Source organism: Serinus canaria, chromosome 4A (assembly GCF_022539315.1).
Source record: "Serinus canaria isolate serCan28SL12 chromosome 4A, serCan2020, whole genome shotgun sequence".
Taxonomy (NCBI): Eukaryota; Metazoa; Chordata; class Aves; order Passeriformes; family Fringillidae; genus Serinus; species Serinus canaria.
This window is the reverse complement of record NC_066318.1, coordinates 15,833,820-15,904,601: the sequence shown is the minus strand read 5'-3', so window position 1 is coordinate 15,904,601 and position 70,782 is coordinate 15,833,820. Positions and strand designations below refer to the sequence as shown.

Genomic DNA, 70,782 nt, shown 5'->3' with positions numbered 1-70,782 from the left:
AACACCTGACAGCAAAGGCTTCTTTGGCTCCTTTTCTCCATCCTGAGCTCCTGTGGGAAGCAAATAAATGAGAGAACAAGGGAGGAGGGGGGTGAGAGCCTGGAAAGCAAATAAATGAGAGGACAAGGGTAAATTGTGAGAGCTGACTGAAACACGGAGGGCTCTGGAAAGGGAGCAAGTGTGCAGGCAGCTGGCCCTTTCCTCAGCATCTCCTCTGGACAATGGGAAAAGAGGCACAGCAAGAACCTGGCTTTACCTGCCATGGTCTCTTGTAAAGTGTGCTGTTACTGTGCAGAGCTCTTGCCTTATTTTCTTAGGAGGGAGATTTCTGAGGGGGACAATGGCTGATGAGAGCAGTGCAGAGTTCCCTGGTGCTAAGGGCACATGCTGGAGATGAGGATTTTTTCCTTCCATTACCCGGCTGGGGAGCTGAGCACTGAGAAATCCCCTGCAGGCTCCAATCAAGGCAGTTCAGAGCTGCAAACAGCCCCAGCCCAGGATATTCCTCAATGGAAAATGCTGCTTCTCATGATGGGATGAGAGGCTGGAAATCTCTAGGGCACCTGGATGGCAAGAAATAGCAGCGTGGAGGGAGAGAACAGAAAAACCCACAGAGTCAAGTCCCTGTCATTGATTTAATGTTTATTAGGTGTGCTGGGAGGCTGAGTGGTCCAGAGGTTTCCCTTCTGTGCTACTGTTCCCAGAGCACTCTGTTTATTCTTTAGGCCAGCTCTGGAGGAAAGCTTTTACCTCCCCAAAACCAGCCCTGGTGTCAATGCAAAATGAGAGCATTGCTTTCTTGCTGGCAGAGTGGTGTGAAACAATGGTGACTCAAAAGACAGTAATCTTTATAAAACCAAGGCCTGGTCTCACTTGGCAGGTGTTATTTATTTTTCCTAGCAGAGGGAACAAGAAATTGTAGCTGGAATCTCCAGTTGGCTTCCCAAGACACTACTGTGACATTTTAATGATCTGATTCCCCTCAAAGGTGGCATTTTCACTTGTTCCCCTGACCCATCACTGTACATTTGTTGTGAAACAAACTGTCTGCTATCAGCCCTGACATCTCAGGCTCAGAGGAAAATAAAATAACTATTTGAGAGTCCAGTGCAGTGAATGGACTGTTACCCCTGTAAATCCTTATGAGGTCACAGGCTCTTTGGGACATGTCAGTGCCACTCCCCTTGGCAGAGGCTGTGACTGGGGTGCACCTGTGGGATGCTCCTGGCCCATGAACACTCTGCTCCCTTCATTAACACGTGGCTGAAGTTGTTGTTCATGCTGTGAGACCCCTTTCTCCCCTGTCTGCCTTGTTTGGAGGAGTCACAGGAGGCAGAAATGCTGTTTGTGACAGGCATGGCTTGGGTGAGGTGACCTGCAGAGGATGTGGCTTCCAGGGTGCCCTGCCCCACAGCCAGGCTCTCCTTTCCACTCTCTGGAGAAAAACTGGTTCATGCTGGTGTAAAATGTGTGCAATGAAGAACACAACTACAGCAAAATAGTTTATGTAAAGCACTGATGTGGGAGAAGTTTCATAAGAGGTTTCATACCTCAAAAAGGCCTTTTGTCAAAAATAGAAGCATTTTCTGTAAGGGAAAAAAAAAAAGATCAAGTTTCTTGCACAGTCTTTCGTGCTAGCTGCCATGGAGACCTCCTTTTCTACCAGAGAGCAAGATGCTGCTCCAGCCCTTTTGTGAGCAGGACAGAGAGCACAGGCAGCCCTGTGGGGAGTGACAGGGCTGGGGACACCAGCTGCCAGCCACTGGGGGCTGAGCTCTCTGCCTGAGATGTCCCACGGGAGCAGAGCAGGGGCTGCTGAGAGAGTCCTGTCAGGTGGGACACAGCCCAGGCACGGGTGAGCTGCCAGTGTCACCTGGGAGGGAGCAGAGAGGAGGAACTGCCTGGGAAATTGTCTGGGCAAACCTCCCCTGTCGGAACTCAGGACATCCCTCTGGCTGTCCTGGATTGCCCAAACCCCTGCCAGGGGGCTCAGAGACCCTGGCACAGAGCCCAGGACCCCTGTGCCTTTGATCTTGACCCATGGAGCAAGTTACCAACCTTATATGAGGATCTGCAAGCCACAAACGTTTAAGTAGAATAACAGTTAGTTTGTCACGGGGTGAAAAATAGATTTTTGGGCGTTTTAGAATGGGGGTTCAGGAGGCAAGATGGAGGAATTTGGGCATGTCCAGCCTTTCTCCTTCTTCTTGGCCTCCATCTTCTGCTGTGATGGTGGCACTTTTGGATTGGTTTAAGGTAGAAGCTCATTGTGTAACACAGGTGATGGGTATTGGGAAGTTATGGTAAATAATGCACATGTGGTTTTTAGTATAAAAAGATAACTCTGCCCTGAGGGGGTCAGTGTGCCTCTGTCTGACCTGCTGGACAGACCTCGGCATGCCAGACACAGAATGTTAGAGACAAGAAACAATAACAACCTTGGAACTGAGCATGGAAGAGTTCTGACTCCTTCTTCAACTGCCAGGCTGGGAAAAGAGACTTTCTAACTCATCTTGGGGTCACTGTGAGCAGCAGAAGTCCCGAGACTCCATCTCTGCCAGGAGAGAGGGACAGGGCAGAGCTCAGAGGGCTGGTGCTGCTGAGCCTGCAGGTGAAGCTGGCACCCAGCACCAAGAGCAGGCTCCCTGCCCCTGGGGAGGAAACAGGGACACAGCAAACCCCAAGGAGGAGCAAACCAGAGGGGCAGAGCAGCTCCAGGGACAGGAATCCAGGCAGGGAAACCAGGCCATGGGAGTCAATGCAAATGACTTTGATCACGGAGCTCCAAGCCCATTTGCTCTGTAGGAAGCAGGGCTGTCAGCAGGGGTAGGCAGTGACAGGGGTGGGATCTCACAGCTTGCAACATGAAATCAAGAATGTGGCAGATGCTTTTTTTATTTTTTTTTCCTCCCCTAGCTTCAGAGGGCCCTTAGCATCACTTTAGGCACCCAAAGGGGGCTGATTTCAAGCTCCATGCCCCTGCTTTTCTGTCGAGCTAAGAGGCAGCACTCTGGGTAGTGAGAGGAACAGCAGATTTGTCTTTACAAAACCAGCACTGGGAGGTAAAAGAAACAATGGGAAGGGTTCTACTGATTGATGAATGGAAAAAGAGATTTGCTTTTACAAATAAACTTTAGGTTTGCTGATAAACAGAATTAGACATTGGAAGATGAAAGAAACAATGGGGAAGAAAAACCCCTAAATTTCGTAAGAATTAAAAATGAAAAGGGAGGATTATCCCTTAGAGGGGAATCTCTGGGATCAGGTGTACTGGGAAGTCTGAACCTCTCAAGTACCTCAGAAATGGGGAAAGAGAGAAGGGATATGTGGCTGGGAAATTGGGATGAAAAGGAGGCTGCATCCTCCAAAATTGGAGAGATCCCAGGGGAATGCCCCATGGGCTCTTCCTTTATTTGAATAAAGTCAAAGGACTCCTCTGTCTCCTTTCTGGACATAAACCTCTTGGGGTTTGTGGATTAATTTCCCTACCAGCAGTGTTGGTATTGCTTCTGCAGGGCGATGGGATGGACTCCAGAAGGGACTGGGGATGGAGCAGCTGGTTTGGGGCAGGCTTGGAGCACAGGAAACCCAGGAATGCCCTTGGAGGTGCCTGCTGAAGCAGCAGAGCCCCTCCAGGAGCCACAGGCAGCAGCAGGGGCAGGGAGAGTGGCACCTGCACAGGGCTCTGTGCCCGCCCCGGGGAGCGCTCCAGAGAGGAAAAGCTCCAGTTATGTCACTCATCATTTCTAGGCATTTCTAAAAAGAAATCCCTTGGGGCAGAGGCTCTGCTTTCATTCAGAGCTGCACATGATGGGATGTGTGCCTTTGCTCTGGTTTCTGAGTGGCACTGTTGTTGTAGGTTAATTATCATTAGTAATTAATCATCACCACTCACCGAAAGGATTTTCTCTGCTGGTCAGGAGTCACACAGAGCATTAACAGCTTTTTCTTCCCCCTGCAAACACAGCTCCAGCTTGATTCAGGGATTCTTCTGCCCTTGGCAGCTGCCTTGCATCCTCACAGCCCCTTGGGAAGGTGGTTGAGAGGAGCCTGGGTTGTTGTCCTGCCTGATAACTTTTTCCTTTTTAACACAATTTAAATATGGGTAGCTAAATTCTCTCCATGAGAAGTGTTGCACAGGCTCTCCTAGACCAAGTCTTGTTGACCTTCTCCTTCTTTTAATAAGTTTCTGATGCAGTGAAACAGCTGAAAACAAAACAAAACCAAACCCTGATGATGCATCCAGTGGCAGCACATCAGTTTTCACAGACGTAGCTGGAAAAAACCCAAGTAACTGCAGCTACAGCTTTTGCCATCATTGAAAAGCAAAACCAAGAGAGTGAAAGGTGGCATCAGGATGTGTCTGCCAGGGAAGGAGAGACCCCAGGAGACCCAGTGCCCTCATTGCCACGCAGCCATGGGCACAGCCATGAGCGGGCTCCCCTGGCACAGGGACGTCAGCAGTGCTGCCACTCCAGCATTGGCCTCTCCACAGCACTCTGGGCTTGATTTATTTTTTCCCTCACAGATCCAGCCACCAAGATCCTAAAACAGGTCAGCCATATGGGATCATGGCATGAGCAAACTCGGCTGGCTCGAGCCCAAATTTACAAGGAACTCAGTTGTTTTTTTATCTTTTTTTTTTAACCCGCCCTCCACCTCTTCCAACTCCAACCGAATCCCAAACACAAATTATGGCAACCAGGCACTTATGGGATCGTGGCATGAGCAAATTTAGATGGCTCGAGCTCCAATTTATAAGGAACTCAGTTGTTTTATTATATATATTTTTTTAAAACCCCCCCCCCCTTCCAACTCCAGCCCAATCCCAAACATCAGTTATGGCAACCAGCCTGTTATGGGATTGTGGCATAAGCAAACTCAGCTGGTTTGACCTCAAATTTATAAGGAACTCAGTTGCCTTTTTATATTTTGTTTTTTACCCCCCCCCTTCAACCTCCAACCAAATCCCAAACATGAATTATGGCAACCAGCCACTTATGGGATCGTGGCATGAGCAAACTTGGCTGGCTCAAGCCCAAATTTATAAGGAACTCAGTTGCCTTTTTATATTTTCTTTTACCCTCCCCACCACCTCTTCCAACTCCAACCAAATCCCAAACATCAATTACAGCAACCAGGCACTTATGGGATCATGGCATGAGCAAACTTGGCTGGTTTGAGCCCAAATTTATAAGACACTCAGTTGCTTTTTTATCTTTTTTTTTTTTTTAACCTTCCTCTTCCAACTCCAACCAAATCCCAAGCATGAATTATGGCAACCAGGCACTTATGGGATCATGGCATGAGCAAACTTGGCTGGTTTGAGCCCAAATTTATAAGACACTCAGTTGCTTTTTTATCTTTTTTTTTTTTTTTAACCTTCCTCTTCCAACTCCAACCAAATCCCAAGCATGAATTATGGCAACCAGGCTCTTCCTGGTGCCTGCAGCTGCTCAACAAAATTGACTTTCCCATCAGCGCTGCTGCTGGGAGCACAAACCTGGCAGCTGAGCAGCGGCCCCAGTTGGAGCCCTTCTTCTCCCATTCAACAAAAGTTCAGCCAGCTCGGAGCATTTCAGACTCAGCGAATTATTTTCTGACAAACCCGTGGGTTTATTGGGAAATTTCCGCCCGCCTCTAATTGGGACAGCTGTTAAGGCGGCGGTTTTCACAAGAACTGAGAGTGGCTTTCAGATGAGCACAGCTCTTAAAACGGCTGCTGCTTTGATAGCTGCTCGTTGCCTTTCTTGTCTGATTATTGGGCTTAGTATCTCCCTGCAAGCTTAAAAAAAAAAAAAAAAAAGGAAAAATCCACTTTGCCGGTCTCATCTTTCTCTTCTCTTCACCCAATATTATCTCCTGCTCATCCTCCTACTTCAAGGAGACTCTGTCAGTTTGAATTTGACCCTAAATCTGAGCTTTGCAAAAATTAACGTGTAGAGCACTCAGATTAAGAGAACTCTCTCTCTCTCTCTCTCGTTATTTTTTTAGCCCCCCAGGGTTCACAAAGGCTGTTGAGAAGTCAGAGTAAACATTTGCCTTGTTGCTTGAACATGGGAGATCCTGCCAAGAAAATTAACGGGGCCTATCTCCACAAAGAGAGAAAACTCATCTCCTTCTGATGGGGGTTCTGAGAGACTGGCTGGCTTTCGGTAATGACTTTGGTTTTAATTTAATTGTTTCTCTTTCCTAATCCCACATACATTTTTGCCGTTTAGCAAGGAAGTTGAATAAAGCATATGAAGGTTCATAAACAGCTAATTCAGTCCCAGAGCCTATGAGCTGGAAATGTTATGTCCTCAGGGAGCCTTGAGGGCTTGACGAAAGCCCTTGATAAAAGGAGATGGAATCTTGCTCTGATCTGCTGGGAATTCCCACCAAAGCCACCTTGCTCCCCACATGGCAGTGGGAAGACCTGGAGCCCCAGAAGCCCCAGGTATGTCCTGCAATACACACTGCAGGTAGGAAAACTGCTTTGGAGCCAAGAGAGGAATGGATTAAATTTGGTTTATATAGATTTTTATTTTTTTTTTTGTAATATTCCAGTGAAAGTGGAAAAATGAAAAAAGTTCCTCTTGTCATTTCACTATGTTGCTCAAACCAAAACAGTGGTTCTTTTTCTATTATTTTATTTAAGGAAAGTCAGGTTTTAAATGAACAGTGGTGTGCTGGAGTGGAAAAACTTGAAACATTTAATTTAGAACATGGATCAATGAAACATTTTGGCATTCTTAAGCAGAAGATTTCATTTCAAAACAGGTAGGAAAAAAGTGCTTTGATTGCAGCTGGTTTTGCTTGGACTGTGGCTTTTCGTTTGTTTTTCTTCTCATTTAAACTAATTGCCAAATTCTGCCTATATTTGCCAATTAATTTGATGCCCCGGGGCTCTGTTGTGCACCAGATTTGTGCTTCATTTGAAATGAAAAATCTTTGCTCACAAATCATGTGTACACAAGGAGCTAATGAAGGTCCCCTGACTCCTGGCTCCTGATGTGCAAGGGTTTTTTGGCTGTGCCTCCTGCCAATCCCCGTGGCCAGCTCTGCTGCCCTTCCCACCTTGGCACACCCTGCCAGTGCCATCCCTCTGGGTTTTCTCACCACAAGAGGTGCCCGGGACCTCTGGAATTCACACCGTGCCTCCAGCTGCCAACCACAGCCCCACCCCGGGGTGGCAGAGGGAGGGAATTTAAACCGAGAGGAGACAAGTTTATATTTAGAGCTGGGGGTTGCTCCTGCCTCGGATGACGCCGGGTTTAAGTAGGTCAGGCGGGAGCCCCGCGACATCCGAGTCCCCTTCAAAGGCATCCGGCCGGCACTTATTATTCCAGGCATTTCCCTTTCACTCTGCCTCCCCTTCACAGCCCTTTGTGGCTGCTGCTGGCTCTCACCGTCCTTCCCAACACTCTTTCCTTTCATTGCCTTCCCCACTCCTGGCTCTGGGACAGCCCTGGGGACACTGGTGGCCTCAGCTGTGTCACCGAGCCTGGGGTGCAGCTGGGGGCCAGAGGGGAGGCTGCTGCTCTGGGGGGACCCTCACAGCACCTCGTCCTCCCCCAGCTGGGGGTTCAACCCGAGCACACATGGGGTGAGGTGGAAGCCAGCAATGGTAGCCATAAAAACGCCCAAAATGCCAAAGAATTCCTCCAACCTCCCTGCTGAACCCTGATCTAGGGAAACAATTTCTGCCCTGGCCGGCCTGAGAGCACCTGCCTGCTCTGCCCAGCAGCCCTGGCACCCAGGCACCAGTGCCAGCCAGTTTGCCCTGTAACCAATGCTAATCATAAAGATTCTGGGCACATCCAGGGCTCCTCCCGCACCTTCCTGGGCTGCCACACCAACAGAGGCACACGAGGAGAGCGTGGGGTGCTGTCACAGGCTCTGGGAGGCAGCAGCCTGTCACCTCCATTAGCCACAGAGGCTGAAATCCCCTCCTTCAGCACGGGCAGGTCTGACAGGGGCCAGGGCATGGCAGAGGAGCAGCCCCCGAGGCTGCTCCTCCAGCAAAGCCTTCAGAATGCATTAGGTTGTGCTTGCCCAGCTGACTGGGGTTATTTCAGTGCTCGTAATTACAGACTTTGCAGGGTGGTGGCAAGGGCTTGGCACCTGGGAGAAGAGGGGCTTGGCTGATGATGGGCAGGTCAGCAGTGCCCTGGTGTCACCCGTCCCAGCCTCCCAGGCTGGACTGAGGCTAGGGTTGGAGCAGACCCTCCTGTGGGTCACCCTAACACATTCTCCAGCCCAAACCACCACCAAGTCATCCCCACCTGCGTTTTTTTGAGCCATATTCTTTGCTCACTCCCAGTCTATTACGTTTTTCAACTCTCAGGGGATTTTTTTTTTTTTTTTTTAACTCAAGGCCTCCTTCAAGCTGATCACAAGGGAATGCTGAGTGCTTGTTTTTTAATATTCTGACAGGTGCTATTTTGCTATTTGCTTGTGATGATTCAGGACATTTGCATGTCTTTGTCCTTAATTAAAAAGCACTTCACCCTTGCTGCAGGGGCATGGAAGATTTTTCTTATCTATTCATTTTGGGTGACTTTTAATCAACATATCCACTCTGTAGATGCGGGTGCCTTTCTGAGAGGGGGGTGAAGCAGTGTGGAGAGCTGTGTGGGTGTAATTATGGCTTACTCTATTTTTTTTGGGGGGGGATGGAGAGAGAAGGGTGAATTTTACTGCAGTTGAAAGGCATTTTCTAACATCCTCCTGGAAGACAGGAGTCCCCTGTCCACCAAGCACATGGGCAATGACAAAGGCAAAATTTGCTGCAAAGGCTGGAGCTGGCAGAGCTGCCTGGGGAGTCAGCGCTCTGCCTCCCTGACACAGGCTCTGGCCAGCAGCCTGCAGACAGACTGTCCCCCAGCCCGCAGCACCTTCTTTAGACCCCACCCTGCTTACACAGACAGCTCTGGCTCAGCTCATCCCCATCCCTGCAGGGCAAACCCCCGGGGCTGGGCATGTCCCTCTGCAGTGTGTGGGACAGAGGCCTCTGTGCCCCGTTTTCTGCACTGGGGTGCATTTGGAGCACACCATGGATGAGCCTTGCTGTCCTCCAAACACAAGCAGTTTTTGCAAGGTGAAAAGGCAGCACCTTTCACAGCAAGGCCTTTTTAAATGGCAGCACGTGTTGCCTTGGGCTGTCAGGGAGGCTAAAAGTGAGTTTGGAGGAGGGGATTCAGCAGCAGCAGCAGCTCAGCCTGCAGTGACAAGTGCAGAGTCTGAAAGCAGCTCCCACGTAGGAACCTCCCAGGCCTTAGGGGAGGATATGAGGAGAGGGGAGACCCCTCCGTGGATGTCTCTTGTTTGGGGATGAGAGGCTGCTGCCATGGGGCTTCAGGGATGTGAAGGCAGTGGGATGCAGAGGGGGGAGGCAGCCCTGGGGAGGGTGGCAGGAACAAGGTGCTGCTCTGCCCTGGCTCCTTGCCCTGATGGTGGGACCCTGGCAGAGGCCATCAGCCCAAGGTAACCCCTTTCATCCCCCCAGGACAGGCAGACAGGCAGTTTCTCTGCAGGTGTTCCCACTTGACTAGATCATCCTTGCAGGTGGGGTGGTGGGAAGGGGCTGCAGACCCACCTGGGGCCCCTCCTGTGCTCTGTCTGACCCTCACCCCATGGGGACATGGGAACCAGGCTCTGCCTTGGGGACCTGAGCCTGCCAGGCCAAAGAGACCCCAGGGAAGGGGCCAAACCCTGAGTGCTGAGATCCCATAAGTGCTCTCTGATATTCCAGCCTTTACATTTCTGTCTCCTCCTAGAAAATACCAGACTGAAAAACAACTCCAGTAAGGCTCAGTGTTTATATCTGTTCTGCTTTTCCAGGCTGGGGAGCATGGGCTCGTGGGAACCTTTGAAGATTATTTCTCTTCAGTTTTCTGAAGATCCTTCAGCCTCCTCTTGAATCTTTTTATTTTGCCTCCTTTCAACGCATCGGCCCGATTTCTCTGAGACTTAACAGCAATGAACAAGATTAAGATTGGAGCTTAGAGAGTATTAGGAGACAATCTCTCCTTCCCTGACGTGCTGGCGATTGCCAGATCCTGGTGCCAGCATCCCTCTCCTGGCCAGGCTCTGTGTGCAGGCATTTCTGCCCCAGGGGCTGCAGGGCAGTGCAGGGTGTCAGCTCCTCTGCACTTCAGCTGCCACGGCTTGCTGCCAGCAGAGGGGCTGGGGTGGAGCTGGGAGCCAGAGGGGAAAGGGAAGGTGGGTGCTGGACACAGCAGCACTGACTGCTGGTGGATGGAGTGTGGGTTTCCACACTTTTGGCTGGGAAGGAGAATCCTGGAGCAGGTACCTGGGTGAGGCTGGCTGTGCCAGCAATGGACAGAGAACAGCTGGATGGGCTCTGGGCTGGGGAGCAGCTCTGCCATGCACCCAGGGTGGGAGTGGGACAACACCCTGCTGGCAGGACCATGGGGGTCTCTCGGGGTTGCTGTGGGCTCTGTTTGTCCCACCTGAGCCAAGAGGGCACAGAAGGAGAGGCAGTCCCATTGATTCCCCCATCTGGGAGTGGGTAACAGCAGCACAGCACACGCTCCCTTCTCCCTGCATGAATGATGCTTTGGGGCAGGGGTGCAGAGGATCTGCCAAGCTGCTCCAGGGATGGAGCAGGCACTGCCCCTGCCCCTAGCTGGGTGTGCTGGGAGCCCACAGGCTGGATGGGCAAAGTGCTCTGGGCACTGTCCTCAGCTGGTCACCTCCCTGCTGAGCTCTCACTGATGAAGGCCACAGTGCCACTGTCCCAAGCATTGCCTCCCTAAAAAACAACAAAAAACAGCCCCTCCAAAATGTGTCCCTCAAGTTCTGGCATTTGAGAGAGAAGGGAGTCTCCCTCTTTTGCACAGGAGACACTGGAGCTTCATGCAGGAGAAATTACAGAGGTCTGGGAAATGTCTAAGAACTCCCAAGAAGGGAAGAGGTGTGAAGAAATGGGCTTGCTGCAGGCAACCATCACAGAGCTTCAGAGCCAGTCCCATCACAGCCAGCTGAGAACAGCTCCTGGGAGCCCAGATCAGGCAGCACCTGCCGCGGGAGGGGCTGTGCTGTGCCTCAGCTCGGCGAGGAAAGCTCCTTTGCCCGGTTTCTCCCAGGCTGACAAAATGTCAAACTGCCCGCAGGGCCGGGCGAGGAGAGCAGAGCGCGGGAGCAGCTGCGGGAGGGGCTGTAATTGAACATCCACACTCGGACACAGATGAGCAGTTCCCATTATTTACTGGTGTATAAACATTCCTGGGCCAGTGGAGAGAGAAGGCATTGAAATCCCCGCGTCCCTGGGCAGAAATGCCTACAGGTATTAGCAGCAAAAGGCAACGGTGCCTGCCTCTCTGCTTCTCCTAAATCCTGGGGTCAGCAGGTGCTGATGTGGCCTCAGCTGTGCCCTCAGGGCTGCAGCAGGGGAAGGGCCAGCCAGAGTCACTGCTGGCCACGGGGTTTGGATGGTCAGCACCACCTTCCACATGTTGGCTCTGCTCTGAATCCCAGCCTGTCCTCTGGAGAGCCCCAAGTTCTTCCCAGCTGAGCAACCCTGGAGCCACTGTGCCAAAGGCAGCTTGCATCCCAGTGACAGTTTTTGTTGGATCCATGACCTTCCCGGCTGCTTTTCCCCTTCCCTGAACCATTGTGGCATGGGGTCACAAGGAGCAGTGGATCTCCATCCAGAAGCAGCCACGTTTCCCCAGTGAAGAGAAGCAGCTGTTCCTGTTCCTGCAGCTGCATGTCCCCAAGGTTTGTGTCAGCACTTGCACAGTTTTTAAAATAAGGATGGGAGTTATTCTGGGGTCTAAACTACCAGCTCATGGTCCTGTGCTGGACGTATCACATCAGATGTACAGATGCAAATTCCACTTGAAAAAGTATTTAAGTACCTGGTGCTCAGTTTGCTGAGATTTTTCCCTTTTTTCTGTCAATCGCTGCCAGTTCTCTTCCCTTTCCCAACCTTTCCCATGTACATTTTCTCTTTTTGCATTTCCATCCCTCAGAGAACTGTAACATGTGAAGCCCTGGGATGGGGATGGTTTCAGAAAAGCAGATCCATAAAAGCACAGGAAATGGCACCTTTCCCATCCCCAGGGTGACAGCAAGAGCTTTTCTGACACACAGGATCAGATCACCTAGCATTTGGTGATCTCTTTCCACTAAGAAACTAATTTTGAAGAGGGAGTGCCTGCAATGGAAGGAAAGAAGAGACTCCTTCAGGCCTGACACAGAGCAGAGGATGAAGGTAAAGTTCTCACTCCCATCAATGCTCTCATCACCCCCGGGACAGCCTGCACCAGCTCCTGCCACGGCCTGGGCTGTCCTCCCACACCCTTCACTCTCCTTGGAAAATATTCACGTCACAGTTGTTCAGGCTCCAAACACATTTTTTAAATCTGTCAGCACTGCAAGTTCACTCCAGCACCTAAAAACCGAACTGTGCCCTGTCTGCTTCATCTATCATTGCTGTCCATAAAGGTGGGGAGGCAGAGCCCAGCTGAAGCTGTTATTGATGTCATGTGAGCCCAGATACAGCATCTGCTGCTGTGCCTGGCCAGCCTGAAAAAGACAAAACCAGGGTTATGCTGAACAAATGCCCTGGTAGAGTAAACAAATGTTTCTACTGCACAGGACGTGCCCCAAGTCAGAGAGCAGGGCCAAGCCTTATGCAGGGTTTTCATCCTCCAGGTTTTGCAGAGGGATCCTCAGCTCTCCTTCCCCAGGCTCATCCAGGTGTGTCAGGGTGCTCATCCTCATGGGTGCTGCTGTGAGAGTGACCAGCCCTGGGCTCTGGCCACGGGGAGAGGACTTAGCCTGGCCCTGAGCTGCCCCCAGGGATGCTCTGGCTCAGTGACAGCTCAAGGACCAGTTCACTGCCAGGAGGACAGAGGACATCAAGGACAGTGGCTCTAGCTGTGCTCTGTCCTCAGCCAGATGACGTGGAGAGTGAGGGAGGAGGGGAAGGCGAGTTCACCTCCATGCAGCCCTTCAGAGCAGTCTGCTGCATGGCCCTGGCACTGCTGCCTGCCAGTGCCCTGGCAGCTCCTTGTCCTGGAGTGCCCAGCTCTGCCAGCAGTGCTCTCACACCTGACCTGTTCCTGCACAGCCCCTGGGATCTGTCTCTGCCTGGGGTCCTCCAGTCCTGCTGCAGGTGCTCCTCCACCCTTGAGAGAGACAGATTTGTCTGAGGGAGATCGTGCAAGTGCCAAGAGCCTGAGCTATCTCAGAAATGAGCTCCTGAACACCTTTGTCAACAGTCCTGCCTCATCCTCAGGCTGACAAAAAGATCATACTTTTCCCCACTCGTATCAGCTTTCCCTCTGATGTAGCCCAGAAGAAGAGCAGTCTCCTGAGGCAAGCAGTGACCAGCCCTTTGCACGGGCAAGAGGTGGCAGAGCTTTGCCTGCTGCCTTCCCCTGCTGCTCCAGCCTGAGCCCCAAACACACCCCCAGTGCAGGAGCAGGCAGCACACACCCAAAAAGGGGCTCTGAGAGAGCACTGAGGGGTTGGGGAAGGGCTGCAGATGTGCCCAGGCTCATCCCTCCAAGAGCACTGCCATCCTTGCACGGGTTGGGATCCTTGGGCCAGGGCTGGAATTGTCTCCTTGTCTCCCAGAGCTAAATCCTGCAGTGAGGGCTGCACAACCAAACCCTCATTTGCTGTGGCAGCTTGGCCCCCCGGGCTCTGGGCTCATGAGGACTCTGTAAATAATAGGTTTTATTAGTTTGCCAGTTAAACTGAAATACCAGAAGGGATAAAAAACATCTTGAATAAAACATTGCATCTCCTGTTTAAGTTTTGAATCCCATGACAGTAGACCTCAAAACAAATGTCTCTTCAAAGTGGAAAATAGGGCCTGCTCCCTCCCCAAACATAAGAGCAGGACATTTTGTCCTTCTCAGTGTTGGACTGAGGGTGGTTTTCCTGGTCAGAACCAATCACAGTGAATTTGAAATGGATTTCTTCCTAGCCAAGCCTGTGCTGCTGATAAATAAGGTGTTTGCTTGGAAAGCAGTGCCCTTGCTCTCCAACACCATCAACAGGCTTCATTCTTGTCCTTGGTTCCAGGGAAAGACTCAGCACCAGTTACAAAATTAAACCCCTGGAAATGAAGAAGACCAGAGAGGAGAATTGCTTGGAAGCTCCTGGTGCACAAAAATTGCCTGGAAGGTGTCCCCAAAACAGCACCATGAGGGGATGCCATGATTACCTGACATTTCCCAGCCCAACTCCACTTCTCTGAGCACAACCCTCCCCAGATCTCTCAGTTCTCAGGCAGCAGAACAGGGTAGTCTAAAGAAATCAGTCCTGTGAATTTCCCCACATACCACTACACATCCTGCGTCTTGAGGGGGAGCTGAGAGCACATATATGAACCCCTGGATTTTCTGTGGTCTGCTCATGGCCAGAATCCTTGACAGCTACATCTTCCCTGCAGCTATTCTTGCATCTTTCCCAACTTCAGCTTCATCTGGATCTCTGAAGAACTTCTGGAACAATCCAGTGGCTTGCTTTGAAGCTTAAAGAGCTCTTTCCACCTTCACTGCTGCTTTGATATTCATTATTTACTCTTTTGACATGTGCTTCCTGTAAACTCTGCCATCCAGAGCTGGCTTCTTTGCATGAAGTAAAGGCAACATCATCTGGAGCTGCTTCATTCCAGGGAAATGCCATCTCCGAGCCCTGATGCCTGCAGCTGCCTCTTGTGGCTTTGGGGCTGCTCAGATCTCAGCTCAAGGGCTTAAGGTGATCCTTGCAGCAATCAGCAAGAGTGAGAGCCTGGAAAAACCACCCAGGTGTGCTGCTGTTACTGCTGCTTGTGCTCCTGTGGTGTCCCCATCACCACCCAGACTGTCCTGGGTGTGCCTGGGGAACGGGGATCTCCCCACCCTGAGCCGACCAGGCAGCAGCACCAGAACACTGCAGGTGGAGAGCAGAGCAGGGATTTGCCCCCTGCTCCTGTGGGGGAGGCTGTGCCAGGCCCAGGGTGAGAGGAGAGAGTCAGCTCTCAGTAAAAAGGATGGTCCTGCTCTGGTGCAGAGGAGCTGGATTTGCCATCAGAATCCCCAGAGCATCAGAATCTCCAGGAGATTTGCCATCAGAATCTCCAGGAGATGCAGGGCCAGGCCTCTCTGGGGACCAGCTCCTGCACCTCAGCCTACAACTAAACACTAAGGGACAATTCTTGGTACCTCGTGTAGGTCTGACAAACTTTGTTCTGAGCAACTCTCACCCAGAGCTCTCCAGGAAGGAATCTGCTACTCCTCTTTTGCCCCTCGGATGTCAGTAAAGAAATGCCAGAGTGCAGCTTGGCAAGCCCTAAAGGCAAAGAGCGACAGGCTGGGAGCCCACGTCCCACCCGCGATCCCCAGCTGTCCCACAGCTCCTTCCCACACACCCTGCTGGCTGGTTTTGCGGGGCAGCAGCCCCAACAGGTGGGAAAGGACCCTCTCCGGGCTGCATCTCGCTGGCAGCTCAGCCCAGCGTGGCCTGACGCCTTGCGTAATTTAGCAATAATTACCCACTCTTTCTTTTTTTAGCCAAACACCCTAACTGTTGTACATAGGAAAGGAAAAAAAAAAAAAAAAAAAAGGCGAGTATTAAGAGAAATCAAACGCCTTGTTACGCAGAGGGGGAGCGAGCGCTGCTCGCACCAGCTGACGATGCTCGCTCCCCGGCAGCGCGGCTCCGGCAGATGCGCGGGTGCCTCTCGGCGCGCCCCCCCGGCGGCGCTCAGCCCCGGGGCTGCGGGGGAGGCCGGCCCCTGCGCGGGGAGGCAGGAGCCGCCGCCAGCCCCTCCCCGCCGCGGACCGGAGAAGAGATGCCCAACTTTGCGGTGCGCGGCCGGCGGCGCGGAGCGCGGGGGGGCGGCGGCGGGGCCGGAGCGCGGCGCAGCGGGCAGCGGGGGGGCCCCGTCGCCGCCCCCGGCCCGGCCCCGCGCTGAGCCCCGCACGGCCGCCGCCGCCCCCCGGGGCCGCCGCTCGCCTCGCAGAGATGCCCCGGACGGTGCTGCTGCTCTGCCTGGCCCTCGGGCCGGTCCTGCGCGCCAGGTGAGTACCCCCCCACCACCACCCTCGCCCACCGGGACGCCCCCTCCTCGCCTCCTCGCCTCAGTTTACCCGTCGGGGCAATGGGAGGGGAGGGGGTTGGAGTCGCAGCGTTTCTCCCCAAGCTCGCTAGCCCGGCTCCAGAGGGGATTTGGCACCTCCGTGCCCCCCGGCTGCTCCTTCCAGCGGGTCCCGTCGCGGCAGCCCCGAGTGCCCGCATGTCCTCCGCACCCCGGGCTCCCGCTCCGCATGCCGGAATGGAGAGCACAGCCCGGTTTCCGCCCTGCCATCACCCCGCTGGCTGATCCTGCCGGGGGCCGAGCCCCTTCGGGGGTGCCCGGAGCAGGACCGGAGCGAGCTGGGCGCCTCCGCGAGCTCAATCCACCACCGGGGCATTTCCACGTGGAGTCGGGCTGGCTGGGAAGGAGCTCGGGTCCCCTTCCTCGCACTCCATCCCGGGACCCCGAAGCCCCCGCAGGGTGTGCAGCCTGGCAGCGGAGGGCAGCGCGGGCTCCTGCCCTGCCCTGCCCTGCTCTACAGGTTGGCCGCAGGTCGCGGCTCTGGGTGCCCGGTGCCAGCCCGGTGCCAGCCCGGTGCCCCCGAGGAGGCGAGCGGAGGCAGGGGCGGGCAGGTGGCAGTGCTCTCCCAGGGCCAGCCCTTCGTAGCGCTTTTCTGTAAACAGCGATGAAAGGGCCCACGCACAAGGGGTTTCAAGTTTCTTTTCCTTTTTTTTTTTTTTTTTTTTCTTTTTTTTTTTTTTTTTTTTTTTTTCTTTCCACGATTCCTAGCCCTGCTGATGAGTTTAATGGCTAGATGGGGAAAGAACATGTTGTCAGCAGATTGTTACCCCCAGGGCTTGGGGGAAGAGGGATTTTACTGGCTGAAGCTAATTGGCAGAATAAGCCGCCTTAAAGCCGATCAAATCCCATTACAGATGCAGCCAGGGACAGGGAGCATGAATCCTGCTACTAATGGTCTGCCCTGCCAATGCTTCCCGACCCCGGGGGTGGGCACAAACTCCATCCCTGCCTTGGTCCTGCGTGGTTTGGCCTTCCCAGGGTCGAGGAACAAGAGCTGCCCCACTGCTCGAGCCCTGACATCCATCCTCTGCTGTTCCCTGGCACAAAACCTCCCGGGAGGAGATCTGTGCAGGTGCCAGGGGGCACTACAGGGCTGAGAGGGGGTGGACCCATGGTGGTCCCGGTTCTTGTGCCCCACCATCCCTGCAGAGCATTGCCACGAGCCCTGCATCTCCAGAGGGTGAGTTGTGAGCTGCAGGATCACACGGAGGAGCAAGTAAATCATGTATTCCCATACCCTTGAGCAGGAATGTTCGCCCCACAGCTGGCCCAGCCTCTCCTCTGCCCAGTGCCCCCAGTCTGCCTCTACCCTGAGCCCTGCTTTGCCAGGAGCAGTGGATGTGGAGGCTTGGGGGGTGGGCATGGGGTGAGAGAGGAATCCTGAGAGAGGAGAAAAAAGAGCAAGTTATATCAGGGTCTTGCTCTGCATTTGCTGCATTTTTCCTGGGTGCAGTTATGGAGGGTGAGTCTCCCCTTCCCTGTTCCTCATGATGGGTGCTGGGGTAAGGAGCTCTGTTCATGTGAACAGAGTATGTGATCTCTTCTCCTGGTACAAGCAGCAAGACCCTTCCCCTGGCACTGGAGTGTGCTGGATGCTTTTTGCCAGGTGATTCAGCACTCCCCAGAGGGTGCCCCCAGCACTTTCACCAGTCTTTCCCAGGGCACTGCCTCGGCTGGGACCAGGGCAGCCAACTCTGAGCCCTGAAGGCAGGATCCCAGATGCTGGGCTTGGCAGGTGGTTCAAACTGTGCAGATTGGACCAGTGGGGCTTCATGGAGTGTGTGTCAGAGGTAGGAAGAGATGGGAGATGGGTCAGGGGCAGTTGGAGCCCCCCATCCTTAAATCCTCTGCCTGCTTCTAATTCAATCATCTGCCTGGACACGCCTGTGCCTACAACCTTAGGAGGCACTGGGATGGGTGACTAAGGACACATTAGCTTGTGGGAATTAGAACTGACCACAGTGCTTTTTGACCAAGGGAAACGTTGTTGTTTCATTTTGCTGCTCTCTTTTCCTTGGGAGCAGGGAAGGCTTTCAGCTGTGCTTGCAGCAGGGCTGGATACAGCCCGGGGATCTGCATCTGTGCTGGGAGGTTCCTGCCTCAGGGTCACCAGCAGCAGTGGGTGTGCAGCCCAGCCAAGCACCACCAGCTGCCACAGCAGGCAAGGACCAGAAATTTCTTCAAGGGCTTGTGGTTCTTGTTGTTCTTCCCCTCCTCCTGCCAAGGGAACACCTTGGCAGACAGCTTGGGCACGGGGGGAGGGAGCCAGGCACAGCTCTTCAGGTGACTTTCCCCAGCAGTGTGTGTTTGGAAGCTCAGCCAAACAGGTGTCTGCTTGAGTAAGAGGCAATTAGGGAGTGAGGCACAGCTCTGTCCTGCTGTAATGCCACGGGCTGCCCAGGGAGAATTGTCCAACCTCATCCATACATGTGAGCACATCCGAAAGGACACCTCCCTGCCATGCCGGCCTCCTGCTCGGGGCACCAGCAGGAGCTGCCATGGCCCCAACTCCTCTGTCAGGATCAGAGATTTCCTTGCAATGCCCCTAGTTCTGCCCTGCTGTCACCTCCTGCCCACCTCCTGCCCACACTGTGGCTGTGTCCCAGCCCCAAGGCCCTGCTCTGAGGAGGGTGTTCTGGCATCTCAGCATGCAGAGGTGAGGAAACACAGCTCTGCCTTTCCCCCTGGCTGCACAGAGACATATGAGAAGTGGCTGTCCCCTGTCACCAAGCCAGCTGCTTTGTGCCTGGAGACGGAGCTGCCAGGCCAGGCAGTGTTCACAGCACGTTGGGGATCTCTCAGGTCTGCAGTGTGACATTTCCATTAGCAGCTGGAGGGGGGATGCACATGTCACCTTAACACCTCTTCTCTGCAATAGATCTTGGGCTCTTCCCTTCTCAGTTTAAAGTGGGGCCACCAAGAAGAGAAACCAGGGAGGAGGCAGTGGCTTGCAATAGGGTGGCATGAGAGTCTTGGCCAGCAAGGGCTGATGCGTGTCTGTGTGTGCACAGGCACTCAGAAAAAACATATTTTCTCCAGCAAAAGCTGGCTTGCTTATGCTAAGATGGCTTAGTATGGTTTAGTCGACTGGGATTAGCTGCATTAGCAAAAAGCATATTTTTGGTAGTGTCCCTGCATCTGAAATAGGGATGAGACTCCCTAGAAATGCTACCCCAAGCCTCGGTGTGTTAATCAGTGACACTGAATGGGGAGAAACCAGAAGTCTGAAAGCAGGGCAAGCTCAGACAGGGTTTGCTCAGCCCCCAAAGAGATGTTTCAGTTTCTGCTGGAGCCTTACAGTTTCTCAGAGGACCAGGATTTTTGGCAGGACAGAGTTCAGTGCTGGCAGGTGACTTCGAGTAAGGTCAAGGGAACACGGAGAAAACGTTTCGGTGTAGCTGCTCCCGCTTTGCAGGAGGCAGCCTCCATCACCCAAAGCTCCGGCAGAAGGGAAAGCACTTCGGACTGCATTTCTGAATGCTTTCCCTCGCCCTGAGCTGCGCTGCGGGCACATGTTCCCGGCAGGAGCGGGGCCAGCCCCCGACGCGAGCCCTGTGCCACTCTGGGGTGGGCTGGCAGTGTGCCCCGTGCCCCCTGCGGCTGCTGGCTGCTCGCAGCTCCCTGCCCGCCCGCCTTTGGGAGCCAACGCCACGGCGAGAGCCCGGCCGGAGCGCCGCTCGGATGGGGAAGAGCATCCTGCCAGCGCTGCTCAACACTCCTTAAGCGTGGTTAGGAAGTGCAGCGCAATCAGACGGGAAACAATGCGCTGATGTAGCAACACCTAATGCGGGGCGGCAGGCAGCCAGCTGCGCGCTGCCCGGCCCTGGGCTGGGGACACGTCCCGGCGCCCCAGAGCTGCGGGGAGGCGAAGAGTTCTGAAGGGATTGTGAAAGCGAGTTTTGGCTTTTGGGGTGTTGGAAGAGGAGCATCTGACAAATCGGCCGGAACGCTTCAATTGAATGCTTTTTCGTCCCCTCCCAGAGCATCGGCCAGGCTGTGCCTCCCCAGGCGCTGGAGGGAGATGGGGATCTGTTAAAAACGAGAGCAGGCTCCCGGTGCTAAAGTGATTTCAGCATTTATTACAATAAAAAGAAAGGCCTAAAGCCAGGGGGCCCGCGGGCTGAGCAGGAGCGTTCCCGTTGAGGATGGGGCAGCGCCGGCGCTGGGGCTACTCAGCAGCGATAGCCCCGATGGAGCAGCACGGATTCAGTGGGTCAGAAGCCCCTTTCTATCCTGTTTTTTGTCCCTTTGGATTGGTTTCTTTTTGGATCCTTCATTTGCATGAAGGTTTAAGGCCTCGATTGGCCATTACAGTTCTGTGCAGGCTGGCTCGTGGTGCACTTTACTGAGGTGTGTTGTGGTACCTTGAGTACTGCATTTCTTATAACTACCCTTTTAACCCCTTTCACAATATAACAACCAAACTAACAGTACATGCTTAACCATCCATCAACTATTTTACAACAGTTTCTAAGCTCTTTTTAACAGCCCCATGGTGCCTGGTTGCACCTCGGAGCTGCGAGGTTCCAGCTGGGAAGTGTCAACACGGTGACAGCTCCCGCTGAGAGACCCTCCCTGTCGCTGGAGCAGGTGACACGCTGCCACGGCAGACGTGGAGGGGGCTGTGCTGGCAGTGGGAGCATCCTCTCCCACGTATGGCTGTGGCATTCCAGGGACAGCCCTGTGGATGAGCTGCCTAGAGCAGTGGCAGGTGGTTACAATTTCCCGGCTGACCATGTGGACCTAATCTAATTAGATGGTTTAGGAAAACTCCTTTAGGAAAAGGGAGGAGTGTGGAAGGTTTAGAGAGGGCAGGTTTGAAAGACAGTGAGAGAAGCTGTTGCTAAGTGGATGGTGTCCAAAGGAGGATGGATATGAGCTTTCCTTGCCTGGCTGGGAACTGGGAGATTGGGAAGATGGGACATCCTTAAATGGGAGCTCATGCCACAGGCTGAGGGAGGAAGGGCTGGTGAATTCAGGGAATGGGTTGTGGCAGGTCTTGGCCTGCAGGCAGAGGAGTTTGCATAAGGCTTTAATTTCCAGGGATCTGTGCAGGGCAGATGGCTGGCTTCCTGGCATGCCAGACGTGCAGGGTGCCTGCTTGGTAGATTAAGACCTCTTTTCTCTGAAATGCATTTATTGCAAATGTCTTGCTCCCCAAAACCACTGTTTTGTCACTGTCTCTTCCCTCAGAGGAAGCCTGCTTCAGGTGTCAGCAGCAGGCAAAGTAGTGGAGGTATTTGAGGTGAACAGGCAGCTCTGGCAGCAGGAGCTGCTGGGTGGGATGAGCAGGAAGGCAGGGAAAGCAGGGACTGCCTCCCACAGCTCGGGGATGAGCAGTGTGCCTCCAAAGGGAGCTAAGGAGGAGGTGAAGCGCTCCATGCTAGTCTTTCCCAGTGGTGGCAAGGCCCCTGCATGTCTGGTGACCCTGAAGTGAGCAGAGGTGCCACCTGAGTTGTGTCTTCCTAGCAGTGTGGCTGAGAGAAGATCCCTGAGCTCCTCATGCTCTGCCTTTTAGCTGCACTGCATCCTCCTCCTCTGGTATCTCTGAAACACAGCTGTGCCCCTGCTCCCAGGGAATGCCAGAGAGCTGCCACAGCCACGTCCCTGCCCTCTGTCTCTCCTCTCCAGGTGTGAGAGCACAGAGGAATACGATTACGATTACCTCAGCATCAATAAAACCTGGGTCCTCACGCCCAAGGCACAGGAGACCGATGCCACACAGATCCTCAACTCGCTGCTCAAGAACTATGACAACAAGCTGAGGCCTGACATTGGCAGTAAGTGTCCCCTGAAGCTCCACGAGGCCACAGGGGGTGACCTGGCCTGGCCATGTCTTGTGTTTTCCATGCTTTGGTGCCTGCTGTAGCTGGGATTTTTGTTATGGTAGAGCCACGCTCATCCCAGATGTTCCCCTTGCCTTCATCCCCCTGCCACTGCTCCTGGCCCCAGCTGATGGTGCCTGTTTTCTTGTCTTTCCAGTCAAGCCCACCTTCATTGATGTGGATATCTACGTGAACAGCATCGGGCCGGTGTCTGTCATCCAGATGGTGAGTGCTTGTGTGCCTGCAGGGCACGGTGTCCCCTCCCTGCCAGGGCACGGTGTCCCCTCCCTGCCAGGGCACGGTGTCCCCTCTCTGCCAGGGCTGGCCCAGTGCTGAGCAGGTTGTGTCCTGCTGCCCAGACATGGTGTGAAGGTGGTATTGGCACGAGGGGAGGTTTCCTTTCCCTCGGTGAGAGGCGCTCTGGCCTGCTGGGAGCTGGAGCTGGAGCGACCCAAGCACCATCCATGGTGATTGCTCATGTGCCTGCAGGGCACGGTGTCCCCTCCTCATGGCAGTGTGAAGGTGGTGTAGACATGAGAGGAGGTTTTCTTTCCCTTGGTGAGGGTGCCCTGACCTATTGGAGCTGGAGAGACCTGAGCACCAGGGATGGTGATTGCTCACATGCCTGGAGGGCACGGCGTGCCCTCCCCGTGGCAGGGCTGGGGCAGCCTGTGTCATGCTGGCTAGATGTGGTGTGAAGGTGGTGTTGATGTGAGAGGTTCCCTTTCCCTTGGTCAGAGGTGCTCTGGGAGCTGGAGAGGCCTGAGCACCACCCCTGGAGAGGAGCAAGGTTCTCGAGTGGCCTCGGGGAGCTCACAGCCCTTCCACTGTGGGATGATGCCCTCTTTGGTCTCTGCTGGCAGGGGGTGGCAGACACTTCTGCCTGGTGGCTTTGCCCTCTCTCCCTGGGAAGTTTAGGATATTTAGGGCAAGGTGGAAGCAGTGTGTTCCAGGAGGACTGAGAGAGGTACCTGGAGATGGTTTCCATGGCAGTGTGAAACTTGGGTGCCCAGGCCTGGCCTGTGGTGCTGGGCAAGGGGAAAGCAGGGGGACCTCAGCTCCAATGGTTCTTCTTCATAGTGTAGCACCTTAGAGAGAAGCCACCAGGACTGTGACAATTTCTCCTTATGGCTCAGGACCCAGCTGCACCAAGAGCTGTGAAAACACTTAACAGAGACACTCTTTGATCAGGAGAGCAACTGTTGGCTATTTAATTTTCACAGGAAACTTCCTTTATTATTATTATTTTCACTGCAAAGTCATCTTTTTTCCCTTTTCTAGCAAGGAACAAACCTGACTGGTGTCAGGTTTTGAAAGACTTCTCCAGTCCACCGGGCAGTGAGGTCGAGGGGACAAAAGCAATATACGGCGAGGACAATTTGGCTTTTTTTATTTCTCCCAAAGCAAAACAGAGCAGGAACAAAACCAGCCCCCTCCAACTAAAAAAAAAAAATCAACCAAGTTCCCAGGATAGGCAAGTTATTTTTACTTTCCAAGGTACAACATTTGCAAGGAACAAACCCCTCTGGGGATGGAGGGATGGTACAGAAGCTGAGGTACCAGTTCCACTCCAAGGAGCATTTTGAAGCAGCCCTTCTGGCTGGCCACCACCGAGGATGTGCCCCTGGCAGCTCCTGCTCACGAGCCACCAGATGGGCACTGGCTGGGCACCAGCTCACACGATGAGGGCACCATCAGGAGGCCCAGCAGGGACAGCCTCGAGGCTCAGAATTCCCTTGCATTGCTCCAGCAAGCCCAGCTCGAGGAGCAGAGCCACAGCCTGAGCTGTTTGGGTGTCACCCCCTGCTCTTGGGACTTCTGCTGCTCACAGTGACCCCAAGATGAGTTGGAAAGTCTCTTTTCCCAGCCTGGCAGTCAAAGAAGGAACCAGAACTCTTCCATTCTCATTCTCAAGGTTGTTCATTGTTTCTTATCTCTAACATTCTGTCTCTGGCCTGCCGAGGTCTGTCCAGCAGGTCAGACAGAGGCACTCTGACCCCCTCAGGGCAGTGTTATCTTTTTATACTAAAAACCACATGTGCATTATTTACCATAACTTCCCAATACCCATCACCTGTGTTAGACAATGAGCTTCTACCTTAAACCAATCCAAAAGTGCCACCATCACAGCAGAAGATGGAGGCCAAGAAGAAGAAGGAGAAAGGCTGGACATGCCCAAATTTCTCCATCTTGCCTCCTGAACCCCCATTCTAAAACGCCCAAAAAATCTATTTTTCACCCCGTGACAAACTAACCATTATTCTACTTAAACTTTCGTGGCTTACAGATCCTCATATAAGGTTGGTCATTTTTTCCATGGGTCAGGATCAAAGTCACAGGGGTCTCGGGCTCTGTGCCAGGGTCTCTGAGCCCCCTGGCAGGGGTTTGAGCCCTCCAGGACAGCCAGAGGGATGTCCTGGGTTCTGACACCCTGCCACAAGCCCCTGCAACCCCTGGGGGTGTGAGGCCAAGGTGGCACAAGAGCAGCAGTGCAGGGTCTGGGTGTGCTCACCCCTCCAGGTGAGCCTGCAGGTAGAGCACCAGGGTCATGTTACAGCTGGCTGCTCTACCTGCTTTGCACTGCCCAAGGACGTGCCAAAGAAACCCACACAAAACCCAGAGCACATCCTCATCCTTCCCTTTCCCTCTCATCTGTTCCCACCACCCTTTTCCAGCCCTCACTGCCACGGGAGCACTGCAGAGCCAGGCAGGTGCTAGCAGCAGAGAGTGGTTTCTAAAATCCACTCTGCATCCAGAGTTCATCTCTCCTCCTAAACAGGGATGCTGCTGCTAGGCTGGTTTCCTAAGAAACACAGCTTATGCCATGGTGATGGGGATGTGAGAACGTACGTACGTCCATCCCAGGCTCGCAGGATTTTGGATCTGCTGGGCTAGCACCAGCCAGAAACGGCTGCAGGTACAGCAGCTTCAGGCACATTCAGTATCTCTGGTATTTTTGGGAAAACAAGATGCCAGGCAGTGACAACAGCCACCCCCACCAAGGGGGAAAGCTGTTGTGTGAACTCAGCCCTTACTAGAGACCAGGAAATCACGTGGCAGAGCTCAGCCCATGTGTTCAGCTCTTTCTCAGAGGCAGAAGAAGCTTTTTCTCTTTGTGAAATGGGGCTCCACCAATGCACAGGACCTCTGGGGTGGCCGGCACTTGGAGCTGCCAGCATCTGCAGGGCTGTGCTGGGGAAACTGCTGCCATGGGGCTGATGCAGCCCTCTGCAGCCTTCCCACCCGAGGAGGGGATTGCTCCTTGTGGGAATGGCCAGGAGCTGCTCAGGCAGGGAGGAAACTGCTCAGTGGGGACAATTTTGAGGGGTTTTGTTGTATCAGTCACAACTGGCTGTGCTGTCCTTCTCAAGTGCCTTGGTGCTGCCAGTCCAGGGGTCCCCACGGGGTCCTAGCAGTCACCTGTGATCTTGAGACCACTCCATATGACATCTCCAGGGATATCTCTCCTTCCTTGTTCCCTTAGGTAACCTCTCAAACTTGAACCTGTGATGCCCTTGAACTGTGAAACCTTTTCCCATGAGATTGAGATGATATTAAAGGTACTGAGCGCAGCTTGACCCAGGTCTCAAAGCCTCAGATTTCTGCTATCTGTACCCTGTATATTTCCCCTGCTCTTGGGAGAGTCTGCATCCTGCTCCATGGCCTCCTGGAGCAAGAGGAAAGGGCAGTGACAAAGCTGCCAGTGTCACCTCTAGACTTGGCTGCTTCACCCAGTTCTTTGGTGTTTGCTTTTCCATGCTGATGCAGTGAATTAAGTCATTCTGTGGGTCGTGCCAGGCCCTGGCAGGCTGGCATCAAACACACGATAGATGGTCTTTGCTGGGGACATGTCATTGCCACTCTGTCCCTGCTGGTACAGCTTCTCCCAACCTGAGGAGCTGTGCCCTCTCCCAGGGCAGGCCCATCCCACGTGCCTCATCTTGCCTTTTCCCCATGCACAACCTGAGGAAATGCACATTTCCAAGGGAAGGGAGCTAGAATTTGTCCCAGAGCTGGATCTCTCTGGGGCCCATGGTGACATTTCACTGTGCCACAGACAGAGAGGCTTGTGTAGGCCGGAAGGGCCACTGGAGGGGAAATGTCCCATTGATCTCTTTTACGTGCATTGCCGTGACAGTGCCTTATGTAAATATTTCTCTCTCACATAGGCAGTGTAGAAGACAAAAATCCAAGTTCTGGTTTTGAGAGACACAGCAGCATTGCTGTGGCTGTTAGCCTGGACCACTGTGGCCTATAAATCTGCAGCTGGAGGCTACAGGATGGCCTGATGTGCTGCTGGAGAAGGCTCCAGCTTATCTGGTTTAAATCCTGGTCTCCTGTGATGCCCTGCTCACCCTCAAAGGGTTAATGTCTCACTGCTGTCTTCATCCTGCTGGTGCTCTGTCAGGGATTGGAAGCTGGTCCTGCACAGCCACTGCCCAACCTCCAAATGATAAATCATGTCAGGATACAAAACTGATTCCGGTCCTTAAAAATGAATAGGTGATTTGAAAATGCCCTGTGCTGGGTGTGAATTCTGCATTCCCTCATCAATCACTTGTCATAAATAACATTAACATTCAGGAGTCAGCAGAAGGTGGGCAGCTTTGGAGCAGGAAGAAATGTAAAGTGATTTCCTGATATCTTTTGTACACTAGAATGGCAGTCTTGTCTCCAGTTTAGGTGGCTGAGCAGATTTTATTCTGAAAAATATTCAGAATACTCTATTCAGATTGTATTCCCTCTTTCTGAGGGAACGGTCCCTCTGTGCTCTCCAAGGAAAACGTGGCAGTGACCAGAAGCAGAGCTAGGAGATGGTTCAAGGACAGGAGGTGGAACAGGGAAAAGTGGGACCATCAGGTCCCCCAGCTCTTTACTCCAATCACTGCATGGACTGGGATTTCCTCTCCAATGAATCTCTGGGTGGGATTGGAGTACTCAGCACTTCTCAGGGTGGTGGGAAGCTGTTTTCACACCATCAGGGGAAGGATCCACTGGGCCATGAGCCCCTCCAGAGCTCTGTCTGCCATGAGCAGTGCCCAGCAGCCCCTGGAGCCAAATGAGTTATCACCCGTGCTGCTGCAGCTTCCCAAGCTGTGTCTGGAGCTGGATGCCCAGTTAGATCCCCACTGACACAGTGCTGACGTGCCCCTGGCTTTTCAGAAGCTCAGCCTGATGCAAAGACCTGCCTTCATTCTCTGAGCATGTTTGTGAGAAGAGGTGCCAGGGAGGAGACTTTGGGTTCAAATTTTTCGCTGACTGGTTGTTTGCTGGAGGGATTTGCTCCTGGGTGTGTTTTGTAATGGCTTTATTGCTATAGATTATAGCTTTAACTGGTGCCAAGGGCACCCAGAGCTCTGGATCACCTTCCTTTAGGGATGCTTAACTCTCAGGAAATGAAAGTAAAGCAGGTGCCAGCTATTGGGGCTGAGTGCCTTTCAGTGCTGAGGACGTCCCTGACGTGTCCATGAGGGACAGCATGAGTGAGAGGGGCTGAAGTGCTTCTCTTCTGAGGCTGGGGATGGAGCAAGTCTTGCCCAGAGCTTCTCCCAGAGGCCAGAGCTGAATGTCCTTTTCTTCCTTTCTTACACAAAACCAGGAGTGAGGCTCGAGGAGCCAGACTGAGAGCATGGCCCAGACACTGTGGTGACCTCCTGGCAAAGGTGAATGGAGACATTTCAGTCATCCTTGGTTACCTGCTTCAGGTGTCTGGGATAAGAGGCACTGCACCAAGGGCTGCTTTGGGTGCTGAGGACTCCTCTGCCATGTGTGAGGAGGAGATGCCCCTGTGTGCCAAATTTTGTAGCAAAAGAGATTGACAGCTCTTCTGCTGGTGTTGTACACCACCTCAATCTCATTACTTAACAATAATAAAGATGGAAAGAGCAAAATTGGCCTCCGTCATTCACCAGGGGCCAGGTTCTGCTGCCTTGGAAGTAACTGTGATTTCCAGTGGGGTTTCTGAGCTCCTATCTCCATTGTTACAGCAAATTGTTTTCTTATCTCTGCCTGTGAGTGGGGGGCTGGAACCTGAAGAAGGTGATATGTCCAAATACAAGTGTTGGCTTTTCCCCCCTTGCCTCTCTAGGAAGATTCTGTTAAATTCATAATTCTATTAAAATCATAAATTAAATTCTGCTTTCCTACATTAGTTACCGTGCATCACACTCACAAAATTGAGAGTGAAGAACATATTTTCCCACATCTGGAGTACTGCAGAAAGCATTTAATAGATTTCCAAGTAGGGTGCATTTCTGGAGCTGCTGTGAAAAAGGAGGAGGGAGGGAAGAGGGAAAAGTTGATTCGTTATCAGCTGATGAATAATTAATTTACAAACATTGTCTTGTTAAATATAAATTAAATCCTCATTTGACACACTTTATAATTTAGAAGTATAAGCCCAGCATGAATGAAGAGAACCCCCCACTGACTCCTTTCATGTAAATCCCGAGGAGGCAGGGAGGGAGGCTTGGCTTTCAAAGTTAAAGCTGACAAGGGCTGGTGCTTAGGAAGGGGCTGATGCGACAGGGACAGCTTGGGGACCTCGGGCACTTCATCCTGGCTCGTGGGGAGGTGGCTGAGCGGGCCAGGGAGGCAGTGGGTGTCTGCAGAGCCCTTCTCCGAGGATTGCTGCTGCACTCGGAGCTGCCGAGCTCCGGATCGCGATCCCCGCCTGATCAGAGAGAGCAGCGAGGCAGCATCTGCTTGGGACCGGCTGAGCTCCCCCAGCAGCAGGAGCAGAGACCCCCGAGAGGGCAGCAGGGCTCTGCAGGAGCTAAGCCAGCCTTGCAGAGAGCCCTGGAGCCGCTGGAGGCTGGGGAAGCTGAGCCACATCCCAAAAAGTTGCTCTGTTAAAGCAGCTCCTGTGACAGCCCCGGGTGACAGCCCCGCCGTCCCGCTGCAAGGCTTGGGTTAATTCCTTCCCTTCTCCCTAAAAGGCAGGGAAACCAAGACCAGTCATAATTGTGTGGCTCTGAGGAACACTTAAGTCTTGATTATACTTAGCTTTGGCTGCTTTGGAGTAAGTAGGAAGGAAATGAATTGAAAATGGCACGCTGTTTAAAATGCTCCACTGTGTTGCTCTGGAGCACAAGATAAGCCTATAGGTAAAGGAAATTTGCTACCTCCCCCCTCCTTCCCTGATAATAATAGGTTCCAGCAGTTGCACAGCACTTCTCAACTGAAAGGACTTAAAAATCCTTCACAAATCATCTGTCTGGGAGGCAGCAGCCCAGATGCACCCACTTTAGGGTGGATGGCAGTGCCTAAAGCACGCTGCAGTGCTCTGCCAAGGACTGCGCGGCGTGCAGCAGAGTTGGCCATCAGCATAAACCTGCTGGGGTTCTGCAGGACACACTCATGGGCTAGCCGGGGTTTTGGTCCCTGATAACGATGTGGATCACAGAAATGTAAAGTGTTGGAGGTGGTGTTGTTCACTAACAGCTCCCAAGCTTTTTCTGGCTGTTATTTTCCATGCCTGAGTGACGGCTCAAAACTGTGCTGCTGTGCTGCATTTATTGCATCTTCACAAACCCTCGTGTGAGCCTTGGAGAGGGCTCACATCTCCTGATTCCTTGATGTTCAGAAGCAGTCACTGTCCCTCATGCTGGTGTTCACACAGCAGTGAGGTCAGGTACAGAAGGGCAGCAGCTCTCCTCATGAAAAGTTTGTCTCTCCCTGCAAAACCCCCCCTCAGGCCACTGAGGAATGTCACCAACCACCTGTGACTTGTGTGGGACAAACCACGGGCTGCAGCAAAAGGTCTAATGAAATAAATAAGGTGCTCCCATCCTAAACATATCCCGAGAGCTTCCAGAATTGTCAAAGTTTGCTTCCAAAACGGAAAAGAGCTGATTTATTCACTATGAATAATTCAGCCAGCTCCTTTTATTATCCAGAACATACACTAATCCCCTCCAGATATTTTCTGTGTGACATCCATGTTGGTATTTTATTTACAGAAAACTCAAGGAGTCTGTTATCAGGGAAGACGAGTGAAAAGCTGGAGGTTTGCATCTGAAATTTGGAGCTAAATAAAACCTGAAAATCTGGACAGTGGCCTCCTGGGGGCAGGGAAAGAGCTTTTCCTCGGAGACATTTCTGGAGAGTAAAGCCCTAAAGTTAATTAACATCTGTGCTCGCAGCCTGGTGCTAAATGGGGAATGTGGCTGTACTTAAAGGTTTCTTAAACCGCAGCATCAGTGCTGGCACACAGGTGCCTCCCTCCCGCAGCCACAGCCGGGGCAGCCTCTGGCCCTGGGGCAGCACGGGATAAATCAACATCCATAATGAAGTAATCGGCTCTTGTAAATTCCTTCACGGATCCCATTTCCGCCCTTCTGCTGGCAGGAATGACTCAATCCCTCATTCATTCCGTGCCAGCCTCTGGAGAAAACTCGCATTTCTTCAGCCGGGCTGAATGCAGAAGGGATTTGCTGGCCCTGAACCTTCGCAGGCAGCCTGGGAAGGATGCCCCAGTGGCACCCGAGGGGCTGCTGTGCTCGCTGCAGCTGACCTGAGAGCATGATGACCGTGGGGTCAGAGAATTCCTTCAGGATTTGGCCCATATCCTCCCATTTCCCACACCACTCAGGATTTTCCACGCCTGGGTCTGCTCCTGGGTCAGGGGTCTCATCAGCCCCTGCAGGAATCTCAGCCCTCATTCTAGGGAAGCTGCAGACTGTATAGGGAAGCTCAGCAGACTGAATACCAGCAAGATGGTCTCTTTAACATTCAGGGGAAACTGAACATTCTCCAACAGTGATGTAACAGATTCAGAGGGGAAGAAGGAAAGCAAAGGCTGAAAAGCCTCCTCACCCTTAGGAAACCTTCCCTACAGTCCGGGGTCACAGCAGCTGCACCCAGACCCCCTTTCCAGATGTTTCTGCCAGCAGTGGGGCTTCCTGCTTGTTACAGGTCACTTTTGCAGTGACCAGGGGAGTGTCCCTGCCCTGGCACCCTGGCTGCTGGCTCTCAGCTTGGCAGGCCATTAGAGAGGCTCTGCTGTGGTGCAGAGGCTGCATTGCTGCACGGGGGGCACACAGCCTTGCCCTCTGCACTGCAGGAGATGCAAAGCACTGGTCCCACCTCAGTCACCCAAAGGAGCTGCCCTGCAGATCCCCAGGCTGTGCTCATGGACAGGGCAGGAGGCTGTGTGTGATCCAGCTGCTGATCTGTGCTCTGACCCTCATTAAATTGATTCTTCCAAGTCGAAGGGAGAGCGCTGCTGTGTCAAATCTGAAAGATGTATGGACTGTGAGCTGTACCAACAGTTGTCACTCGGTGGGCTGAGTGATTTCTAGGCAGAGTTGATTTATTTGAACTGAAGGCCTTAGAAGACTCTTCAGGAGAGGATGGGATATTTCAGATGTGTGAGAATCAAGCCCAAGAGCTGGTCAGAGGTCAGGGTTTGAGGCCAAGGTTTCTGGTCTAGGGCAAACAGCAGCATCATAGGAGAGATAGGCTCATTCTCCCCTCCCACTTGGGACAAATAGCCAGAATTCTTCAGCATTTCCAAGGAGAAATGGGTTCAGGGACAATCAAAACATTTACATTTAGTTTCATCAGATTGTTTTGATTTGCTCTTCATATGGTGATAAATTCTGTCCTGCATAAGTAAAGCAAGAAAATGAATATTTGGAAATAAACGTCAAAGTGAAGTGCATCAAGTAGATAAGGGTAAAACGAAATATTTTGTTAGCTTACTGAAGAAAAAGAAGTTTTTGAATGAAATTATAACTGTTGAGGTAATTCATTTTAGGGTTTGACAATTTTAATTTATTTTGAGCAAAACACCTTTTTTTTTTTTTCCAGTAGAAATCAGTTCTATTTATTTCCTGCATTCCCAGATGAAGCCATCCTACCATTTCCCTTAAAAGGCTGTTGTGAAATCTGCCTGCTATAAATGTGTCACAAAATGGAGACCATTTCTCAGAATTCAGTGGCTGTGGGTGACCACAATCAATATGCTTCAAGGACCTCTTCATGCCTCGGTGCTAAAAGCAGAATATTCTGATTTTTGCATCCCATCTCCATGCACAGGAAGGGTTTAATTGCCCGTGGTACAGATTGGAAGCGGGAAGCCAGCGTGATCCCTCCTGGGGCTTTGCTGCTCCTCACAACTTTTCAGATTGCCTCGGGGTGTCAGTGGCTCCAGCTGGCTGAGGTGTGGTCAGGGAGTGGGCAGGTGGACACTGCAGCCATTTCACACCAGCACTGCCCCAGCAACTCCCCGTTCCCAGCTTTGCAAAGCCCCAGAGGGATCCTGCTGGCTGCTTGGGGCACTGTGAGTGGGGGAATAAAGGGACATGGAGACCCTGGCATGAGCCTTGTGTGTCCATCTCCACTCCAGAGAACTTCGTGGTGAGCATTTGTGTGTTTGCTCCCTGAGCTGCAGCTGGAATTTGTGTGTCTGTTCCCTGACCAGGAATGGCTCCAGCCATCGGATCAGCTTTGTTCAACAGGGGAATTGCAGGTGGTGGTAAAGGCTCCCCCCAGGCAGATGCCCGTGGGAGGTGTGAACCAAAACACTTGGGAGTGTGGGTGGGGGAACACCTTGTCTCCATGTGGCTGGGGAACAGGGGAGGTCAGAGTGGGGATTCTCCAAATGCTGGAAGCTTTGTTTCTGACAGTTCACCTCAATCAGCTTCTTTCTCCCTCCAAATCTGCCACCTGTGATGCCTCCCACAGCAGACTGTGGCCTTTAGTCTGTCATTCTCCTCCACAGTCACCCAGAGCCACCTCAGCAGTGTTGTGAAGGCACGGAGAGGAAGCAGAGCAGCAGGGTACAGGAGAGGGAAAAGCCTCAGGGAGTTGTTCCTACAGCCATGGGATGAAGTTAAGATGATAACTGGGTGATCTTTGGTTCTTGAAAAGGAAAGCTGAAGGCAGAGAGACCTGTAACATACAGGATAAACCATTTCCTTCCGTGACCTGGCATGTCCAGGGATTGCAGCCTTAGTCTGTACCTTGTGAGAAGGCACAATGGACCCTGGTTCCTCTCTCTGGATCAGTAAGATGAAAATACCTCACTATTGCTGCTCTCACAAAAAGGCAAAGCCGAGTCCAGGTGCTGGAATTTGGTAAGGAGCTTTTAAAGGTGTGCTGTCCAGCTCCTGGGAACTTTGGACTAAGCCAAAGATCCCAAATTGTTTGGTTTCTTTCTGTCTGTGATTCTGGAATATACAAGACCTGCCTGAGTATTTCTTACACTGCTGTGTAGAAAACAGAGCCTTTATCTTTTTCACCACTTCCCAAAGACGTTCTGAAGTCATTGAGGGGAGCTGGGGGAGGTCAAGTGGTTGAGTCTCAAAGGAGGCATCTACAGCAGGCAGAGGCTGTACAAAACAGTTGGGAGCTGGCAAAAAAAGGCTGGGAATATCAATCCCTCCTTCCTGAGGAGGGTGGTGTGCACCCACCAGGTGCCATGGGAAGTGAGCAGCCCTCAGGAGCAGAGCTCAGCAGGTCCTGCTTGCCCAGGGCTGGTGACCTGACTGCCAGATGGCCTCCCCACTTGGCCTGAAGTGTGGATTTGTGCTTGGAGAGGGGAATCAGCTGGCCTGGTAACCCTTCTGCAAGTGCCCTCCTGCTGCTTTGCCCTCCCAGTGCCCAACAGGGGAGGCAGAGAGAAATTGTTCTTTTTTTGTAACCTGATTAGTTTCTCCCAGCTGCTTTCCACAGCCTGGTGCTCCCTTGAAATCTCATTAGGGCTGGGCTGTGGTTGTGTGGTGGCTTGAAAAGAACTGCAAAAGGAGAAACAAAATGAGGCAGAGAGAAGGAATATCAAGGAACTGGCAGGGCAGGAGGAGAGAGGTGGTAAGCACAGCAAGGGGGCACGAGAGACAACATGAAGCAGATTTCCTTGAAAGAGTTGGTGAAGCAGAGTACACTTTCCCATCTCCTTCTTCACCTGGGGCTGGGAGAGAACAGGGTCAGCAGTGAGGATCTCTGCAGAGGGCACAAACTGCTCCCCTTTTGTGAAACCAGAACTTTCTCAGATGTTTTGAATCTCCCTTTTTTACCCTGAGGGTGAGAATCAGACGGGGATTTGTACAGGTGGCTTTTCTCCTGGCCAGTGCAGGCATTTCCATAGCATGGGTGGCATCCCAGGGACTTGGGTGCACTGTGCTTTGTGCACAGCCCACCCTGGGCTCTGCTGCACCCTCCACCCTCTGGATGTGCTGCCTGCAGAGGTGGCTTGCCAGAGCTCAGTGCTTGGTGGGAGTGAGTGGTTCTCACACAGCAGGGCTGCAGCAGCTGCTCCCCCACTCCGGGGCAGTTCTGCACTGCCCATCCCAGGGTTTCATTTTAGTCACAGTGGGTGGCACGGGAATGGGATATGCAATTAAAGAAATTCCAGCTTCTCATCTGAATCCCGTCAAGCTGTTCTGGGGGAGCAGTCCCGGGGAGGTAATTGTATGCAGTGAGAAGGTTTGTCTTCCAGCCCTTCCCAAGGAAATTTCTTTTTGTCTCCTCAAACACCCCATGAGCCAGAAGGACAGATGAACAACAGCACCTGCCCAAAGTGCAAAATATTCTCCTCCAATTATCCTATGTTATCTCTGCTGTTCTGCCCTCTCATCTTCCGTCCTCACCTCTTCTCTTTCCCCACCTGCTTTCTTCTCCTGCACAAAGTTCCTTTAACATTGTAGGGAGCAGTTAAGCATTTAGCAGAGAGATGTGACATGAAGACAAGACTTTGGACAAACCTGGCTTTGCTCTGCCCAGGTATTTTGCAGAGATAGTGGAAACTGGGCTGCATCTTTATTTGCATCAGAGGTGCTTCCACGTGACTTTGCACCCAGGGCAGGTCCTCTCCTGAGAGTGGAGGAAAAAAAATCAAGCTAAAAGAAGGTGGCTCCTTCCCTGAGGTGTTTTGCATAATATCTCAGTGTTCAGTACCTTCCCCTTTAATCAATTCTGCCCCATCTGCAGAGAGCATGCCGTGTCCACATCTCTGCCTTTTCAGTGATAACCTCGTCAGGGACAGTGCAGACACACTTGTGCTTCTGCAGAGCAGAGTCTGGCTGATGTCATGTCTGGCCTCAAGGACTTTCCTCAGTCCTCTGGGTGATGGCTGCTCACAGATGCTAAAACACACACCTGTAGGTGTTGTGCCCCTGGGGCTCACAGGGAGAGGCTCCCTGTGCCAGCCTTTGTTCCCATGGAAAGAGGGATGGGCACCCTGGGGCTGCCTGGGAGGAGATAACATCACTGCAGGGCGTGAGGGAACATCTCTGAAGGAAGGATTTGGGGTGGTTGGCTGTCAGGAGTGTCAAGCCTGCCTTTTAGATGTCCCCACCTGCACATCCATGGCAGCAGGAAGGAGCAGAGGTGCAGGGACCAGGCAGATGGGGCTCTCAGAAGGCAGCACAGGTTTGAAAGCCCTGTCCAGTTCCCATCTGCCAGCTCCAGGGGTGAGCAAGCCCTGACTGGGGGAGTTTGCACTCGACAGAGCAGCATTTATAGCAGGACTTGTTTGACAGCTCCTGGCAGGAGCACAGGACATGGAGATGGTTTTTAATAGCACGTTTGTATTATAAAAAGAGCTCTGTTTCAACTGAGATTCCCTGGACAGAGACAAAAGACATTCAGGCAAGGACAGCACTGCCGGTGCTGCTGCAGAAGTGAAACAGATGGGAAGTTCAGTGTGTCACCTTGAAAGCACAGATACCATAGCTCTGCTCCTGCTGTCCTTGAGAGCTCCCCCAGTCACTCCAGCACCATGTCCAGAAACCTCTCTGGGGTCTGATTTCAAGGGTAGAGGACCTTGGAGGTGGAATTAAACTTATATTCACGTTCTTTTGGTCGTTGTGTTGGAGAGACAGATCTCACCCAGAGCAGGGTCATGGAGGTGGCCACAGGTTGAGGTGTCCCACACTACTAATGGGAGAGCTGGGAGAGGCCTGGCACTGCCCAGCCAGTCCCTGAAGTGGTCAGGGCTGGGCACAGCAGGTGCTGTTGGTACCTGTCCCCTCTGCTGCCTGCTCACACATGTCATGCCCAGCAGCACATTCCTGCCCACCAGCTGTAGGGACAACAAGGGGTGCATTCAGATGTCAAGATTATTCTAAAATACAGTTATCCTATTAGGGTTATTTATTTAGTCTTGAAGGCATCTCCAGACTTTTTACTATTGTTGAAAATATTGAATATTGTTGAAAATTGTTGAATCTTATCTCCCTGGGACATGGAGACACATGTGTGGTGCAACCCAGGATTTGTGTGAGATGTTTGTGGGCTGGAAGAGTGCTTGGGGAGTCCTGGAGAGGAAGATGCTCACCTGGGCAGGGCTGGACATGGTGAGCACAGAGTGTCCTACCAGCCCTTGAAAAGCACTCCCCCCATTCCTGGGTGTCCTCCAAGAAGGAGCTTCTGAGAATTCCCTGAATTGCAGCATCCCTGAGATGCCTGTGACATTTGCTTTGCTTGGCTGTGTGATTGGCAGCGTGGCCACACCACATCCACGTCAGAGCACCTGAAATGCTGTCCCTGCTTCCCAGGAAAGCAGCCTGCTTTATTGGACTGCAGCTCACAGGGATTTGCTTGGAGGTGAAGAGGGAAGGGAGCTCTGTGAGTAAAAACAAATATCAGAACAATGAAAGCTAGAAAGTGACTGTCTAGGAGATTAATCTCTCAGCCCCACTGTTATTTAGGGTTTTTCACAGAGTATTCTGAGTTGGAAGAGACTAAACTATCTCTCCAGCTGAGGAAAATTGAGGAAGGTCTTTCCAGGTCTCTGAGCCCTCTGTTCAGAGCTTTTCTTACAAAAACCACATTTAAATACTTCATTTTATCCTAGTTTAGGAGGCCATCTACGACATGTCCGTCTCATGGCCTTGCTCCTCTCTCTGGCATTTAGCAGAAAACTGAGCTCTTAACACAGAAGAAGCAGCTCATAAATGGAACAGAGGAACCACAGGGTCCCAGCCCCTCTGATTCCCACTAATTGCACTTCTGAGAGGGGTCAGCTGAACTGAAGACACAAACTTGATAAAAGCCATTTGGAAAGGATGCTTTGGCAGAGCCCAGCTGTGTTTATTTGGTGTGTAAGGTAACCTCAAAACACACACCGTTCACTTCAAATCTTGTCATGCAAACCCTGTCAGTTTAAGCTGTTGTTCCGAAACTCAGTTGCCCTAAATTACATTTGCTCTGAACCCAGGGTGGAACTCGGTCCAGTTCCTAAAGCCAGAGTTCCTAAAGCCAAATCTGCCTGGGAATGTGGGCTGATTCCCCATCTGTGAGAGCAGAGCAGCAGAGATAACCCAAGGAGCAGGTCTCAGGGCAGCACACGAGGCCAGCTCCCAGCTCTCCTGTGCTGGGGACAGGCTGATTTCTGAACAAGTCTCTTTTCTTTTGGATTGAAAATGTTTGGGTTTTTTTTAGAAATTACTTTTCACACAGCAATGTCATAGCTTTCGAAAACTGAAAGGCTTTGAGAGCACAATAAAATCTTTTTGTTGTTATTTTTTTTCTTCCAATATGAAATACCCCCATCAGCTCCCCATCCTTTTATTTCTCACAAACGTTCTCTTACCGAACACCATTCTTTCCATTAAATGTTTTCAGGCCATGCCATTCTCTGGAACTGTGTTTCCACCAGCATCTGTGCTGCCCACATGAGGAAAGCCAGGGCTGATCAGGGGGGTGCAGCAGTGCCAGGTGATGGCAGTGCCCCAGGGCCAGCAGGGACACACTGGAAGGCTGGAGCACACTCAGCCAGCAGAGGACATGCTGCAGGGCATCCCTTAGCACAGGATAAACTCATGTGACAGCATTTAGGGCAGGCAGCCCTCTGGGTTTGCCTCATGGGGAGTTGGATTCATTATTCCAGGACTGAAATTTGATGTAATATTGCATGCGTGCCAACATGTGTGTGGTACCCCACGTGTGATCCAAATGGTGTGGCCAAACTGTTAAAGCAATTCCTCCTTCCTTCGTTGGCTCCTTCTGTTAAAACCACTAAAAATGCCTGTGCCTTCTCAGAGGAGTTACCAACCTCCATGTGCTGCACAGCAGATGGTGCAGTAATGGTGGGGGCGTATTTTACAATAACCCTTTTCCACATGGGGAAATCGAGGCATTGAGAATTCTCTCTCTGATGGCTGAGTGTCAGGGGCAGAGAAAAACTACAGGGCTGCAGGAGATGGAGAGACAGTGCCCTGAGCTTTAGGGGCTGAGCTCATCCTGCCACACTCCAGCTCCTCAGCTTTGATCAGAAGACTCTCCCAAGGTCAGGAAGAGTAAGAGCTATTTCCAGAGGTATTTCCAGAACAAAACCTGGACTGCTTCATGTTGAGATCCCCCTCCAGCAGTCCCTACCCCCCTCTAAAAGCTGTAGGAAACCCATGGCCAAGCACCTTGTGTTTTCATCACCTTGGCAGGTGCCTGCAGCTAAGTGGGATCTCAGTAATGCCCAGAGAGGGGTCTGAGCACCATCCCACAACTGATCAGAGCAGAATCCCAGCCATGCAAGGCTCCTCAGCATCACTGGGGGGTCCTGGTGGGAATGGTGGGAATGGGTGCTGAATTCTTCAGGAGCTGTTGAGGTTTAACCCCAGTGGGACCACACAGTGCTCACTCACTCAGCAGCACGGGGGAGGAAGTTGGAAGGGTAAAAGTCCTCCCAAAGGCCAGAGCACTTTCGTATAAATCTTGCCTCAGATAATTCTGAAAGAAAATACATTTGTAAATGCCAAAAACTCCCAATGGGCTCCCCACAGGGAGGCAAGGGAGCCAGCTCAGCTCCTAAGTTCTGCCTCGTGAGTAGCTGTGCTAATAATAGCCACTGAAATGAGATCAAACCACAGGACAGTGACAATAACAGCCCAGATTCTTTACAAGAGCTGAATGACTTGTGCACCACACCTTTGGCAGAGGCTGGCTATGAATGGCACAGGAGGAGCTCTTTAATGCTGATCCCTTCTGAAAATCTGGGCTTGACAACAAATGCTAAGCCCCTGGGATAGCTGACCCTCCACTCCTCCAGAGTGTTAGCATTGATTATGCCAGACTTGAGTGCTGAACTTTAAGGCAGGACACAACCGAGCAGTCAGCCCAGAAGTGAGATGTCACCAGTGCCTCCAGTTGGGAGTTAAACACTGATAGTGACATCAAACATTAATTTATCACTGCAGTTTTGGTTGCTTTCTCCCACACCAGAGATATTACTTAGGAGGAGCTATGTAAACTCACATGAACTCAAACAGAGCATGCAGTGATGGGGGAGAATATGTCAAATATTGTGCTATTTTGGCCCCAACGCTGCGCCAATGCTGCTTTTATTGCACATTTTTACATCTCCATCACCACATACCCAATAGCCAAGCAGTACCCAGTGTGATCCTGTGGCCACATTTCTCTTCACAGGCACAACTTCCCAAGGATTTTCTGGGAATTGTAGCGAGGAACCTCAGAGAAAGAAAGAACAACTTTTATCTCATTTGCTGTACCTGTGTTTGTGCCAAAGTAGAATGCAGTATGGAGATTGTTTACCCAGAGGGATGGTGTTTTGCTTCCTTGGCCTGTCAGGGCCAGGTGTGTGTGCAGCTGTGGGTCAGCAGGCAGTCACCAGATTCTGGGCAGTTGAGTTGAGCTGGGTGCTTGTGCAGATTCAGTGAAATATAGTATAGAATAATATAGAATAATAAAGTAATTAATTAGCCTTCTGCTATCCATGGAGTCAGATGCATCATCCCTCCCCTTGCTGGGGGTGCCCTGCATTTCCCATCAGATCCAGCACATTCAGGTGCTGGGATGGGCTCCCCCAGCCCCTGGCTCTGGGCAGTGGCCCTGCCTGTGCACCTGGCTGTGAGGGCTGCTGCTCTCCTTAACTCTGGGTCTGCTTTGAATGAGCTGTGGAGGCAAAGCCACCCTCTGGACGTGCTGCACCTGTCCCCATTCTCCCCCCTTGGACATCCCTGTCCCTTTTGCTCACCCCTGTGTTTAACCAGGGTGAAGCATCCACCCGGAGAGCGACTCGGCTGCCTGATAGCAAAACCTCTTCCCTCACCATCTCATTCCTGTGCAAGGGACATGTAGGGGACCCACCCCTCCTCTCTGCTGGCTGCCAGGGGAGGAGGATGGAGCAGGGCCCGGGCTGTGCCCTGCCCTGGCCGCCCCCCGCAGGACGCGCTGTCCCAGGGAGTGCCGCAGCTATTCCAGCAGCACGGCTGGAGGAGCCGGCTCTAAACCGGCAGCCAGGGGAGGATGTGCTGCAGTCATAAAAATTCCACGGAGATAAATCAATAGAGGGAGGAGGAGAGTGAGCGGGAGGGATGGCAAAGTCAGACTTTCTTCATCTCGGCACACAAAAGAGAGGGAGGCAGTGGGGGTCGTGCGGGTTCAACGGCAGTGAAAGGGACAAAAGTCACATCAGGAGCTCCCTGAGCAGGTGACTGACTGTAGCCTGCACTGGTGGGACTGGATCTGGGGTCTGGTTCAGACAGCTGCCGAGTGCCAGACTTGTTCCTGCATGGCATTAATTAGCACCTTCTCAGGCAGGCTGAAAAAGAGTTTAAGGAGCAAACTCAGTTGCAGCAGTGAGCAGCAGAGTGGTGGGCTAATGGTGTGGGCTACTGCCAGTCCAATCCAGGCAGGAGCTGCCTCTCAGATCTGCCAGCTATCCAAAGCTAGAACACACTCTCTTACCAAAACTGGAGGTCCTTATTATAGTGGAAAATCTCTTTTCTGTCAGTGAAAGACTCAGGATTTTTAACTGGTTTCACCCAGAGCTGGGACCACGCAGGCCCAGCTTTCTTTTCCAATCTCCAGCAAGGGGCATCCACCCAAGGACCCAGAGTGCTCTGAGTTTTCAGATGAACCCTTTGCAGTATAAATCCTGTAGCAAGGGGTGGATTGCCACTAGATTTATGCACAGCACTGCTGTTGCTCTGTGTACAAATTAGGTGTGTGGAACAGGGCTGGGCTGTACCCCAGTAAATAACAGAAAGAGCTGTCTGCTTGCCTTCTCTGCCCAGCTGGGGAGCAGCTTTCCCTGCCTGTGATTGAAAGGGGGAGCTGAACTTAAGGCTGGGTTCAGCCAACATCCACACTGCCCCTCCATGCCTGTGCTGAAAAGGAGTATTGAGCTGTCTGCAAGAGGAAGCCCAGGGTCTTGTTTGTATGGTCCTGCTTTTCCAGGCGAGGGCCAGGCTCAGCCCAGCAGTGAACACAGAGTCTTTGGCTCTTCCTAAGCGTGCCATGGTACAGCAATTCTGTGAGGGCTAATTAATTACTTTATTATACTATATTATTTTATATATCTAAACTGGATCTGCCAAGCACTCAACCCTGCACACACTGCACAGAATCTCATGACTGTCACCTCACAGTCCTGACACACACACACACCTGGCCCTGACAGGCCAAGGAAACAAAACCCCATCACTCTGGGTACACAATCTCCATCTTGCATTCTGCTTTGGCACAAACACAGGCACAGAAAATGAGATAAGAATTGTTTTTCCTTTCTCTGAGGTTCAGAGAATGTGAATCCCAGAAATATTCTTAGGAAGAATTGTGCCTGGCTTTTCTCTGTGAAGAGAAGTGTGAGGCTACGCCATGGATGTCCTGGCTGTGAGCTGCTGGTGAGCCTGGAAAGGTTTCAGAGGCCACCAACCCCTGCTCCCAGACTGAGAAAATAAATGTTCTGGCTGTGCCTGCCTGCAGACCAGAGGGGCAGGCTCTTCTTGGCCTGGATCCCTCTCAGAACATTCCATCCCATTCTTCCCTGTCCTTCCCAGGAATACACCATTGACATCTTCTTTGCCCAGACGTGGTACGACCGGCGCCTGCGGTTCAACAGCACGCTGAAGGCTCTGACACTGAACACCAACATGGTGAGCCGCATCTGGATCCCTGACACCTTCTTCAGGAACTCCAAACGGGCTGATTCCCACTGGATAACCACTCCCAATCAGCTCCTCCGCATCTGGAATGATGGAAAAGTGCTCTACACTCTCAGGTACATCCAGCAGGCTCTGGTCTGATGACAAAGAGATGGTCAAGTGGTTTCCTAAACTAAAATCCTTTAAAATGTTGTCTTGGTCAGTCCAGCTTATCCAGTTTCATTCTGTTAATAAACATTTGGTTCTTTGTTCCCATAACTTCTCACTTTCGTAAAGGACCTGAAAAGTTGACTAAACAGAAGGGCTTTTGAAGGTGAAACTTACATGTTTTTCCTCACCTTGAAAATATCCAAACGTGTATTTTTGGTTTGGAATGTTCCTGCAAACAGACTGATCTTCAGCAAATTAGTTCTCAAGGAAGTGAGAATGCCTCTGTCACATTTAGGTGTTGGAATCAAACCATCTTCACCAGCTCAAAATCTCTGTCTCTCTCTCCCCCTGTCTCAGGCTGACAATTGAGGCTGAATGTCTGCTCCAGCTGCAGAATTTCCCAATGGACACTCACTCCTGCCCTTTGGTTTTTTCCAGTTGTGAGTATACATATTTCAAAGATAGCATTAGAAGGAGAGCAGAGAAACCTCAGTGGAAGTTTCTTTCCTGGGGAAGCCACCCTCCCTTTTAGCTACATTTTTTCACCTAATTTCTATGGCACCCTTTCTGGCCCATTCTGGCCCTTCATGGTCTGAAGCATCCTTCCACTCCTGGGCTAGCAGAGGTCATCAGGGACAGATTCACAACATCTTTGAATTTCTCCTTAATTTGGGTGGATGGAGGGAGGAGATTATTTCACTGCCCTTCTGGTCACTCCAGACAGAATATGGATATATTCTGGTGGACAAAAGGCACCCGTCCTGCCTTGCATCTTCCCCCTTCTCCCACTCTCTTGAGTGAGGTCTGGAAATGTTCTGCTCCAAAGGAGGGTTACTCAGACCTCTCCTCCCAGGCACTACTCATCCAGACTCTTCAGCAGAGAAGGCTTCTGATGTTATCACATCTCCTCTGGTAATTTTGCAGGGAGCCTTTTTGCACCAAGAGATCCCTGTCCTCATGCGTGGGTGGGAAATCTGATTTAATCATCTGAGCTTGGGTTCTCCTGCTTCCCCTGCCACTGAAGAGATGCAGCTCAGAGCTCTGAGGTGCTTCAGAAGGAGGCAGCATGCTGAGGAGATCTCATCCCTTCATCTCCCACCACCCCTCATCTTTGCTAATTAGTGGTGCATGCTGTACATGCTTGATAATTAGAAACACACTGTTAGTTAGCTGCCAAGCTCTCACTCCAACCTCCTCCTAGGGACTCTCTCCCAGGTCCCAGCTTTACAGCAGGCTTGTTTCTTTATCAAGAAAGCCAGAGGCAGGAGAAGCTGTGCTGCAGCCTGCAGGGCCAGGTTTTCTTTTCCATGGAGAGTGCATCCCTTCTTTTCCATAGATCAGCTTTCCATAGATCTTTCCATAGATCAGCTCCCAGGGCAAGAGGTACAAGGGGCACACAGAGCAGCCAGAGCCATGCTGGCAGCTTTGTATTCCTGATGTACTCATGGCTGGGATGGCAGTCTGAGGTGCCAGCTGCCCCAGGGAGATAAAACCCTTAAAGATTTCAGGCTGGAATTGCAGAAGAGTCGGGGCTGGAAGGAGCCTTTGGAGATCTTCTAGGACAGTCCCACTGGCAGGCAGCATCACCTGGAGCAGGTTACACAGCAATGCAGCCAGGTGGGGTTTGAATCCAGAGTTTTGACTCCACAATCATGGGAGGGAGACTCCACAACCTCCCTGAGCACACTGTTCCATTGCTCTGCCAGCCTCAAACGAGTTCTTCCTCAAACCAGCAGAGTCCTCTTGGACCAACCCACGTCTCATTCCCAGCAGTGCAGTCCTTAGAAAGGCTCTGTTTCTTGCAGTGCCTTCCCCATCCCCAGGATCAGAAGCAGCCCACAAGGGGAGATGCAGTCCCTACTCCCATTCCATGTGGGAATGCCTCAGGGAATCCAAACAAAAGGCACCAAAACACTGCTGAAGGGCTGCTGTTTGCAGAGCAGCTCTGGTGAGATGCCCGTGCTTCTGCAGCCAGGGGGGTGCCCAGGGTGGGGGTAGGTGGCATTCTGTTGCTCTGATGGATTTTCCCAGATGGATACCCTCGGGAGGAGATCGTCTATCGCTGGAGACGCTACTCCATCGAGGTGTCTGACCAGCGCACCTGGAGGCTCTACCAGTTCGACTTCACGGGGCTGAGGAACACCTCAGAAGTCCTCAGGACTGGGGCAGGTGAGGCAAGGGGAGGCAGCCCACAGGAGCACTGTGCTGTGCTTTGGTGGGAGGCAAAGCAGTGGGGAAGGGAGGCTACAACAGCATGGTCAGAGGAAAAAGCTAAAAATGAAGGGATGGAGCTTGGCTAGAGGGAGCAGAAGTGACAGGGATGAAGGGTGCAAGGAGAGGCCAGAACCACTGACATCTGTGAACTGTGGGGTGACAATGCTGGTGTGAATGAAGCTATCCCTCCTAATTGAAGGGTCAGGAGGGAGAGGAGAGGGAGCTTAAATCTGCTCTTGTTGCAGTGTGTGCACACTGTGTAATCTCTGGGTGATGCTTATGATTGGAACAGGGCTGGAGAAATCAGAACTTGCAGGCTCGATCTTTCCTTCTGTAAACTCGTGTCAGGCTGATGAACACCTGAACTGTGCCTTAAGAGACAGGGACAAGGCTGCATGTGTGAAGAAACTAAATAATGGAAGCCCTTCAGCTCCTCCTCCTCCTCCTCATAATGGCTCACATCCCCTTTCCTTCCCACAGCCAACTGAGGAAAGCCTCTGGATTCCTGAAGGTGGGGTGAGCTCATACTTTTCAGCCCTCTGAAACAGGCAGGAGCAGTGCTTCTCCCACTCTGCAGGAAGCTGCTGCTCTCAACAGTGGCAGCCAGGGTAGAAAGGCAGCACAAACTGGGACAAGAAGTGAAAGTGTCTTGAATGGACCAGTGGCCCTCTGATGTTTGTAATTCTCTTTTTTTTGGTAATTGCTTGCGAGCTCCATCTTAACCCCAGAGCTGTCAGGTGGCTTTCTTCCAATACTCACTGTGAGCCTCTGAAAAAAGGAAGAGCCACCACTGTAAGTTGCCAAATGAGCAATTAGGATGTACAGCACCACATGCCTTTTCCAGAGGCAGAACCAGACTCTCAGTGGAAGTGATTGAAGGACACCTCCTTTGTCACAGCTCAGGTAGTTCGTTAGCAAGGCAGGCCATGCAGCCTGTTACAGCCAAAGAGCTTCTATAGAAAAGAAACCCTTGCAGCAATCAGCTGAAGAGAAATGCTGCCTGCAGCTCCTTCCCTGAAACTTTTCCAGGCTGTGTGCTTTCCAGTGTCCTTAGCCAGGCCAGTGTGAATGCAGCCTGGTGGCCATATGGACAGCCAGGCAAACAGCCAGTTGGGCAACCACAAAGTCAGCTCTTCAATTAGTCACAAAGACATCAAGCAGGGCAGCTACAGAGCCGGCCATGGAGCCACAGAATCCACTAGCAACAAAACCAGAGAGTCACCAAACCTGCTCAGCCAGCCACGTGAAGTTAACAGTCTGGGCAGCTACAAAACCAGGTGGACAGGCACCTAAAGCAACAGAAAATCCTCATCAGAAACTCCAAATTCTGAAACTTTGCTGATTTTTGTGCTTTAGGAAGCCTCATGTTATGATGCCAATGTCTGCTGCTCTTTCCTAGGGGAGTACATGGTGATGACAGTTTCTTTTGACCTGAGCAGACGTATGGGTTACTTTGCCATTCAGACCTACATTCCCTGCATCCTGACTGTTGTTCTTTCCTGGGTTTCCTTCTGGATCAAGAGAGACTCTACACCAGCCAGGACATCTCTGGGTAAGAGACAGGATGATGCATGTCTGATGCTGGTCCAACTCTGCCAGGCAAGCGGACTGGCAGTGTTGGACTACAAAACCTCCTGAAGCACTTTGCCATTTTCTGGCATTTCTGAGCTTACCAGAGAATATTCCACTCCTTCAGCTTCCTGTGTGTAACACTCCACAGCTCAGCCAAATCTCCAGCTCTGCTGGCCTGGGCTGCTGGATTACCTCAGGAGAGCACCTCACTCTCATGGCTTCACCTGAAACCCAAGCACAGCCTTTTCTGTGGGAAATCTTGGACTTTTGAACAATTGATTAATATGATTAAGTAGAAGCTGTTTATTGTTTAGATTAAACATATATTTATAGATTTTATAAACTACTAAGTACACACTTTTTGATTGGTGCTTTTGTCTTGCTCACTTGTTTTCTGTTTGTATTTCTTGGAGTATATGATTGGTTAGAGTCTAGGTGTTTTACAGTCTTCTGTTATCTAGTTCTTGTGGTCTTGGTATTTGGTTTCTCAGCCCCTTCTTTCTTAATTTAGCTCAATTTATGTTCTAATATCTTGACGAATTTTTGAGGCTTTGATAACAGATCTAGACGTGGTTGGCTGGTGCACACTATGGCCTAACCCTTGCAAATACATTGCAACACTTTTCCAAGCTGACAGTGGGATATTCTCATGCACCAAAAGGGAGAGAAAGGGGCTGAGCTGTGCCATTGCAGTGCTGCCCAAAGGGCTCCTGTCACATGCACATTTTCCACATTTCTTCACAACTTCTCAAGGCTTCTGTGCAGGGCTACTGACAGAAGGATTGTAGGGTTAATGGGCAAAGTTGCTTGGCTGCATCCACAAGGCCCCAGGCTCTGGCAGGAGCTGGAAGCCCTGTAGGCACAACCTTTTTCTGTCGGTCAGCCCACCGGACCCAGAGAGTGACAACAGCTCTGCCTATTGTTTGGATTTTCTCAGCAAACTGCAGTGGCTCCTTGAGGCAGGAGAAAAGCTTCTGTTGATTGAATGCTGCTCTGATGGGTGCTGGGGACATCTCTGCAGTCTTTAGTACTTCTTGGCTGTATCTGCATTTTGCAGCAAGCTGTGATTCCCAGTGCTGTCCTTCCTATCAGCCCCGCTGACTCTGCCTTTAATTGGAGGCAGCATTCCCAGCCCTGCCTGCAGGTCTCTGTGGGGATGGAGAGGAGAGGAGGGGCCATCAGCTATTCAGAGCCCATCCATGATGGCCATGTCTCCCCACCTCCCTCTCAAAGTTAATTAGTTTGGTGCTCCTGGAGGGAGGAGGAGGAGGAGGGTGTCATTTCCAATGAAGGTGAGGGTGTGCTGTAGTCTGTGGCTGCTAAAGGAGTGAACAGCAAGAGGAAAATGTGCACAGCTCTGGTGACTGTCTCAAAAACAAAGGCAGGTTTCACCAGGAGAGGGGCCCCTCTCTGTGGGGAGGGACTGCAGCCCATGAAGAGTAATGTATTCTCTCCACAGCCCCTGTTGTGCTTAACACAAATGATCCCCAGCACATTTTGAGCCTGCCAGCCTACATTAGGGAGATGTGAGCTGGACCAGTTCCACGGGCACTTCAAAAACATGGGAGGTCACATCACATCTGCTAATGCAAGTACGGCAGGAAAACATGAAAATCTTTTGCCATGCTCCCCCCCAGAGCCACTGAGGTGACCTCAGGAAAGGGTGGCAGGTGGATGTCGGTGGATGCTAGAGAAGGAGGAACAGGTGGGCTTCCTGCTTCTTCCCCACATCCTGAAATCAGTGGATGAGATCACAGGACCAACTCCTGTAGCTGATTCTTTGTTAGCTCCTGACACTTCATCTCTGGAAGCAGAAACGTGAGCACTGCTGCTCCTGCAAAAACGATTCCAAGCCCCACTCATGTCAAAAGAAATTCCTTATCACCTCCTACACACTTGTCCTCTGCACCAAGGAATGGATAGATTGTGACGAGCTGTCTCTGAAGAATAGCCAGGAGCAGATTGGACATTTATGAAATTGGACCCAGGCAATAAAGGGAACCTTGTGGCTGGTATCTACTGCAGGGCAGCCTGCTGAGCAGGGAGCAGAACAGCACTGGCAGAATTTTCAGGACATTTTCCATAGAGCACAAGGGCTCTCAATCCCCAGGTGTAAGAAATCAGGAAAGGAAGACAAGAGACCAGCATGGATGTAGCAAGAGCTTCTGGTCAGACTAAAGGGTGAGAAGGAAATGCACAGGCAGTGGAAGCAGGGCCAGGTATCCTGGAAGGAGTACAGGGACACTCCCAGCTGTGTAGGGATGGGGTTAGGGATGCAGAGCATACTAACACGGGCTTCTCCAGGTTTGTCAGCCAGAAAAGGAAGGTCAAAGCAAGTTGAATACAACTGGCAATCTGGTAAAAATGGATGAAAAGGAGGCTGAGGTGCTTTTTTGCCTCAGTCTTCACTGGCAGCATCTCTCCCCACATTTCACAGTGGGTGGACTGCAAGACAGAGATTGGGGCAGCAAAGTCCCTCTCACTGCAGGAGATGATCAGCTTTGATCTTCCACACCTGAAGAACCTGAACATCCACAAGTCTGTGGGACCTGACAAGATACATCCCTGTGCAGGGCTGATGTGGTTTCCAAGCCACTCTCCATGACACTTGAAAAGTCATGGTAGTAACCAGAAAAGGGAAATATCACACCCATTTTTCCAAAGGGTAGAAAGGAAGACCCCAGGAACTACAGACCTGTCAGCCTCCCCACTGTGCCTGGGAAGATTGTGGACCCTTCTAGAAGCTGTGCTGAGGCACATGGAGGTCAGGAGGTAAGGGCAAGCCCTGCCTGACCAGCCCAGCCTCATGCAGAGTCTGAGTTTCCTGCTCATTTACCAGTCCACACTGACAGTCTGCATGCTACCTGAGTTTTGAACAACATTCTTTTTCATGGAGCATTGTCAGAGGGTTCCTCAAGACCAGAGTCTGGCTGAGCAGAGCCAAAATGGGACCAGACAAGCAGAGCAGAGGGGAAATGGGGGTGTTCTGAGGGGTGGATGCATGTCGAGGACAGATGCACACCTTGTCAGTACTTAGCCAGCTGTCCTCTCTCTCAGGTATCACGACTGTGCTCACCATGACCACCCTGAGCACCATCTCCCGCAAGCACCTGCCCCGTGTTTCCTACATCACAGCCATGGACCTCTTTGTCTCCGTCTGCTTCATCTTCGTCTTTGCCGCTCTCATGGAGTACGCCACGCTCAACTACCTGGTGGGAAACAAGAAACCACTGGAGCACAGCCACAGGAAAGCCAGGCTGGTAGGTCACAGGGGCCAGCAGAGGTGGATGCTGTCACAGCCCCAAGCTATTTAAAAATGTCCTTCCTGAGCCTGCATTGGTGCCTGACCCATACTGAGTTCACCCAGTGTTCAGACCACTCTGTGTGCTGGGTCTGAGAGGTGAGACACAACCAGGAAAAGCAGCTGAGGCTCCCTTAAAACAAAGAAGCCCCTGTCAGAGCCAGGTACCCTGTGCTCTCTTCAGAATTGCTGAGAGCTTATCAGAATGGTTTAGAATGACTCACACGACTGAATGTAAATGACACTCTAAGACACCTGTATCAGTTTGATCTCTGGGTTACAGAGGCATCTCAGGTCACAGAGATGCAGAAACTGACTTTTCTTTGTGTCTTCTCCTGAGTGTGAGGATAGTGAGCCCATGGTGGTCATCATTTTCTTCATCCTCATCCTCTATCATGAGATCTGCCCTAGCTCATGGCAGGTACTTCTGGCACATGAACTGAAAGAGGCTCTGACCTGGGGCAGAGCTGAAACAGAAAAAGCCATATCGCTTCTGGGCCAGGCTCATTTCCCAGCACATCCCCCATATCCCTGATAACCCCCACCTTCATTTCCCAGGGTGGACAGAGCTCTCCCATGAGGCTCATGATGGGCCAGGAGGAGCCACACACAGCCTTTCCCCAGCTTTTCTCCAGCAACAGGCAGCAACCAGCAGACACATCTGGGCTGTGTGCTGTGTCTTCAGAGACAGCTGAGCTCAGGGAAAGGAGGGAAGAGGCCAGAACAGATCGAACAGGTCGTGTTCCTGCAGTGACTGCTATTGGCACAGATGGGCAATCAGTGCAATCAGAGCAATCAGACCTTTGCTGAGTAGGGCTGTGCCCTGGAGTGCCAGGGAGAACACTCACAGTCATGCAGGGAGCTGCCAGCTCCCCAAACGAGGTGATTCACAACCAGGTGCAGAGACTGGGGATGATCAGTCATCCCCCTCCGCTGAACTGCACCCAGCATGATCTGATCTATTGCCAGCTGGGCGGGGGTTGGTGTCCAGAGCACATTTTGCTGCCTTTTCCTCCCGTTTAACCTGCCTGCCTGTCCCCCTCGCAGCCACCTGCCGGCGCACAGGTGATGCCAACCTACACCGCCATCAACATCAACCACATCATGCACTGGCCCCCGGAGATAGAGGAGGATGAGGATGACGAGCCCGGCTCCCCGTGCCTGGAGGGGAAGGAGTGTGAGAGGTTCTTCTGCTGCATCGAGGACTGTCAGACGGGGATGTGGCGGGAGGGGCGGGTCCGCATCCACATCTCCCGCCTGGACTCCTACTCCCGCGTCTTCTTCCCCACCGCCTTCCTGCTCTTCAACATCGTCTACTGGATTGCCTATCTCTATCTCTAGCCCTTCTTTGAGCTCAGCTGGAATGGGCAGGGCACCAGCAAGAGGGGCTTCTCGAGGAGCATAGAGAACAGCATCTCTCCTGGTGTAGTCAGCTGTCAGTCTGAGCAACCCAACCTGGTGATTCCCTCCTCCTGCTCTCTCATCTCTTCTGAGAAGAACCAAACAGCTTTTTTTTTTAGCCTTCTAACATATCTTTTTAGAGAATCTACCCTTCCCCAGACAGCCCTCTCTCCAACACCACCAGCATTGTACTCCTTGTAAGATTACCCAAAAACATCCTATTCCCATCTCAAGCATTAGGGATTTTGTCAAAAAAAAAAAAAAAACCCTTAATGAATTTCATTTTTCCATCCAGTCCTACTCCGAAATTTCAAGGCAAGCGATGGCAAATGGAGTTTCCTGCATAGTTATAAAGACTGCAAAGGAAATCAAATACATCTTACAACTTCTGCGCCACTTCCACCAGAAGAGACTTTGTGGGGGGCCAGAAGCTCGGAAAGGTCAGAAGGAAACAGTGTGGGCAAGGACAGCAGTGCAGCTCTCCCACAGTAGCTGGGCTTGGCTGAAACGTTCTGGGCCTGCCCAGACATCTGATGGTGGCACTGACGAGGATGGAGTTGCTGCAAGCCTCCCCCAGCTCCCCGCAGAGCATCTCTGAAGCATTCCTCACGGATCACTCCAGGACACCCTCCCACTGAGGCACTGCTGATTCCCACCCCACGGTGATGAAAAGCACTTCCAGGCTGGAAGGGCCCACCTGCCTCACTGGAGCAGGCTCTCCAGGGCCCACGGTGACATTTCTGCGGTGTGACCAGGACTCAGAGCGGGCTTTGCAGCTGGGCATAGCCAAAAGAGGGGGGAAGTCCTTGTGAGAAGGGCCAGAAGAAGCCTCCTGAGCCTGTAGTGAGGTAGCTCTCTTTGGGCTGTGTCAGATGGGCTGTGAATCACAAAGGGGCAGTGCTGTCCCCTGCAGTGACACTCGCTGATGCCATCAGATCTGTGCTGGGTGGTCGGTGCCAACCTGAGGAAGGGGTATAGGAAAGGGAACACACAGCTCCCAGTGCATTCCTGCAGCTCAGATGTGTTCCCTTCTTTATTTTTTTTTCATAACTGCATAAAACAAGAGTTTTCTCTCTAACTGGATGACCCCTCCCAGTTGCCATCATCATTTGGCCTGTTTCCTCATAAAATCAGGAAGTGGAGTGAGTTGTCCTTGATGGATTTTAAGAAGGACAAGCATAGTGAGATGGTCCCATCTGAAAGAGACGGAGAAATGCATTACACAGTTTCAGCTGGGGAGAAACTGCATAATAAAGAAGAGGAAACCCAGGCCCGAGGTCCATAATGTGTCACCTGGCTGCCTCCCCATTTACACCAGCTGCTGATGTGGCCCACAGCATGATTGTGAAAAGCAGTGGGCCATTAATAGTTACTTACTGTGTACATTAGAAACAAAAAGAATCTTTTTTTAAAAACAGCATGTTTTAGGAAAAAAATTAGGACTTAAAAGGCTTGTCAGGAGAAGGAAGCCAGCATGGCTGTAGAGGAAAAGTTAGGAAAGACTGGCTCCCAGGACAGCTAACAGGGGCAGGAGGTTTTATATATTCTTGGAGAGCAATTTGGTCTGGTTTTAAGACAGATTTTGACACTGTTAAATCTGATCTGAATAATGAAGTGTCATGTTTAATTCATTCACAAATGCAGCCTTACCTGGGTTCCAGATGAACAGCTAGAGCATCTTATTAAGTATACAATAGTACAACACTCAGCTAAGTATAACCTAATGGGGTCAGACCAGCAGAGCTCTGAAAGGGGAAATTGTGCCTGTCTAACCTGTTACAGTTCTTTTAAAATACCAAGGAAGAGATAAAGGTTACTCAGAAGCATAATTTGCTTAGCTACTCCGACAGCTTTTGAAAGGGAGGAAAGAAATTGTGGCGGGCGGTTCTAACTGAGGAAATTGATTTAGCAAAAGAATTATTAAGGAGGTTCTAATTAGAGGAAATTAACTGAGGAGAGGGGGGGAAAAAAGAATTGTTAAGGAGGCTCTAATTAGAGGAAATTAATGTTTTAGAGAGAAAGACACAGAGAGGGAGAAGTCTAAGAAAAGAATCAAAACAACTTGCAGACAAGGGAAGCTGCTGGGTGACAGTGCCGACTCCCAGCCAAGCTGGATGATGTTCTGCTCCCAGTAGCAAAGCGTTATTAGATGTAGCAACAGAAAAACCTCCTATGACTCAGCCCTACACAGACAGGGAGCTGGATTAAACAGGGTCCTGTGATCTCCTTGGGGAGCCAAAAGGAAAGAGCATCCCAGAGTGAAACTGGCTGGCACGCCAGGCTCTGAGTGAAGCGCGTCCTCGCATTTGGGCAGGCAGCTGTCGGGGCTGTGTGGGAGGGGACGCCCCGTGGCAAACCGGGGTCTGTGCCAGATCCCTCCTCAACAGGATGGTGGCTTGAACGGTGTGCAGGCACTGGAGGCTGCACTGAGCACAGGGAGCAAAGTGGGGAAGGGAAAAATCAGCAGCCCTGTGCCATGGAGCCCGAGCAGCTGCAGTTTGCTGTAGCTTCAAAGCTCTTGGTGAGCACAAATGATTGTCACGGGCACTGGAGAACAGACCTCAGCCCTGAGAGCAGCAACTTGTTGAAATTAGACCTTTTATAAAATCAGACAGGAGAGAAACGGGGTGTACAAAAACCGAAGAGGACGAAGTAGACTTGAAAGATTGTAAGATTTCACCAAAAAAAGATAAAGCCAACACACACCTAGGTAATTGAACCAATGATGGAGGATTTGACAGAGGAAAATAGTCTAGCGTGGGCTGGAGCACAAGGAAGCTGATTACTAAGGCTGGGAAGGAGGAGGGAGGGGGCTTTTTGGCTTAGGGAAGTCTGTGCCCATCATCCATAGCACAATAAATAAAGGCATGCACAAATTCAATCATGCTTTTAATTTTCTATAGTATCAAAAAAAAAAAAAAAAGGAAAGCTAAGAAAAGCCAAAAAGAAAAATCTGCCATTCTTTTGGAATTACTTTGCAAGGCTCCAGTTTCCTTATGGAATGTTTTTTTCCAGCTATCAGGAGGGGACCCAGGGCACAGAGACATCCAGTAGCTGTGAGTTGCCCTGCTCAGCATGGCCCTGGGAGTCTCTCTCTGTGCCCTCCTAGACTGGCATTAGACACAGACCAAACCCATGGGGCTGAGCTGTGCTGCTCTGGGCAGGGAGGACAGGGGCACCAGGGCTGCTGCAAAGCTCTCAGGTTGCTTCAAACACCTGAGTGGCTGTGCTGCCTCCTCTTCTCAGGGAGGTTTCACTATTCTGGAAAGGTCTGGAGCACAAGCCTGATGAGGGCATGCCTAGGTTTGGAAAGCCAGGTGTCTGCTAAGGAAAGCAGGAGCCCCCACTCAAATGGAAAATGTAAACCCCCTCCCTCCAAACTGCTATAAATTTTAAATTAAGGGGCTCTCAGGCAAAAATACAGGAGCAGGAATAACAGTTCTTTTATAGGGAAGAAAATAAAAAAGCTAGAGTAAACAATGCAGTGCACCAAAGCAGCACTGACAGAGCCAGAACTCAACCTGACACCCTGTGGGTCAGGGGGCTGGCAGCAGTGCCATTGGAATTGTGGCTCAGCCCTCCTGCAGTGCCAGGGCTGGTTCTGCTGGAGCAGGGATCCTGGAGAAGGGTGCACTCTGCCTCTGAAGGTCCAGGGGAAGAGGCAGCTGCTGTTCCTCTGGGAATCCAGTGGAGAAGCCGTGCTGGTGTTCCAGAATCTCCAGATTATATCTGGGTAGGAATGCTTGGCTCCTCCCCCTGGGCTCACATCTCCAATGGGATGCTGTAGCTCTTATCAGCCATGCAGTGACATCACACAGCCTGTTATCAGCAGGTGTCTACTCAGAGGGAGGAGTGAGTGTGGAAGAGATAAGGAAAACTGCCCCCTGAACCGGAGACAGCTGCCATACAGATGGCAAACAGAGCACAATTTGCTTGGCAATCCAGGACAGGGGAAGCTGAGGGAGCTGGGGGGGCTCAGCCTGGAGAAAAGGAGGCTCAGGGCAGACCTTACTGCTCTCTACAGCTCCCTGGCAGGAGGGTGTGAGGAGGGGTGGGTCAGTCGCTTCTCCCAGATAACAAGAAAGAGGATAAGAGAAAACATGCTCTGGTTGTGCCAGGGCAGGTCTAGGCTGGATACTGGGGAAGAATTCTTCCTTGGAAGGGTGGTCAGGCTGTGGAACAGGCTGCCCAGGGAAGTGGTGGAGTCAGTGTCCCTGGAGATGTTTAAAAGATATGGAGATGTAGCAGTTGGGGAGATGGTTTAATGGAGCTCTTGGCAGTGTTAGATTTACATTTGGACACAATGATCATAAAAGGTCTTTTCCAGCCTAAATGATTCTGTGATTCTATCACTCTGCTGTCCTCGTATCTAATGACGGGGGCTGGAAATTATGATCTCAGCATTCATGTCTTGTGGCCTTTGTTTGGAATATAAAAGGAAATCAGGAAGAAGGTTGATTTTTCATTTCTCCCCCTCCAATTCCTATTCTTCCCCTCCAAACTGTGCCACATAAGGAACCATTTTTAGCCTGTATGCTGTTCAGGACAGGGATTCTGTTACTGTGTGTTTGTACAGGGGCTGGCACTCTGGGGCTTGGTCCTTAACTGAGATTTCTGGATGCTTCTTATTATACATAATAAACAACATTGTACACTGCCCATCCTCACCACTGTCTATCTACACCTTGTAAGGGGGGTAAAAATTGTCCCCTGGCCCCCTCCTGATGGGGTTACTGGAGCTGGTTAATATATTTATGTCCAGAGAAAACTGTTTTGTTGGAAAGCAGGGAAAAGTGTCACTGATATTTTTGATGGGTGGTGGATATTTTTGGGCTTGTTGTTTTGCTTTAAGAAAGGCAGAAGTTGCTTCAAGTCAGCATTGCTCAGGAGCAGTCTCAGCCATTCAAAGACATTATTTGTAAAGCAGGAGAAGGCCTTGCTTGTCCCCCTCACTCTGTTGCCATTGTAAATAAAATATCTGATGTTTCCCCCAGTGTCTTGGGGTGGAGGGGGTTTGGCAGCAATATTTGGTGGAGTTTATTTCATCCTTTCTATATTTCCATTCATGCTGGTGACTTTTGGAGCAATCACAACCCAAAGGACAACCCCAGCTCTGGAGGAGACCTTGCTCAGCAGCCACCCTCCTGTCCCTGGGCCCTCACAGCCACATCTGTGGCTCTTTAACCTTTTAATCCTTTTTTACACACTTTTGGGTGCCAGGGGAGGTGTTGTTACTTACCAGTGAGGCACAGGGAGGGAAGATGCTGCTTTCTGAGTGCCCTGGGGCAGAGGCCACCAGCCCACAAATGGAGCACCTCCACCTCTCCCTGGCACTCTGTGCATCCCCCTCCAGGATTCAGCAGTTCCCAAAATGTTAAAAACATGAGGTCATGAAGGGGGAGGGAAGGGCAGAAGAGAGAGTTATATTAAGTCGTTACTTTTTATATTCCTAATATACATTCATTATAATTTGTCTTCCTCTTAATGCCTCAGATCTGTAGGCCTTGGGAAGATTGAATTTAAGGAGAATGAGAGTGGCCAAAAATGTTCTTAACTGTGTGGCTCAGGATAAATGGGGAGACACAAACACTCCTGCCTGCATGTGATGGGGTGGGATGGGATGGGATGGGATGGGATGGGATGGGATGGGATGGGATGGGATGGGATGGGATGGGATGGGATGGGATGGGATGGGATGGGATGGGATGGGATGGGATGGGATGGGATGGGATGGGATGGGATGGGATGGGATGGGATGGGATGGGATGGGAGCTGCCTCCCCTCATGGAGAAATGGCCCCATCATCCAACACAACCTCTGGCAGCCCATGAAGAGCAGGAGGCACCTGCTGTGAAGGGCAGGGGTGGAACACACCTTGGTCCCACTATTGCCATCAGAGTGGGTGAGGAAACCCAGGGGAAATGCACCATTGCCTGCAGACCTCCAATAAAAAAAAAAAAAACGGGAAAAAAAGATTTCTATTTTTTTTTTCTTTTAAAGGATTGTACATGAGAAAATTGACTCAATTTTCTCTCAGAAGGACTCTCAGGTCTTTCAGTTTGGTTTTTTTGTTGTTGTTGATGCTTGACACAATTTTACCCCTCTCTACTTGTTTTTTTTCCCCTTCTACCCACATCTTCCAGAAAAAGTAAATGATAGAGTCTGGGCCCTCTCTGTCCCAGCCACACTTGTGGCACCGTCTGAGCTTCTGTGAGAGTCAGAACAATGCAGGATGGAGGAGAGCTAGGAAGCCTCAATAGCTGCTCTGAGCAGGTCGGCATAGCAACATCTCCAGGGAGAGCGCTCCATGGGGTAATTTCCATTCCCTTTAAAGCCCACTTGGGCTGCTGGAGTGGTATAAAAGGGACTCAGAAAAAGCCTGTTAATTAGGATTAGCAGCTTCAGGAACATCAAGCCACAGTGCTCTGAGCTGAGCCATTTATCTAAGAGAACTCAAGGCTCTTGACTGCCTCCTTCACAAGGCACAGCATACAAGGCAGACAACTTGGAAATCAGATGGCAGGGCCATCTTTGAGGGAAGGGCCCCAGCCTGGCTGCTGAATGGCTCTGCAGCCCCTCTCCTGTGTGCACACCACCCTTTGCTGGGCTCAGGAGGCACAGACCCATCTCATCAACACAAGTTACATGGAGTGTGAAACCCCCAGGGCATGTGCTGGGTGCCCCTGGGTGAGGTTTTGGGATGATGCACGTGCCGTGGATGTCTGAAGAGCCCCAAGAAAAAGCAGACACTGTGGACAGGAGGTGTCACCATGCTCTTTCATGGACTCCTTGGAAAAACAAGGCAGGGACATTTTCACAGCTCCTGGGCATGACTTTTATTCAGCTGCCATAAGGTTCCTGCCTCTCATCATTCTGCTGCATGGAAGGCCCAAGGAAGGTGATAAGTCTGTAAAAATGAAACCCGTCTTTGCAGCAGGCTGTATCACACACACGGGCAAAAACAGGCTGTAGGGGAAGGTTGAGTCACTGCCAGGCTGCCATTGGGCTGATTTGCATCTCTGGAGTGTTACTGACCCTGACAAACCTCCTCGGGAACTTTTGCTGCCACCTCCCCTTGCCAAATGTGTGGTGAAACACAGATGTCTCCCTCACATTATTCTGCTTCTCTGGGTGTTTTCACCTCCTCAGGGTAAAACACTACCTGAATCAGAGATGAGCTGAAGGCAGAGCTGCCCATCTGGGACTGGAGTACCAGTTTCCTGGTATAGATCACTCTTCCTAGAGAAATTACTTTAGGTCTGGTCAAAAAATACCCGTGGCAGCAATTCAGTCCTTCACACAGCAATCTGGCTTTCAAGATCCTGCAGTCCAGGCCTGCTGGCAGCCACGCTCTCAGCTGTGCCCATCACAAAGGAAAAAGTCCCTTGCCATATTGACTGCTGGGCCAGGAGCAGGCAGCTCTGAAACACATTTTAAGGCAGAAAGGGGCCCATAGTCTCCTCCCATTCTAGCCACAGAAACTCCCAGTAATCTCAAAGAATATGGATATAGCAGCAGAACCCCACCAGGCCGAAAAGACAGGGGATCCCTGCCCCAGAGTTTACAGTCAGCACCTTGAAAATGCTCAGTGTTTGCTGTGGGCTTTGCCACGAGGACATTCCCTGAGGAACATCCTTCACCTTCTGCCACAGCCAGCCCCCACCCAGCATCTAAGAGAGATCAGGAGCTCAGGGAAGGAAGTCAAGACAACGTGTGAGAAGGAAAAGCTGTAGTAAATATTTTTAGTCAGCCAGCACTGTCACACCTCAAAGTAACAGGTACAATAACAATTCTAGGTGACTGAATGTCTGAGGAAGATCACACATTGGCTGGAAAGGTAGAAACACGGAATTGAAGAGTAGTTTGGGTTAGGAGGAGTCTTTCAATTCAATTCAATCTAATCCAACAATCTAAATGTTCATCTACATCAGGTTGCTCAGAGCCTCAGAACCTGAGCTTGGATGTTCTCAGATATGGGGTTTCGACCTGAGCAGCCTATGCCAGCTTTTCACCACTCTCATTATAAAAAAAAAAACCTGTCCTTGTGTCTAGTCTGAACTCACCATCTTTGAGTTCAAAACCATTATTCCTTGTCCCATTTTGGCCCTGGACCAAAGAGCAAAAGGAGCTGCACAGCCCCTGTACCCCCTCTGCCCAGCACCACTGGGATATTAAAGCCTCACAGCCGAGTGGAAGAACATGCTGAGCTCATTCAGGCATTTCTCATTAGTTTCCCATGACTTCTCAATATCCTGCCTCTCAATATATTCATCTGGCAGCAAATTAGAGATGAGGGAACAGCGTCTCTCTCTAAGTCATCCAGAGAACACAAAACGACGAAGCAAAATCATAACAGACAGGGAAACTTCTTGTGAGTCATCATCTTCCCTCCTTCCCCTCTCCCTTTGCAGCATTGCTGATTGCCCCAGGATTGCTCCATCAAGCCTGGAACCAGAAGGTGTCATTCCTGCTTTTTTTGGGCTTTCATTTCACATAAGAAAAGGAAGAAAGCAGCAATTGGATCTTTGTGTCTCTACTTCAGACACCTTGTACATGCTCTGCTGAGAGTGATGGCCCAGTTATGCCAAATCCATGACATAAATTAACTGTCCCTTTCCCACCATGCCCAATAAGATCTTACCCACCCACCATTCCCAAAAAATGAACACCAAACCAACAAAAAACCCCCACATGGATTCATCAAAGAGAACACCAGAGCAGTTGTGATCAGTGCAGAACAATCCAGGGGTGCTACACATAAAAGGAAGGAAAATGGTCTCATGTCTGTAGAACAAAGAAAATGTTTTTTTCACATCCTCAGATCTGTGTGTTCAAACTGCGAGGCAATTTCAGTGGCATTGGTTTTGCTGTATCCTACCACATATTTCAAATTATAGCTTGATCATCAACTTTCACTGCTCAAAAAGCAAGATAAAAACTTGCTCCAGGCTGCTGTATTTTAAAGAACCATTTCTGATTTCTTTGGCCAAATTTTCAGAACAAATGCATTCGTCCTTGAGATACTTTCTGTTTGATCTGCATTGATATTCACAAAGTAACCCACTTCTCCCTGGCTGAAGGGACTGAAATGTTTGCTCCAGAGACTTCAGCTAAGCCATTAATAAATGTTGCTGGGTTTAGGGGTGATAGGGTCACCATTCCTTGTGGACCTATAGGTGGCCAACATTCCTACAGTGGTTAGGACCTGAATTCAAATTCACTACCAGTGTATATGTATCTATTGGCAGGTTGAAACCATCCCCATCTTTCATTAGCTAAAGCAATGGAAAGCTTTAACTAATGAAGGTTAGTGAAATGTAATGAAAAATAGCTGGCTTGGAACTCTTGGAATCCAAAAGTGCAGGAAACTGAGTCCACATGCACCATCCCACCTGTGAAAAGAGGGATGAAGAGAAGTGAGGGCTGGGAAGGGATTGCCATGAGCTCAGCTCATCCCTGGTGTCTGCCACCTCCTTTCTGCTCCGGGACTCCCTACACTGAGGCTGCTGCCCTTGCAAACTGGAAAATCTGTATTAAAGTGATGAACAAAAACCATCCAAACACACAGGAGTCTGCTCACCCTGTTTGTTCCCTAAGCCACATCCACACACAAAAACACTTTTTGACACCAAACCTCTTTCACCTGCTGATTGTCCCAGCTCCTCTCCAGGGGCGTTGGTTTTTCGGCTGACTCTTGAAAATACCAAGCCAGGAGGAGAGACCTGGCATGCTGGAGCTCTGGAGTTTAGGGACCATGCTGGCTTTTACCATCTCAGGCCAGCCAGAGGTCCAGGCTCTCCAGGAGCAGTGGCCCAAGGGAGCAGAAATCCATTTGGCTGATACATGAGTTTGCAGGAAGAAGGGAGAAAAGCAGGAAGTGACTTTAGAAGAGCTTTTACTCCAAAAGAAGAAGTGGTTTTTACTCAGGTAGGCCACCTGACCTCACATGTAGTTCATGACTTTGGATGGAACAAGCACAGTGGGGAAAATAAAAAATAAAAAAAAAAAAAAAAGAAAAAGAAAAAAATCCAAAAATACTGTAGATTTTCAGCCACCTAAAAATGTATCGGAACAGAAACAACTTCTCCCTGTGATCAGATTCTAGAGCAAAGCCAGAGCTGTCCTCAGAAGATCAGGTTCTTTGTTGGTGGCCTAAAACAGCCTCTGTGAGGATGAAGCACAAGGACCTCACTTTCAAGCAATTAAAAAGCCTCCTGACCCCCAGCCACCCACAGCAGCTGGCTGCAACACTTCCCAGACCCAGCCTGGCCCTACACAGTCCCACTGCATGGAGACAGGTGGAAATTGTCTCCTTCCCCAGCAATCCTACTGCTCTCCCTCACTGGCCCCAGAAAATGACATTAGAGCCACGCTGCATTCAGACATCCTGCTACAGACCACCCCCAAGGGGTCTCAGGTGAAGAGGAAAGAAACAGACTGAGGCACTTGGCTTTTCCTCCCTACAGTCCAGGGCAGCCAGGACACAGCCAAGCTCTTCCTGCAGCCTGAAGTGGGAGAGGGTCCCTGGCAGGACCCCCATCTCCTCATCTCAGGGATGGCTTATTGCATGGGCAGATTATTCTGCTGCAAATTTTATCTTAGCTAAAACTGGAAAAAGTGATCAAGGCAAATGCAACAGCTCAGAAGGAATCAGAGTAGGATTAGACATTTATATGAATAAGAATAGTTTCTGCACTTTGACTTGCTGTGATAAAAATAATAAGAACCTCAGTTTTCATGCTCCAGGGCAGAAAAATCATCTCTGGACAAGGTGTTAGAAATAAATTTCCTCTCACCACAGTGGTCCTCAACTGCCCAGGCCACAGCACAGGCTCTGGGGGTGTGTGGCAGCCACAGCTGGAGACACAGCTGGCTGGAAGCCCCTGGGCTTGCTCAGGAGAGCATGAGCTGGGTGCAGTTATCAGCAGTAAATGAGGCGAGGCCATCGCTCCCCTCCCTCTTTGCATTTCCTTGCTAAATCCCAGTCCACACCAAACGAAGACCAGTGAGGTTGTGCACTGGATTCCAGGGATCTCCTCACTTTCTCTGGCGTGTTTCTCTGCAGAGATGGAGCACTGCCACCCCTCACCTCCTCCTCCTCCTCCCCCCAGGCTGAGCCTTTAAGTGGTAATGGCCTTAGCTGATTAATGAACTGGCTTGAGACTGCTGATCTCTTTGCACCATTAAACCTTTCCCCAGCGACTCCTCATTAATCCCTCCAAAGTCCTCCTAGATGAGGTTGTTGTTAGCACCATCAATCCTTTTTAAGGCCTCAATTTGCAGAGGAAAGGAGCAGGGAAGTGCGGGAAAGGGTGCATTTGTCAGGGGAGCCATCTGTTCCCCGGGCTACAGACAGCCCAGTGCCTGCTCCCAGGTGAGGGCTGGCCCTGAGCAGCACACAGAAGGCCAGGAGAAATAGCTGGCATTTTTTTTCCCTTAACTGCAGTGCCTTTGGCTGGGGCCAGAAGGTTCCAGCACTCACGGTCACTGATCAGTTCCTGCTGGTTCCTGCAGAGATGCTCTCAAATAAACAGGTCTGGGACAGCAACCCCCCACAGCACTGCTGCCTATAGACCTGAGCCATCCTCCTTGTCTTAGCTCCTCTTTCTAATTATTAAAGCAGCCCCATCTTCAGCCAGAAGACTTGATTTGCCTTAATGTTGACTCTGGAAAGTGGAATTTCAACCACCCAGTCCTTAGCCCCCTGCCACTTTCAGCCTCTTCCCTCACTGTCAGCACACTAGCCCTGATTATCTTTCCTTAGCTTAAATCTCATTACTTTGAGCCATGCTTAGGGGCTTGGAAGGAGGATGGTGGCAGTAGAGGTGCTGAACTGTCCCCACCACTGATGGAGGCAGCATGGAAATCACATCAGCAAAACCACAGCCCAACGTTTCTGCATTTTAACCTAAAACCTCACAGCTATTTTTTCCCTCCCCTGTGTCTGAAAAGTCGTAGCTTCTGAACTCTGGGTCTTATGTCCATGTGAGCTTTTCAAATGAATGTTTTAAGATCAGGTTTTATAGATATGAGGTCATATAAGCCTGTCAGCTGGAACCAAGCTACAACTGTGGCTGCACACAGAGCAAACTGTGCCACTGCTGCTAATGATCCACTGGAATGGCCACAGAAGGGAGGGAGGGATGATGCTGGTACAGAAACTGTGGACAGCAGTTTCCTTCTGGAGCCAGTTGTGGGAGGGATGTCTGCCCAGTGTTCAGGCAAGATCAGAAAACAGCTTCAAAGCTGAAATTGGTAGCTTGATTTTACCATGATACCATTGTGTGCAAACCCAGGGCCCTGGGAATATTTCTCTGTCTGCTCTGGGGTGCCCTGACCCCCAGGGCAGCACTGACTCTGACCCTCACTCATGGAGAAAGTTTCCCAGACTTCAAGACAGACTGGAACCCACAAAAGTGTGAAATAGATTACAGAGAGCAGTGTGGGTGTGTCACTGGGTGAGAAATTTGGGATTTTTAGTGTGTTGTGGATGGAAGCAGGATGGAGGCACAGGGTGTGGTCCTGGGTTTCTTCTTCATCCTTCTTCTTCCTCCTTCTCCATGGGTTTGGGTGGCATTTTGTAACTGGGCAGAAAAGTCCCATTGTGGGCTCTGTGGGATCAGTTGTTGGGTTAAAAGGGAAAATAATCCAGGTGTCAGTTCCTAATGGGATAGTTTAGTCTTAAAAGACCTTGGAACAAGAGATTGTTGGGCATTTTTGTGGTGCTTTTCCAGCACCCTGAGCCTGGTGTGGACAGCGTGCAAAACTCTAGATAAGATAACAATAAACAAGAACCTGAAGACCAAAAAAATCCAGTGAGTCCCTCTTTCCTGACACAAGGCCACTCCAGGAGGGTCTCCCCAGACAGGGGAGCCCCCAGGGAGGGCCCAGCCTGAGATCCAGAAGTCCAGGAACTGGCAGCAGTTACCCTGGCACCATTGCTCCCAAAGTGCTGGAGCCCAGGGCACAGGGAATGTTTCTCTGCCTGTCCTGAGAAGTCCTGAGCCCCAGGAGAACACTGCTTTTAATTTCATCCATGGAGAAAGCTTCCAAGACTTTGGGATCAACTGGAATCTACGAGTGTGTGACATAGATTGTGGTGTAGTTTATCACAGGGTGAAAATCTTTGAGTTTTGGGTTTTTAGTTTGAGGGTAGATGGGAGACAAGATGGAGCATTTTGGGTCTTGTCTGATCTCCTTCTTGTTCTTCATCTGCTCCATTTTCTGCTGTGTTGGTGGCACAGGGTGATTGGTTAGACAGAGTCACAGTGCAGATGTTGTGTGAACAGACAAATAATTAGTTATTGTAGAAAGGTAGAAATATAATGTGTTCTAAGAGTTAATTTGACTTGAACCTGTGTGAATTGTGACTTTTAAAAGACCTTGAACCTGTGTGCCTTGTGACTTTTGGTGCCTTTCTCTTTGTGTGCTAAGTCTGGTGTGCAGACAGCGTGCTGAACTGTTGATGAGAGAAATATAAACAACAACCTGAAGACTGAAAAAACCAAAAGTCCTGTTCATCTCTCAGTGCTGGCACAGAATTTTGAGGGGTCTCCCCATCAGGGGAACCTCGGGGGGGTTTCACACCAAAGCATGTCCAAGAGGAGCAGTGAGAGGGAAAACCCCTGGCATGGGCACAGCTTGGAAAAGGATTTCTCCATGCTTGGCCAAAGAGCTGATCAGTGCTGTGCTCCTGATTAGACCTCCCATGTCTCTGTGCTTCATTTGCCAGCTGTAATTTGGAAATGACCCTGTCAGTTCTGTGATCTTGGAGTTCTGGGTGTTGGGAATGGAGTTCTGGATGTTGAGAATTTTAGACTTTCTATGCTAACAAACTCTAACTCCCAAGAAAACACTACATTTAACCTAACATCATAGAGAAAACTTCCAAAATTAATTAATATCACTAAGATTACAAGGGTGTAGTCAATTAAAAGTGTGTAATATCACAAAGTAGAAAACTTAAAGTTTTAGAATATAATAACATATATAAAACTAAACCAAAACTTTTAAAGCAGTAACTAATCCTTCTTCTTCACTTTCTTCTTCATAAGTTTAAGTAATTTTTGTAATTAAACTAAAAAGTCTGCATTACAAACGTTGAGTAATTAATTATTAAATTAAAAATAAAGATAATTTAAGTATAATTTCTTAAATAATTTAACCTTAAGAAACCTGATAAAAATAATAAACCATTTTATTACTTATTAGTAAAATACTATAAAACTCACAACTTATAAATAAAAAATCATAAACACCTAAATCTTAGTTTTAGAATATAATAATATACATAAAACTAAAATAAAAGTTTTAAAGCAGTAACTAATCCTTCTTCTTCACTTTCTTCTTCATAAGTTTAAGCAATTTTTTGTAATTAAACCAAAAATTCCACTTTACAAGCTTCAAGTAATTAATTATTAAATTAAAAATTAAAATAATTTAAGTGTAATTTCCTAATTAAATAATTTAACCTTAAAAAACCTTATGAATTAAAGTGCATTTTATAACTTCTTAGTAAAATATTCACAATTTATAATGAGCAGGAGTTGTCAGAGGCCATGGTGGCTTTGGCAATGGTTTGGTTGGTGCTGAGCACACCATGTACAGCCAGCAACAGCTGGACTCCACGGGGGAAAAAGGGAAACAACCACACACACATGGAAAAATCATCAGTCAGGCTCCTTGTAAATGATTAATGCAGTGCACAGAGAAAGGGTTTTCAGCTCTCAGATCTTCCCATGGTTACATAAACCTTAACTCCTGGCAGCTCCTGGGGAGCTGTGTTTGTTTGTGGGCATTCCCAGCTGCTGTGGTGTTGGAAACAGAGCAGGGAGGGAGGATCCCATGGGCAAACAGAGGAAACCCCAGATTGCTCCAGTCATTTAAACATTCAGGGAGATGAAACACTGCAGAGAGGTCCTGGAGTGAGCAGTGCTCAAGGGAGGGAGGGAGGGAGGGGTTACAGCCACCACAAAAGTTGTTTCTGCTCTCTTGGGTCCATGCAATTAATTATGGTTATTAATTATTTATGATGTTACATAAAGAAGTAATAATTGGTGCAATAATCACCTCAGCCATGGAAATCGTAGAACCACAGAATTATTTGGGTTGGGAGGGACCTTAAAGATGATCTTGCCCAACCCCCCTGCCATGGGCAGGGACACTTCACCAGACCAGGATGCTCCAAGTCCCATCCAGCCTGGCCTTGGACACTGCCAGGGATCCAGGGGCAGCCACAGCTGCTCTGCACAACCTCTGCCAGGGCCTGCCCACCCTCACAGGGAACAATTTCTTCCTCAAATCTAATCTAAACCTGGCCTCTGTCAGTTTAACGCCATTACCCCTTGTCTCATCACTAAAAATCCTCATCCAAATTCCCTCTCAAGCTCCTTTGGAGCCCCTTCAGTCTCCCTTGAGCCTTCCCTTCCCCAGGCTGACCAGTGTGGTCCTACTGCCCTGTTCCCCAGCCCTCTCTCTGTCCAGGGAGAACCTCCATGTGACCCCAAATTCATTCTTTCCCTAAATCATTGCCCATTTCTGTGCTGGTGACCCCCATGGGCTGTCCCAGGAGTGCTCACATTTGCAGCAGGATGCTGATTTCTCCCTCTCTTCTCCCTGACTGTGGACATCATGGCCCAAGACGGATGGATGGCCCTCCATCTGAGAATGGAGGACACTGCACTAATTTGAGAGGTTTTGTTTCCTTCCTCTGTGAGGTGTGACCACACTTCCCACCCCACAGCTCCCACCTCCATCCACCCACCAGGTAAATCAGGAGGACAGGAATGCCCCAACCCCCCTCCAGCCCCTCTGCTATCCATCCCCTCAACTGGCACCTCATGCACGAGGGTTCAGCTCCATCCAAAAATGAACATATTTTGCAATGCCCACACCCTGAAGAAACACCAGCCAACTCACACCAGCAAAGAAACAACACTGAAACCCAAGAGTCAGCTCTTCTTCTTCTGCACATCCAGCCTCTGTCCCCCCACCAGGCAGGTCCCAGCTGCTGCTCCCAGCATCCAGGCCCTGGGGGTGACCCAGCAGGTGACACTGCCCAGCCTCCTGGGGACTTGGGTAATGGGGAAGTGTCAGAGATTAGAGACGAGAGAGCCGCGGCTGCAATATAAAAGCAAACTGAATAATTAAAGAGAGGAGCTGTTCCTTGCAGAGAACAAAATGAAAGAGTTGTGTGATTTGAGCAGAAGTGACCTTTACACTTCATTACAAGGAGGTGGCGTCCTCATGGGGTTATTAATATTTCCAGCTGAATTAGCTTGGGTTAAAAATGGCTCAAAGGAATGGAGAAGGAGAGGGAGAGTGAACAAAAATATATCATTCTGTCTTTTCCTCCTCCTCTTTGCTTTTTACTTTCCTCTTTTTTTTTTTAATTTGTTGACTTGAAAGCAGAAGGGGCTGAGTGGCCATCAGGAACGAGGCTTCATTAGAAACAGGGAGAGCTGCAGGGTGAGCTGGCTCAGGGATCTTCCCTCCACCTTGGCTGTGCTTCAGGAGAAGCCTGTGGTGCCTCTGTGGCTGTTTCCACACTCACACCCAGGGCACAGAGGGGGCTGTCACAGAACTGACATCCAGGTGGCTTTGGGCCAGCAGTGCAGCTCTGACCTGGAGTCAGTGGGATCTTCTAGGGCAGGCATGCTCCTGTGGTTACTGCTCACCACCCCGTGGGCCAGCTGATTGCCCTCGCCACAAAACACCAGTGTGGAAAAGGACAGCCCTGCTCAGCACATTGTAACCCACCCCAACACAGGGGACAGACAAACACCCTCCCTCCCAAACACAGACAGAGCCACGGCCTCCATCATTATTTAGCAGAGGGCAACCACAGAAATCCTGCAGAAAACAGAGCTGCTTCACCCAGAAGTTCATGCACACACAGGAAAGGACCTTCAGCTCAGCATGTCCCAGCAGGGGCAGCCCCACACAGCCCCACAAAACCAGGACTGCCAATAAAGCCCCAAAGCACTGGGAGAATTAAATGAGTGAAGTTCAGCTCAGCAGCCTGAGCCTCAATCCAAGCTGCAGTTTTGCTGCTCGGAGCCTCGAGGTGAACACAGTTGTGCTTTCTGCTCTGATCACTCAGCCTCATTTTAGTCCCATCACTGAGATGCAAAACTGTTGTTACCTTGATAACACAGCCAGACACCTGCTTGTTTCTCCACAAGCCTGGCCTGAACAATTTCTTTTACTGCCTCTCTCTGCCCAGCAATAACAGGCATGAGGAAAACCCACCAGAGCAAACAGAAGGGGAGAGAAACACGAGAGCAGGTGCACATCAAGGCTGTGCTGGAGCCTGCAATCGCTCCCAGGGCTGCAGGGTTACCCCAGGGCTCCTTCCACAGCATCCTCCCAGCAGGTCACCTTCCCCTGCTCCACTTGTGCAGGGGGCTCTTGCAAATGTCATGCAAAACCACAAATCAAATACAGGCTCCGGGCTTTTGATCATGAAATGGACATGGTGGCAGCTGCTTCTCCTCCAGTGGCTGCTGAATCACAGCCCCTCACTTATTTATAGGCCTCTCCAGGGCGCTCGCAGGCGAGGGGATGACAAATGCCAGAGAACATCCACCCTCACCCCCAGAAGGTGTTGTTATCCTGGTGCAAAGGAGATGCAGAGCGAGGAAACAGCACCCTGGCAGCTGTGCCAGACGGGTGGAGGCAGGCAGAGCACCCCAGACACTTCACCCACCACCAAGCACCTCCAGCACCATCACCTGAGGGCTGCTCCCAGCAAAGGCTCTCACCCTCCAGGGGGTAGCTCATGTCCATTCCTAATTCCCACTGTTTTTAGTGGGAATTAGTAATTCCCACAGTTTTTGATGCCATCTTGATTTTGACAAAGGGCAGCACTCCTGTGACCACAGTAAAGAGCACAGTGGTGCACAGAGCAGATTTATCTGGGCTCTGAACCAATTCCAGGGACACAGGCCAGGATGCTGGAGCTCCAGAGGGAGAAGCTCTGAGAGCTTCTGAGTAGCTGCTGAGACCCAGAGTTTTCCCCTTATTGCTGGAGGCTATTGCACACGGGCCAGGCATTGAACAGTTCCAAGGGCAAGAGAGGGAAAAATTCAGACTTAACATGGCCTGGGTGCTAGGAAAAGGCATGAAAGTGAGGTGAGAGGAAGGAAAAGGCTGAATCATCCCCAGGCTGTGTCAGGGAGGTAGGAATACCTCTCAGGGAAAGCAAAGGGAACAGTATCACCTTTTTCTGATAAGAGCATCCCTCCCAGGTGATCTCCACCAGGGCTCTGCTCCAGAGGGAAGAAATCATTTCCTTTGCCATAGTGCCAGGGAGCTCTCTCTGGGTGCATCCACAAACTCTGTTCAGCTGACAAAAGGAGGAGTCAGGCAGCAGGATCTCCATTATCAGAGATGATTCACAGGCCACAGAGATCACAGCTTGCCTTGTAGATGTCACTGGGACCTGGCAGTCCAGGAAAAGCATCTTATTTATAAACTGGGACAAATTATGACTGCTGAGGTATAGCCCACATGGGAGATGCTGCCTGCTTCCTGGAATGGAATGGAATGGAATGGAATGGAATGGAATGGAATGGAATGGAATGGAATGGAATGGAGTGACTCTTTAAATGATCCACGAGGCTGCAGGGCCCCTCCCCAGGGCTCTCCAGCTGGGAAAGGGGCCCCTGGGCAGGCGTGCAGAGCCACCTCTCACAGCCAGACCAGGGCTTTCACAGGCTTCCTGGTGTTAGCTGGGCTGCTGGAGCTGGTTTTTAATTCAAGTCATCATTCATAAATTAAATCTGAAGTGGCTCTTTGGACTCAGACTTGTTTTCTGTGAAAACTGTCACACAGGCTGAAAAGGCAATGGGATTTACAGGGAACAGCCAGGGACTTGCTCTGGTGCAATTCCAGGTGGCCCCAGGAAAGCCAGCGAGCTGCTCTGCCAGGGAAGCTGGGATTGCTGTGGAGTTTCTGGGATGAAAATCTCTGAGGTCTGATTTAGGGCTGAGCTCACAGTGAGGCCAACAGGACCACTGATAAAGTCTCTGCCTCCATTCACCAGTTTCCTGATGTTTTTAAGTACACAGCTCCAGCTCTAGGTGGAATTAGCTGATGGCATAAAATGTTTTTGAAGCATGAGCTGGAGTCAGACAGACATAAAGGTCATCTAGGTCTTGTTTTCTTTGTTTCAACTTTCTTTAGCCAAACCTATGACTGATCTGAAAGGACTTGAGGCAGCAGCAGTCCCACACACCTGTCTGAGATACACTGGGAAATGCAACTGTGGAGCAGTGGGGAGGGGAAGAGGGAAGAGGGAAGAGGGAAGAGGAAATAGGAAAGAGGAAAGAGAACAGAGGAAGAGGAAAGAGGAAAGAGGAAAGAGGAAAGAGGAAAGAGGAAGAGGAAAGCAGGAAAGAGGAAAGAGAAAGAGAAGAGAAGAGACGCAGAAGAGAAGATACGAGAAGAGAAGACGAAGAGCAGCAGAAGAGAAGCGATAAGATCAGACTATCCGATCAGCAAGCGAAGACGCAGATAAGCGAAGAGACGCTAGCAGAGAAGAGACGAGAATAGAAGAGAAGAGAAGATTCCTTGCTAATCTCAACAAGCAAGTCCCACTTTAACTCCACTAACACAGAAAGCAGTAGCAGCAGCAGCTCATCATCTGAATACTGTGACACGAAATTTATCTTTTTTCATTGCTTTCACAGCAATTTTGCACTGTGTTTGATAGCTGATGTGCATATCCAAATTCATGCAGCCCCACCACCCCTCTCCCTCTGCCTACTCACGCTCACCCACGCTCTTCTGCGTGTGACTCAGGATGAAAAGGGATTTAGAAAGATGCAGGCAACGTTTACAAGCCACCCACCCTTTCACCCCCAGCCTTGATGGTCACATTAGCAGGTCCAATTTGGAGCCAAATCCCTGGGACAGGCTTTTCTTCTGTCCCCTGCACAGTCAGGCACTGAGCAAAGCTGCACAGCTCTGCCTCAGTGGTTACTGCTGGCTGGGCATTGCAAGGCTGGGCTTGCTTTAAAACATGGGAAGGTTCCCAACTTCTTGCTCAATGCCTTGTCCACGCATGGGTCCAGGAGTGGTCACTGCAGCAGTGCCCAGAGAGCTCCCCTCACCATAAGGAGGGCACTGGGTCACCCTGCAGTGTGGGAGGGTGAGAGACATCTGCAAAACAGCCTGCCCTGCTCAGGAGCACCAGCAAAAACAGGATTGTGTGAGAGTCTGGGGCTTTTTCTGGGCTGTTTGGGCTCAGTGTGGAGGCTTGAGCCTGGGAATTCTCCAGCAAAATCTCTGCAGCGTGGGGGCACTGCTGCAGGTCCCACCAGCACAAAACCAGCAGCAAAAAAACCCCCCAGCAGCAGCTGT

The 70,782-nt window shown here is 50.8% G+C and overlaps 1 protein-coding gene across 1 annotated transcript; it reads left to right on the top strand.

Moving 5' to 3' along the window:
• The first annotated feature begins 15,641 nt into the window (after positions 1-15,641).
• LOC103824271 (gamma-aminobutyric acid receptor subunit gamma-4) lies at positions 15,642-53,346 on the top strand. The gene is given in 9 exon segments (XM_050974587.1): positions 15,642-16,504; positions 21,737-21,885; positions 22,088-22,155; positions 41,676-41,896; positions 42,288-42,370; positions 43,818-44,099; positions 45,544-45,696; positions 48,774-48,976; positions 50,065-53,346. Coding segments are annotated over 9 exon segments (2,316 nt in total). The 3' UTR covers positions 50,359-53,346.
• Positions 53,347-70,782: the final 17,436 nt, after the last annotated feature.